We start from the raw sequence: 72,089 nt of genomic DNA, 5'->3' as shown, positions 1-72,089 counted from the left end.
GTAAGGGAGGGAGATCATAAATAAGGATAGGCAAATAAATTCACGTAGAATGGGAAGGGGTGTGCAAGTATTAACAAATAATAAAGACATGCTTAAAGACTAATTCACAGATAAGTTCGTTATGGTAAGAGCCTAAAGATTTTTCCAGCAGAGTCGTCATGCTATCACGCCCCCTTTTTCTCGCGAAATCGGGTTTCGACATTTCTGGAACAACTCCTTTCCGTGAGGGCAGGGAATTGGATTTGAAAGAGTCGCCAACTAACGGATTAAGATGTGTTAGGGCACCTAGAGCAATTAACTCATATAACCAGTTTGCATCACCAGAGATCGGGTAAGGACTCAAAATTACCTTATGGGGAAGGTGTTAGGCACCCTTAGAGGTCCACAACGGTAGATCCCGGTCGAACTTAAATTAAGCGAATTAGTCTTTAAAAGGGAAGAAAATAATTTGGACAAATATAATATTCAATTTATTTTAACAGGAGTATAGGGGGCGGTCCTAAGTTTTTTAGCCTACAGAATCACTCCATGCAATGCTTTGCAACTCCCTCAAGTTGGGGTTTTACTCATAGAATGCATGGGCTATCATTTCCTTTACCACCCAATTACAATCTTTAAGTTATTACTTAAGCGCACTCATTGATTCTAAATTGTACCTATGCGTGCACTACCTGTCCCTTACCTATGGTCTTGGAGGTATTAGGACCTCTATTTGGGATGGTTCTAAACCAACCTATTTTGCTTTAAAATGTGAAAATCTAGGCGATGCACAAAAAGCGAATAGGAATTTCAGATAAAGAGCAAGTATAGGCTCATATTAACCTCCACACATAAGCAACAAAGCACGCAATTGAACCAGCAAACTTATTAATTTGGAAATCCTATATGCGGGATATCTATGTGAGAAAATAGGGTTCAGAGACAGCTTGTTAAGGCGAGCATTAAGACCTATTTGTTTGCCTACTGCTTTTATTCAGCATGAATCTGGGCACCTCAGGCAGAAATATGTCACAGTTTTAAACCCAAAATTATTAACAAGTTCTACGGATGTATTGCCTAAGTGATTTACAAAAGCGCTTGAATTTATAATAGACTAAAAGAATCCTATAGGCGTGATTTCTAAGTGTAGCATTGATTTTAACTTATAAAGACAATTTAGTTCCCTTTAGATCCTATAGGCATGATTTCTAATTGCCGAATTGATTTAAACCTCTATAGGCATGATTTCTAATTGCGAGGCTGATTTAAACTATTACAGGTAGGATTTCTAAGTGTCAAAACTGATTTCACCCTATAGGCATGATATCTATTAGTTTCAAATCCTATAAGCATGATTTCTAGGTTTGAAACTGATTTCTATTCCTATAGGCATGATAATTATTAATCATATTTGGATAGAAATTAATAGGTTGTTATGAAAGATAATCAACAAAAGCCCTATAGACATAGTTTCTAATGCACATAGGGTTGAAAATATGTGTAGATCCTATGAACAGGATTTCTAATGTGCAGAATTAAACGTAAAGTTCTATAAGTAGGGTTTCTAGCATGCATATGTGCAACCCAAAATCAAAATGATCATGAAAAATCCTATAGGCAGGATCTCAAAACACAGTATAGTATCTACATAATTCAATCAGCATAATTAAACCTATAGGCGGGATCTCTACCCAATTTCAGCAAGGTACAAGAACCCCCCCCCCCCAGCTTTTACTAATAAATCCCAAATCTGTTATTACAGAAATTATTACAGCCCAGAATGAATGAATTACATAATAACGATTACACTATAGGAAGCCTTCATAGGCCCAATCTAAACCTAGGAACCAGGCTTTCAAGCACAACAGCTCTGAAGCATAGCAGTGATCCATTCACAACACATTAAACCAGGCTTCTAGTGTGTCAAAGTTCTCAAAGAGCCTCAGGTACCTAGGAAAATGCTCACACTAGAACCACACATTAAGCACAGAGTTCATAAAAGATTGGAAAAACCAGCCCCAATGTGTCAGAGTTCAAAGGAGTCTCAAGGACCCTAGGCAGTGCTCACACTGAGGGTGGTGAGAACCTAAATGACTAAGAGTAGGAGCTCGAAAACCAGTGCATAAAGGGTAAGGGGCAAGTTTTGAAATATCTCAATTTTCAGAAGAGAAAGTTCAGAATATAGAGTTGCAGGCAGAACTGCTCCAAGAAACAAACAAGGTTCAGGTTCAGCATACAGTTCAAACATGGTGAAGTCTGATTAAGCTAAATGCTTATGCTAGCATTTGAAACAGTCATGGCTTAGTCACAGAAGCAATTAGGTAGAAAATATTTGAATTGAATAGACAGGATAGATGAGTTAAGCACACACATACTTGATTATATGCTTATAGTGTCTTACAAAGTTCAGAACAGGTATAAAACTGACAAACATATCGAACTTTAACCAACTTATGAGAGGATTCCTGTTATTCTAAATACCTTAATAATAAGTTAACAATATTATCAAATTACTATATAAAGGACAGAATCATGCTAGGAATTGAACCAGGCTAGTCACACAAAGCATAGAGAAGGAAATTGCAAAGGTTAGGGCATACCAGTTATGAAGAAAGAAAGTAAATGTGCAATAGTAATTAAATTCCAGAGTAATTTGGCCTTGACTTTCAGTCGGCCAAACAATAGCCACTTAGTGTAGAAATCAGAACAGGAGCAAGAGAGAGAACTTAAATTTTAGTAGTGAGATTAGAAGAGTTTGATACTTGTCCTAAAGGGGAAAGGGGAAAGGGTTTAAATAATGTAGGAATTAAACACATAAAGATGAAAAAACAAATTTGTCAAACACTAGAAAGTTAAGTGTTTAAATTAGTAAAATTGAACCCTAAACTTTAGGTAAAGATACACAAAATCAGTATGGAAAAGGTAAAGAATCACATAAGGCATATAACGAAAAGGAATACCATATTTGGTTCAAGTAAAAAGGATCTGAAACCCTAATTTAGGTAAATCCCAAAATCAGCAGAGAATAATGGCAAAGAATCATGTACTAGCACAAAAATAAATGTAGACAGGGATTATTCCAAAGAAGAGTAGGATTGAACCAGATTTGGTTCAAGCAAAAGGGTTTGAAACCCTCAATTTAGGTAACCCATAAAATCGGCAGAAATAAAGCAAATAACCACATATTTGCATAAAATGAACATAGATGGGATATTATTCAAAAGGAAACACAAAATCGAACCAGAAAAGATCTGAAATCCTAATTTAGGGCAAAATATGGTAAAAATAAATGAAACACGTTAGATTAAACAGAAATAAGGAAAATATTAGTCGAATACAATAAAGGAAAGAGTATCAATAAGAGATCAGAAAAGAACAAGGAAAGATCTCAAACTCTAATTGAGACTGATGCTTTGAATCGGACTAGGGATGCAAGAATCATTCAATAAAACATGAATATGGACAGAAGATCGTCCATATCTTCACAGAATCAGGGTGAATCTACCCGTTATTGAGGTAGTTCTTGCCAAAAATAGGGCAAGAATCTAAGTAATACCACAGACGAGTGTATAATGATAAAGTAAAACAATAGGTAAGTAAATCATGGATTGATTCCATGTTTTAGCCAGAATAGGAGAGATTTGAGGGTGACAGCACTAGGGTTTGACAGAGATAGAGAGGGCGTTGAGAGAGATTAAGGACGTCGGGTTTTGAGGGAATGGGGTAGGGTTTCTTATTAGGTTAATTAAAAGGGGTAGAAATAATATGGGTTGTTGATCTCAAAGGTCAACGGCCATGATTGGTCGGAGTTCTGGGTTGAGTTAGTTAAGTGGGTAAGGGACTGGGCTAATGGGTTTGGGCCAAGGGTAATTGGACTAGGTAAATTGGGGTTGGTCTAGGTCCGAATTTTAATTTGGAAAGGGACTATGTTTTATATACCCATTTAAATTACTAAAAAAATTTATAAAAAAAAATAATAAATGATAAAAATATCATTTATGCATGAAAATAATTTAAAATAATTACTTAATATTGTAAAAATATAGAAAGTCATTTTCTGTATAGATAATATAGCTATACATATATATGGGCTATTATTGCAAAATATGTAATTCCAGCCCTAAAAAATACAAATGTAATTATAAAAAATGCAATTAAAATATTTAAGCATTATATGGGCACAAATGATGAGTTTAGATGATTAAATCATCGTAAAAATAATATGAGAGATAATTGTTGGATATTTGTATAATAAAATGCAGAAATGAATTGATTTAAAGCCCTTTAAAATTATAGAAAAATTGTATAAATACTTGTGTGACGACCCGTCCAGTCGTCTCATGAGTTACCGCTCTGTTTTCCTCATTTATGCTTCTTATTGTTTTGTATATAGGTTCTATGAGTGATCGGGTTGGTTGGCTTGGGTTTTGGAAAGGTTTTGAGAGGGTTTGAGACACTTAGTCTCTTTTGAGGAAGTTTAAGTTGAAAAGTTAACCGGATGTTGACTTATGTGTTAGAGGGCTCGGATATGAGTTTTGATGGTTCAGATAGCTTCGGGAGGTGATTTGGGACTTAGGAGTACAATCGGAATGAGTTTTGGAGGTTCGGAGTAGATTTAGGCTTGGATTGGCGAAGCTGATATTTTGGCGATTTACGGTTGGTAGGAGAGAGTTTGATATAGGGGTCGGAATAGAATTCAGAAAGTTGCAGTAGTTTCATTGTGTCCTTTGGGATATGTGTGCAAAATTTCAGGTCATTCGGACGTGGTTTGGTTGGGGTTTTGATCACAAGCGAAATTCGGAAGTTTTTGGAAACTTAGGCTTGAATCTGATGTGTTTTGGTTGATTTGATATTGTTGGAAGTGTTTTAAAGATTGGTACAAGTTTGAATAAGGTTTTAGGATTTGTTGGTGCCTTTGGTTGAGGTCCCGAGGTCCTCGGGGTGATTTCGGATGGTTGACGGGGAGTTTGAAACTTTGCTGCAACTGTTAAATTTGCTGCTTCTGGTATTTTTGCACCTGCGGATTGGGGACCGCAGGTGCGATAATGGAAGACGCAGAAGCGGAAATACCTGGAAAGGCATGGACCGCAGATTTGGTTGATGGACCGCACCTGCGAAGGCGCAAGTGCGGAAGTTGATCGCAGGAGCGGTTTTGGCCGTTAAGTGAGGAACTGCAGAAGCGGTTAGTTGGCCGCATATGCGGTACCGTAGAAGCGGTAATTGGGCCGCAGATGCGAAAATGTCTGGGTAGAAAGTATAAATTGTGGCCTGCGCGATTTTGAGCTATTTTTCACCATTTCTATCTCGGGTTGGGAGCTTTTTGGACGATTTAAAAGATGGATTTCAAGAGAACTTCATTGAGCTAAGGAATTTCGACCTAAGACTCGTTCCTATGCTATTATTTCACGGATTTGAGCTATGATTAATGGAATTTAAGGGCTAAAATTGGGAAACTAGGGCTTGGAAACTTAGACCTTTGCTTGAGGATTTGAAGGACCATTTGAGGTCAGATTTCAGAACTTTTGATATGTATGAACTTGTGGGGAGATGAGGAATCTATTGATGAAAATTTATCGAATTCTGAGATGTGGGCCCGGGGGCCGGGTTTTGGTAATTTCGGAATTTTTGGTATTATTTGATTGTTTTCGCTTGGGCTTCATTCCCTTAGCATAATTTGATGCCGTGATTCTGATTTTGGATATATTCGACACGAGTAGAGGCTGATTCGAGGGGCAAAGGCATTATAGAGTAGTATTTTCACCAGTTTAAGGTAAGTAACCATTATAAATCTGGAACTGAGGGTACAAACCCCGGTATTTGACTTGTTTTGATAAATGCGGTGACGCACATGCTAGGTGATGAGTGTGTGGGTGTGCACCGATAGGGATTGTGATTTGGTCCATTCCGTAGCGACTATTGAGCCGCGTATTTGATTTGAAACCTTATGATATTTCGTACTTTAGTCATTTATAATGTATTATGGGCCATATGCCATGATTGGGGCCTTGTGCCGACCTGTTAATACCCTTAGGGGCATTTTTACTATTTTTCCTGAGTTTATTTGTTGAAAACATATCCTCAGTCATGTTTTACCTGTTTAAATATTTAAAACTGGTTTTATCACTCCACTTCTAATTGTGAGGACTGTTTGGGCTGAGTTCCCTAATTTCTATTGTTGTGCCAAGAGGCTGCGAGGCTAATGTCTGAGAAGGTTGAGAACCTAATAGTGAGGATATTACATGTATATATTATGGATCGGGTTGCACGCCACAGCGATATATATACTGGATCGGGTTGCACGCTGCAGCGATATATATATTGGATTGGGATGCGCGCCGCAGCGATATGATGCTTGGGCTGTAGGAGCCCCTCCGAAGTTTGTACACCCCCAATGAGCGTAATCGATTATAAATTATGGATCGGGCTGCACACCACAGCGGTTACTATGATTTTATTACTATGAGATAATAATGAGCCTGAGTGCTGAGAGTGAGTATTGAGTGACGAGAGTTGAGTCATAAGTGACTGAGAGGCTGCCCGATGGGCCATATTCTAAGTGATACCTCGTCCGAGGGCCCCAGTTATGTTATTTTCACTAATTTCACTCTTCTTTTGAAATAAGCCTCTGTTGTAAGAAATTGCTAAGTATATAATTTCAAGAATTTAAACTGGAATTGATGATTTTTCAACGAAAATTGGTTTTGAAAATGTGAAGTTGACTTGTTATCCTGTTGTTTATTCAGTTATATGATTTTTTAGCTGCTCTTCACTGCTTTCAGACCTTATTTACTTTAGTTACTTACTGAGTTGGCGTACTCATGTTACTCCTTGCACCTTGTGTGCAGATCCAGGTGCCCGAGTGGCAAAGTGAGGGTCCTTAGCTGATTCAGAGGTTGCCGGAGATTTCAAGGTAGCATGGTGTCCGCAGCCCTATTTTCTCCTTCTTATCTTGTTCTTTTCCGCATTTTCTAGACTTATGCTGTATCATATAGTCAGTTACGTAGTAGAGGCTCTAGACGTGTGACACCAGATATTTGGGGTTGTGTAGTTCATGTTTATTTGACTTCCGCTTATATTTTGTTGTTTTAAACACTTATTATGAAAATTTGGTATCTAAACCTGTGTTAGAAAATGTTTTATAAAAGAAACTTATTGTGGTTAATGGTTTGGGCTGGCTTGCCTAGTAAGGTGATAGGCGCCATCACGATCGGGTATTTGGGGTCGTGACAACTTGTGCATATTTATAAATGCATGTGCACTATTTGAAACTATATGTGCATATTTTAAAAATATATAAGGAAACAATTGGGTATCAACACTGAAGCTACCAGAAACTGAAAAAAGGTTCGGTAAGAACATGTACGGTACATGGGACCAGTAGGAAGGGATTCACGTTCAAAACAGGAGAACCTAAGGTATGATTCCAGATCTAGGGACAGAGATTCAGGTTCATCATCCAAGTTTGGGAAGGAGCGAGACACATAAGATGAGATGACTCTCCCTGGCCAATCCTCAGTCGTTTGTCCTTGCTTAGAACCACTATCTCTTGATTGATCTATTTTTTTCTACCTTTACAGCTCGCTATGTAAGTTCACTAGAAATACACCAATACAACACTAACTATAGCAGTAACTAGTACAATGAGTCAGGGTAGGGTGAAATCAATAATAGATGCCTATTGGCATTCCAGCCTTCCTTCTCCTTTTAGGGAGAGCTAATGCATGTATTTTGGTTTGTAGGTAATAAAACCTACTATTCTGCTATGAGGGAAAGGAGTGAAAATGCGCAGGATAACGATAGAAGTTCAAAAGCAAAGATTGGTGGTTACAGTTTCAATGTTAGCACATCTGAGTTGGTAGCTATTTTATAAAGCATGGGAAATAAGGTGCGGTGGCCGAAAGAAATGAGATCGAACCCCAACAGAAGAAACCCAAATTTCTGGTGTGAGTTTCATAATAATCACGGTCATAAAATAACAGATTGTAGATTGCTACAAGGTGAAGTAGAGCACTTATTAATACAAGGCTACTTAACTGAATTGTTTGGTGAGAAGGGTAAGCAAGCGTATATGAATAATAGACAGGAGCCCCCAAAACCTCTGTCACCAAAGAGAACAGTTAATGGCATAAGCGGAGGAGAGAAGGTCAACAGTGTGACATATACGGCTGCAAAAAAAAGGTATCAAAAATCACAGTCACCCATGGGAAGCGAGGTCTCCAAGTTTTGGAAGAAGACAATATAATATTTGATGATGCAGATGGCGTGTTAATACCACATAATGATGCACTGATAATATCTTTACTTGTACATGATACTAATGTAAAACAAGTTTTGATTGATCCAGGCAGCTCTATAAATATCATTCTTTTAAGAGTGGTAAACGAAATTCAAGCTGATGACAAATTAGTACCCAAAGCACGTACCTTATCTGGATTTGACAATTCAAGCGTTGTTACAAAAGGGGAGATAATACTCACCACATTCGCAAAAGGAGTGATAAAAGATACGAAATTTCAAGTAATAGATATGGACATGGCATATAATATGATACTCGGCAGACCTTGGATTCACGATATGGATGATGTTCTATATACTTTACAGCGGGTTATTAAGTTCCCTTCTCAATGGGGAATTAGGCAAATCCGGGGTGATCAATAAGCCTCTAGGAGTATCAATTCAGTGGCGTATTCAAGCATACAAAATGACGTTGCAGAAGAAAAATAACAACTACAGAATTCGGTTGAGGGCTTAACAACTCAAACCTCAACCTAAGACGGACAGACGGATGTAGACTTAATGCCAGATACTATTTAAGAGCCAGAGGAAAATGAAAACATCAAAACAACAATCGAGGAACTCGAAGTTGTGGTGCTATTTATACATTGGAGGGACATAAAAGTTTACATCGGAACCAATCTGAGCCCAGAGTTAAAACCTAAGTTAATTGAATTTTTAAAAGCTAACGCAGATTGCTTTACTTGGTCGCATTCAGAGATGACAAGTATACCCCCGGAGGTGATGACCCATAAGCTAAATGAAGATCCAACGCACCCACCTATCAAACAAAAGAAAATGAAGCAAGGATCCTCCAAAAACCAGGTGATTCAAAATGAGGTACAAAAGCTTTGAAAAATTGGGTCTATCCGAGAGGTAAAATATCCTAATTGGCTAGCTAATACTGTAGTGGTGCCTAAAAAGAATGGTAAGTGGCGAGTTTGTGTAGACTATACTGATTTGAATAAAGCTTGCCCTAAAGATTCTTTTCCTTTGCCGCACATAGATCAACTAATCGATGCTACTGCAGGACATGAATTGTTAAGTTTTTTTAGATGCTTATTCTGGATATAATCAGATAAAAATAGATCCTGTAGACGAGAAAAAAACTTCTTTTATTACGGAAAGGGGGACTTACTGCTATAAAGTCATTCTTTTCAGTCTAAAGAATGCTAGAGCCACATACCAGAAGTTAGTAACGAAAATGTTCCAGGAGTACCTGGGAAAAACCATGGAAGTCTACATTGAAGACATGTTAGTCAAGTCAACACAGGCGGGGGATCACATCCAACATTTGTCAGATACATTTCAGATTCTCCGTAAGTTCAATATGAAGCTAAATCCCGAAAAGTGTGCATTTGGCATGTCATCAGGTAAGTTCTTAGGTTTCCTTGTTTCTAACCGAGGAATTGAAGTAAATCTAGCGAAGATTAAAGCTATTGAAGAAATACCGGATATACTCACGAGCAAAAAAAAAAGTGGAGAGATTGACAGGTAGGATAGCAGCATTGGGAAGATTTATTTCTAATTCTTCGGATAAAAGTTTTAAGTTCTTTTTAGTATTAAAAAAGCAAAGCCAATTCGAGTAGACTGAAGAATGCCAACAAGCGCTCAAAAATTTAAAGGCATACTTGTCAAACCCACCATTGCTGGCCAAATCAAAAGACGATGAAAAGCTACTTATATATCTTGTTGTGTCAGAAGTGGCGGTAAGTGCAGTATTAGCTCGAGAAGATAAAGGTAAACAATCTCCAATTTATTATGTTAGCAAATCCTTATTAGATGCTGAAAATCGGTATCCTCATTTAGAAAAACTTGCTTTAGCACTAATAATGGCTTCTAGAAAATTAAGGCCTCATTTTCAATGTCACCCTATCTCTGTAGTGACTGCTTACCCTTTACGAAATATATTGTATAAGCAAGAGTTATCAACTAGATTAGCCAAGTGGGTCATAGAATTAAGTGAATATGACATCACATATCAACCTAGATTGCGATAAAATCACAAGTTTTAGCAAATTTCGTGGCATACTGTAGCCCAGGTATGGTAATAGAAGCTAAAAAAGAACTGCAGATATTTAACAGGTCCAATCCAGGTACTTGGACCCTATTTAATGATGGCTCCTCGAATGTTAAAGGATCGGGTTTAGGCATTGTTCTAATCCCACCTTTGGGAGAAACTATAAGGCAAGCCATAAAGTGTCATCCTATTACTAATAATGAAGCGGAATATGAATCTATGTAGGTTTAGAATTGGTACGAGAGCTCGGAATAGAGCAGGTTATAATCAAAAGCGACTCGCAGCTCATAGTTAATCAAATATAGGGGACTTATATAGCTATAGAGGCGAGGATGCAACAATATTTGGAAAAGGCACGAAATTTGGTCAGACAATTCCGATCTTGGAAAATCGTACAGATACCCAGGGAAGAAAATATCGAAGCAGACCATTGGCTAATCCTGCATCCGCTGCAGAAGTAACAAATGAAGAAAATGCTTCCATAATACATTTGTTTCATTAAGAACTCCATTAAGATAAAAATGAGGTAAATTATAATAATCTAACCTGGGATTGGAGAAACGAGATCATTAACTTTTTGCAGTAGGAATCCTACCTGAGGATAAGAAAAAAGCTCAGGTACTTTAACAAAAAGTTGCCCATTATTGTTTGGATTGAGGCAATTTATATCAAAAAATGTTCGGTAGTCCTTTAGCAAGGTATCTCGGACCTTCTCAAATAGATTATGTGATGAGAGAAGTACATGAAGGACATTGTATAAATCATGCAAGAGGAAGATCCTTGGTAACAACTCTAATTAGAGCAGGGTATTACTGGCCAAAAATGGAAGAGGAGGCAGAAAGCTTTGTGGCCAAATGTGATAAATGTCAAAGGTACAGTAACAACATGCATCGTCTAGCAGAGTTATTACACCCGGTTATTGCACCATGGCCGTTTATGAAATGGGGGATGGATATCGTGGGTCCACTACCATAAGCCAAAGAAAATGTACGATTTTTATTAGTGCTCACTGATTATTTCACTAAGTGGGTAGAAGCAGGTGCCTTCAAAAAGGTATGGGAAAAAGAAGTCAGGGACTTCATTTGGCGAAACATCATATGTCAGTTCAGGGTTCCAAAAGAAATCGTGTATGATAACGGCCCGTAGTTCATAGGTGCAAATATCACAAAATTCTTTCAAAATTAGCAAATTAAAAGGATTACTTCAACACCTTATCATCTCGTGGCCAACAGACAAGCTGAATAAAAACAAAGTTATTATTAATATCTTGAAGAAAAGGCCAGAGGAGTCAAAAAGGTAAGTAGCCAGAAGTGTTACCTGGAGTCTTACGGGTTTATCGAACAATAGCAAAAACGAGAATGGGGGAGACAACATTTTCACTTGTGTATGGTGCTGAAGCCTTAATTCCAGTTGAAATAGGTGAACTAAGTACAAGATACAACCAAGCAACCAAAGAGTCAAATGAGGAGGAGATACAAATAAATATTGATTTGCTTGAAGAAAGGAAAGAAACAGCCTTGATAAGGATGGTTGCGCAGAAGCAAATTATTAAGCGATATTACAATCGGAAAGCTCATCTTAGGTACTTCAAGATTGGGGACTACGTACTCAAGAAAGATTTTCAATCAACAAAAGCAACCAATATAGGAAAATTGAATCCAAATTGGAAAGGACTTTACAAGGTTTGAGGTATTGCTGGAAAAGGTGCATACGAGTTGGAAACCATGGATGGGAAGGTTCTACCCTCGAGTTGGAATACTATTCATCTGAAAAAGTATTATTTCTAAGTAAAGAAATGTGTATCCCTCAATTACAATTTTTTTTATATAGTTAAAATTATACTAACAATTTTAGATGATAGGCAAAAAGCTAGCCCGCACCAAATGATGATATTAGACCTGAAAGACACGTAGAAGTAACATAATTCCGGTCTAGGGTTACAACTTTTCTTATGGAAATATAAAGGGTTAAGCAGTCATCATCTAAATTATATATGCTTCCGAGTCTCATACATTTTTTCTTTTTCAGGAAAAGGACCACATGGAAGGAATAGTCAAGTGCTTGAGATTCCATACTTCAAAATTCAAACACTTGGGGGACTATATATATAATGAAGGCAAAGAAGACTAGAAAAATCAGAATTCAAGTCAAGCTTAAAGTTTACCCAACAAATCGAAAGTTTAGAGCAAAGTCACGAGTAGCCAAAAACACAAGCCTGATTCAAAAACCTATGAAGAATACACTCGTGGATGTAAAATTCAAAATCTTACGAATGTTTAGGTTAAAGTCAATATTTAATCACGGGTTGCAAGATATACCCTTGAATTTCTTTATACAAATCTGTTGTAAATAAAGCAGTTACGAAAGAGTTATAGATGGTACTTAAATACATGTAAAGTGTTCTATAATTTGAAAGTTCGAGTGATACAAAACTTTCCTCAAAGTTATACAAAGAAGCATGTGTGTTCCTATTTCTTATTTTGTATGTTTACACCATTATGAAGTTGAGGCGTCTTCTTCATTAAGTGTCGTATATAAAAGGGCCCTCTTTTTATAATTTGTGCTTGTTCAAAAGAGTCACGAAGCAATGACGCATTTTTAAATACAAAAGTAAAGATAACAAAGGATAAAACAAAAATCCAAATAAGTGAAAAATAAAGCCCAAACTTATAAGGATAAAGCAAGGGTAAACCACTTAGAGAGTAGAACAGAAACTCTAAATAAGGGTATTATAGAAGTGAGACAGAAACTTTATAGTATTATAATAACTTAGTTAAAACTAAGTATGAACTTAGTTCCAACCTGATTATCTTATACAAAAACCCTAAAATGGACTAGGGGTATGATTTTCCAAAACATTACCCCCAAATGGGACCAGGGGTAAGCCTCCAAATGTTCCACCAATAAAAAAATAAAAATAAAACAACACTTCAAAATTTCTTAAACTTTCACTGAGGCACAGAATCTGAACCGGTAGGATGAAGAACAACATCATCAGAAGTAAGAAGAGTAACTTGAGTGGAAGGAGATTGAATAGCAGCGTCACCAGGAGTAACTTCATCACCCTCAAGAGTATCAGTCACTGGTGAAGAAAAGCTCTGAATTTGTTGGGTTTTCTCAATAGTTTCTTTGATCTTTGCAATCTCAGAAGCTAAGTCAAAGCCATCCCGGCTTGTTTCCATCAAAGTGTCATGGCGTGTGTTCAAGAAAGCCCAACTAACTTCAACGGCAACCTTATCTTCAAGAGCTTCGTAATCTCTTTCCCAATGCTTAATATCACTTTTAATTTCTTCATTTTCAGTCAAGTCTGCATCATAAGAAGCTTGCAAGGGGGCAAGTGAACTGTCCACAAATTGAACTCTATTAGAAGACACTCGGAGATCTTCTTGAGCTTGAGTGAGCGTTTGAACAAGCTCACCAGTGTAAACTTCTTTCTGGGTCAATAGGTATTTTAGACCTCTGATCTCTTCAGTGGCTTTAGAAAGTTGTTCAGCAAATGAAGACTCAAGAAGGTTCTTATCTTTACTCGCCTGATTAGAACAGGCTTTTTCAACCGCTAGTTCCGCTGTCATAACCTTTACTTGCTGCTCCAAGTACACTTATCTTCCTCTAAAACTTCCATTTCAAGTTGAAGACCTTTGTACTGCTCTTTCCAATTGTCTGCCTCAGTATGATAGTCATTCATCAGTTGCTCCGTATGGACAATCCTTTTCATCATCTCTGTACTGATGAGATTGATCTACATAATAAAAAACGAAATATGATACTAGTAAAAGAAAAATCACATAAAATAAAAATATAAGGTTTATACCTTCAAGGATGAATGCACAATATCATTCATCCATGTTAGAGAGCTGTGACTTTCCAGTTTAGACTTCCCAACTAGGCCTAACAGTGGTATCAACCAAACGTCAGTTTGGCATGATTTCTTCAAAAGGTTACCATCTGCAGGAATCTTGATGTTAACTTGTTTCATTGCCCTACTACCATTAGAGGAACCAATTTCAGCATGGGAAGTTGTGGCAGTAGGAACATGTAAAGCCCCAGAAAATTTTGTTTAGTAATTTAAGATTTCGTGGAGCCAAGGTAGGCTAAATATTTTATCTTGCGTACAAATGAGGATTAAGGATATTATGATATCAATTGGATATATTAATAAGTGTATAAGTCATATTAGAAGTGAATTGGTGTCTAAGGAGAGTCCTAAGTCTAAGCCAAGTTATAAAACTTCATAATAGACGAAAGTTGCAAATGAGTGCGCACAAGACCTCACTTTGGACAACTATATCTCCTGTTATATAAGGATTTGTGTTATTAACATCCTATAAAATAAAAGGTCTTTGAGTCTAGTTTCCAACGCATCAAACCGTTCGTCATTCGGACATTCCTACACAAAGTTATGACCAAATTACCAAAGCAGCGCAGAAATTTGAACTACCGCGGCGCCCCATGCGGCGCCCGCCGCGCCGTGCCAGTAGTAATTCCAGTATGGTCTGAAATTTTATTTCCAGACACATTTTGCACAGACGCCCCGTGCCCCGCGGTGCCCCACACGAAAACGGCAGTACAAAAAATGGGTTTTTAAGACCCGAACCCCATTTCATTTAACTCGATTGAGGTTTATTTTTGGGGAAATTTCTGGTATTCTAGAGTGAAGGGAGAGCAATTCTAGAGAGAGTAAAGGGGAAAACTAAAGATTTCACTACTCTTCCTTGAATCGCAGCTTGAAATCGCATCAAAGGGTTGCTAAGGCTTCAAAGAGGTAAGAATTTCTTTTCCCCAATTCTTCAACTTTGAAATCTAACTAAAAATGGGTAATTAGTAAGATGATTCTTGGATGTGAGAGTATTCATTATTCATGCATGTACAATTTAGGTTTGTGGGAATATTGTTGAATATAAACAAGTAAAGATTGGGTTGCGAAATGAAGGGAATCTTGTAAAAGAGATTTGAAATCAAGATGCACAACTAGTAATTGATAAAATTCTCAAATGAGCTAGAATTATGAATATGTTCCTAATTTGTGTTTAAATTTTGTTATGACACGAAATAGATTGAAGTTTCTAGAATTTCCGGAATATCGTAGTAATTAAAGGAAAGATCAAGAAAGGTATGTATGGCTAACTTTGACCTTTGTAAAGTCACTTTGTTTGATGTACGAATATTTGGTATGTGATATCTACGTGGATTATTTGTGGAATTCTTGTGATTGGTATGATTTGATTGTTCGTAGTTAAGTGTCCCGATATAATGGTGTACGTAATTGGCAATAACCAAATGTGTGATTGTGAATGTGTTATGTGGTAAGAGTTGAGAAACAAATGATGGAAGGAAATCGTAAATGATGCAGTTGGAACAACTGTGGTAATAACATATATGGCTTGTATTGGCAATTATCGCGGTGACATAAAATGCATATGAGTTGTTGAATATGATGGAAATAGTATTGATGGCTATAGAAATTCTTTGAGAATTGTTGTTGTTGTTCTTTGTGAATTGTTATTGTTGTTGCTGTTGTGTTGTTTGTGAATTGTGATTGTTCGGTGGGATCGGGTTGCGCGCCGCAACACGAAGTAATAAGGTGTGGGTTGTGGTGATAAGGGTGGCCGAGGTAATAAGGGTGGAAAAGTGATTGAAATTACCATTGAAATGAAAATATGAGAAAGTTGTGAAATAATTGATGTGAAAATGTTGAAGGGGAAATGGAGAGATTGTAACTTGTTTGGCTTGATGGTTTTCTTTCATGTGTATTTGATTGTTGTTTCCATGACTACTTGTTACTTGTGTATGGTTTAAGTTTACTTAGGGCAAGTTTGTTCATATATACCAGTACAATTCAAATGTGCTGACGTCCCTTTTGTCGGGGGCGCTACATTCGTATTATGATTGTAGGTGGATCCATAGCAGGTACTCCAGTCCACCGACCGTAGCTCCCCTTCACTTTCCGCCAGAAGCATTAGTGAGCCATTTTCCTCTCGGGGCCTTGCGTGGCTCATGCCGCTTTTTATTTCGGAGTCTTGTTTTGGTTTTTGGTGTAAGGTATAGCCGGAACCTTGTTACCGGCAAGTATTGTATCACTCTTTTGTATCCCGAGAGGCTCCATAGACAGGAAATGCGGGTTATGTACTTATGTATTTTGGGCAGTATAACTTGTAAACCACGCTAAGTAACTATGTATGCTATGTAAATCTCGTAAGAATGTGTTTAAATTTATAAATGGCTATTTCACTTGGTTAATGGGAAATGGAAACGCGGGGTAACACGTGGAATAGGAAAGGCACCCAGGTCCGCTTGGCTGGGGCTGCCCGGTCGAGCGCCGGTCGCGCCCCTCGGTTTTGGGGCGTGACAAACTTAGTATCAGAGCCTAAGGTTTTAAAGTGTCCTATGATGTCTCGGAGCCGTGTCTAGTAGAGTCCTTCTTATCGATGTGTTGTCGACCACATCTATAATTAGGATGCTACTTGGGAATATAGGAATAATACCCTTCTTCTACACTCCAGATCGTGCGATAAAGCTTTACTATAAGATTGTCTTATAACTCGTGCGTTGAGATTCAAGGTAAGTTTAGACGCTCTTTCACCTATTTCAAGTAATGTTGTCATACGGAATGACCAGTGGGCAAAGGCCTGGATATTAAGGAGATGACATATGTGTTATATTGAACGAATGGTACAAATATATGAGGTACGTACATAGTACCAGAAGCATACTTTATTCGAGAAAGTGTTAAAAATAATTGTAACCTCCAAAGAAACATTGAATTGATAAGTGCTATATAAGCTTGAATAGCACATATGGGTAGTGTAAGAAGTATGTAAATGATCCTAAGGTGTGAAAGAAAACTAGTTATATAAGCACGTGATATATGGGAGACATGACCAGGAGATTGATGATGAGAGTGCAAGTCTCCCCTAGGAGACAAGAAGTTATGAAATGAAAGTCAATTGAACCCATAATGAGAAGACCCTTATGCTACGAATGTTATAAGAACCCCATAAGTGTATGAAGTTTTGTTACACTCCTAAAGGACATTGGTATGAGGAATTGGAATCCCAAGCCCGTGTGGCTGAATAAGAGCAAAGGACTTATGAGGTTAATACCATTGTGACTTCAATCTCCCTAATACACGAGCATATATGTGAGGGATAGAGAAATGAAACATATGTCCATGAAGTTGCTAAATTCAAAACTTGTGTCAAAATCCGGGACATTCCCCCTAAGTGGGGGAGGAAGGGCCATAGCAAGGCCACTTAAATACAATGAAACAAGAGTAAGACCATGTAGCTTTGATGTTTGAATATTTTTGTTGAAGATAGGCGTAGTCTAGAAAAGTAATAATGGATAATGTGATTATCTGAAAGGATATGCTAATGATAGACCACTAGTACTTCCAAAAGGTGGAAGGTTAAGGAAGGTAAATTCTTCATACATTGCATTGTGAATGATAGGGTCAACGATCCTAGAAACTAAGAGTAGGTTTGTAAAAGGGTTCTATACTTGTTAGAGGGTTTGGGACAATGCATCCCAAGGAAGTACTATAGATCAAAGGTGAATGTTTTGCGAGTTTTTAGAATGGGATAATTATGGAATTGCGATTCAACTAAAGTTCCAAGACGTTAAGAAAGGTGGAATGAGTGGGAGGAATAAATGTGATGCTATAATAACCCAAGAGCGTATTTGGGCTTGATGGAAACCTTACAAGCAAATAAGTGTTAAGTGATATGTTGATGAACACACTTTTCTACGGATATCCTCACAAGAGTTAAGAGGTGAGCATGATGAAATAACTAAGGGAAAAGACCACGTAGCACATTGAGGAGTGTGTGGCTATTCATTAGATAGGGTGAATGAGGTGATAAGAAATGGGGAGAAAATCTATAAATTGATATGTCCATGGTTATCGCAAAACAGTTCATATCAGAATGGTGGACTCGCCTGCAACACAAGTGTTAATAGAAGGTATAAAGGACTAACCGTTATGCTATCGACTTGGGTGACACTGAATGGTAACTAAAGGAGCTAAGAGATAGTTCATGTCTACATATAATGGAAAGTAAGACTACTGGTGGTAAAGTTGCGATATGATAAACTCATTAAACCATGCACAATGATATTACAAGTTCACAGGAGGTAGACAAGTGTGTGGGAAATTAAGTCTATCAATTATGCACTATGAGCAAAATAGAATGGGAATGAATATTCCATTTAGAAAGAAAAGATGGTACCAATATATTGTTCGGGCCAGTGGCACTTTCTGAATTGAATATGTACGAAGGGTGTTGATATGCGTTTTGGGTGGTATTGAACAGTAAAGAGAGATCACAAGAATGTTTACAAGGGAAAGTGGAGTGGTTTCTTAAATCCTATAAGGCACACAAAGAGGAAAGAGGTTGACCAGGAAAGGTCTGAGCACAATGTTACATTACACTTGATGCAATGTCGTGCATGTTAATGATATTAAGGTGTGTGCGCGGGCTAGAAGATGTTATTTCTTTGAAATAGAAGGTTCAATAAGAAAACTCATCCAGTAATGTCTTTTGTTGAGAATTTGGAAGAGCAAGTTGCAAGAGAAATGTGATATAGATGGTTCACTATTGATGGAGCATGGATAGGTGATCACTTATACCTCTAGGCAATCCAAGAATCATGGAAAGAACTATCCGGCATATGGTTTAGAACTTGTGGCGGTAGTTTTTGTATAAAGATTTGGCGACATTATGTGTATGGGGTCCACGTTGATGTATTTATGAACCACAAAAGCCTTCAATATATTTTTAAACAAAAGGAGTTAAATCTGAGACATAGAGGATGGCTCGGGCTACTCAAGGACTATGATATTAAGATTCTCTATCACCCGGGAAAGGCCAATGTTGTGGTGGATTCTCTTAGACGGAAATCTATGGGTAGTTATCTCACTTGGAGATATATCAAAGGCTGTTGGCCAGGGAAGTTCACCAGTTAGCTAGTCTAGGAGTTCATCTTGCGGACTTAGTGAAAGGAGAGTAATTGTGTAGAATAAGGCTGAATCGTCGCTTGTAGCGGAGGTCAAAGAAAAGCAATACAATGATCCATTGTTGGTATAGCTGAAGGAGGGAATTCATAAACACAATATCACATCTTTTCTTTTGGCATTGATGATGGTACCCTACGGTGCCAAGAGCGCCTATGTGTTCTAGATATTGATTGTCTTAGGGAAAGGATTTTGACAAAAACTCACACTTCTAGGTATTCCGTACACCTAGGTTCTACTAAAATGTATCATGATCTCAAAGAAGTTTATTGGTGGAATAACATGAAAAGAGATGTGGCGGACTTTGTGGCAAAATGTCTGAACTGTCAGCAAGTGAAGGCTGAACATCAAGGGCCTAGAGGATTGTTACAAAACATAGAAATTCTAATGCGGAAATGGGAAAGGATCGATATGGATTTTGTGGTAGGATTACCTCACACTATGCACAAGTTTGACTCAATTTGGGTGATTGTGGATAGACTCACGAAATCAGCGCACTTCTTACCAGTCAAGTCCATCGATACTGCAGAACAGTATGCTCAGTTGTACATCAAAAAAATAGTCAGGTTGCATGACACTCCAGTCTCAATCATTTCATATCGTGGGGCTCAGTTTATAGCCCACTTTTGGAAGAAGTTTCAGCAAGGTTTGGGTACGCAGGTAAACCTTAGCACAACTTTTCATCCACAAACCGATGGGCAAGCAAAGCGGACTATTCATACGCTTGAAGACATGTTACGTGCTTGTACTATTGATTTCAAGGGTAGTTGGGATGACCATTTGCCTCTCATAGAATTTGCTTACAACAACAGCTTCCATGCTAGTATCCAAATGGAAACGTTCGAAGCATTGTATTGTAGGAGATGTAGGTCTCCCATCAGATGGTTCGAGGTTGGAGAAGCGGAATTGATAGGGCCGGACCTTGTGTATCAGGCCATGGAGAAAGTCAAGCTTATTAAATAAAGGTTGAAAACTGCTCAAAGTCGCCAAAAATCCTATTTGGATGTGCGTCGCAGAGATTTGGAGTTCAAAGAAGATGATTGGGTATTCTTGAAAGTTTCCCCAATAAAGGGTATCATGCTATTTGGAAGGAAGGGAAAATTAAGTCTTAGGTATGTTGGACCATACAAAATCATTCAGAGAATTGGTCAGGTGGCATACAAACTCGAGCTGCCACCCGAGATGTCATTGGTACACCCGGTCTTTCATGTGTGTATGTTAATGAAGGTAGTAGGGGATCCGTCCACCATCGTGCCAGTCGAGACTATTGAGGTGAATAAAGATCTATCATATGAAGAAGTCCCAGTTGCCATTCTTGATAGGCAAGTTCGAAAACTGAGAAATAAGGAAATTGCATCCGTGAAAGTACTATGAAGGAACCAGCAAGTTGAGGAAGCCACTTAGGAAGCCGAGGAAGAAATGAGAAAGAAGTACCCACATTTGTTTGAATAGTTATATAATAGCTTTCATGCATTTGGTTCCTATAAACTCTTATCTTTTGATTTGATCTATATTAAACTATTCCATTTTGATTATGTATGTTGCATATGCGGCCATGGTTGGTGTTTAACAAGTTATGTTATGTCTATGGAGCATGTATATGCTATTAGGATATGTATCTAGGGACCTCTAACAGGTGGATATTCCTAGTTACAAAGGAAACTCTAGCGAAATTTTCGGAAATTTAAGGAGTTAGCCAAATTTGGGGCTGATGATATATTTCATAATGTGAAAAGCAGAAGTTACATAAGGATGACTAATGAATGAAACTTTATCCTCATTCGAGGATGAATGATCTTAAGCGGGGGAGAATGTAAAGCCCCAGAAAATTTTGTTTAGTAATTTAAGACTTCGTGGTGCCAAGGTAGGCTAAATATTTTATCTTGCATACAAATGAGGATTAAGGATATTATGGATATTAATTGGATATATTAATAAGTGTATAAGTCATATTAGAAGTGAATTGGGGTCTAAGGAGAGGCCTAAGTCTAAGCCAAGTTATAAAACTTCATAATAGACGAAAGTTACAAATGAGTGCACACAAGACCTCACTCTGGACAATTATATCTCCAGTTATATAAGGATTTGTGTGATTCACAGCCTATAAAATAAAAGGTCTTTGAGTCTAGTTTCCAACGCTTCAAACCGTTCGTCATTCGGACATTCCTACACAAAGTTATGACCAAATTACCAAAGCAGCGTAGAAATTTGAACTACCGCGCCGCCCCATGCGGCGCCTGCCGCGCCGCGCCAGTAGTAATTCCAGTATGGTCCAAAATTTCATTTCCAGACACATTTTTCACAGACGCTCCATGCCCCGTGGCTCCTCACGCGGTGCGGCAGTACAAAAAAACAGGTTTTTAAGACCCGAACCCCATTTCATTTAACTCGATTGAGGTTTATTTTTGGGGAAATTTTCGGTATTCTAGAGTGAAGGGAGAGCGATTCTAGAGAGAGGAAAGGGGAAAACTAAAGATTTCACTACTCTTCCTTGAATCACACCTTGAAATCGCATCAAAGGGTTGCTAAGGCTTCAACGAGGTAAGAATTTCTTTTCCCCAATTCTTCAACTTTGAAATCTAACTAAAAATGGGTAATTAGTAAGATGATTCTTGGATGTGAGAGTATTCATTATTCATGCATGTACAATTTAGGTTTGTGGGAAGATTGTTGAATATAAACAAGTAAAGATTGGGTTGGGAAATGAAGGAAATCTTGTAAAAGAGATTTGAAATCAAGATGCACAACTAGTAATTGATAAAGTTCTCAAATGAGCTAGAATTATGAATATCTTCCTAATTTGTGTTTAAATTTTGTTATGTCTCAAAATAGATTGAAGTTGCTAGAATTTCCGGAATATCATAGTATTTAAAGGAAAGATCAAGAAAGGTATGTATGGCTAACTTTGACCTTTGTAAAGTCACTTTGTTTGGTGTACGAATATTTGGTATGTGATATCTACGTGGATTATTTGTGGTTTCTTGTGATTGGTATGATTTGATTGTTCGTGGTTAAGTCTCCCGATATAATGGTGTACGTAATTGGCAATAAACCAAATATGTGATTGTGAATGTGTTATGTGGTAAGAGTTGAGAAACAAATGATGGAAGGAAATCGTAAACGATGCAGTTGGAACAACTGTGGTAATAACATATATGGCTTGTATTGGCAATTATCGCGGTGACATAATGCATATGAGTTGTTGAATATGATGGAAATAGTATTGATGGCTATAGAAATTCTTTGAGAATTGTTGTTGTTGTTCTTTGTGAATTGTTGTTGTTGTTGTTGTGTTATTTGTGAATTGTGATTGTTCGGTGGGATCGGGTTGTGCGCCGCAACACGAAGTAATAAGGTGTGGGTTGTGGTGATAAGGGTGGCCGAGGTAATAAGGGTGGCCGAGGTAATAAGGGTGGAAAAGTGATCGAAATCACTATTGAAATGAAAATATGAGAAAGTTGTGAAGTCATTGATGTGAAAATGTTGAAGGGAAAATGGAGAGATTGTAACTTGTTTGATTTGATGGTTTTCTTTCATGTGTATTTGATTGTTGGTTCCATGACTACTTGTTACTTGTGTATGGTTTGAGTTTACTTAGGGTAAGTTTGTTCATACATACCAGTACAATTCAAATGTGTTGACGTCCCTTTTGTCCGGGGCGCTACATTCGTGTTATGATTGTAGGTGGATCCATAGCAGGTACTCCAGTCCACCGACCGTAGCTCCCCTTCACTTTCCGCCAGAAGCATTGGTGAGCCCTTTTCCTCCCGGGGCCTTGCGTGGCTCATGCCGCTTTTTATTTCAGAGTCTTGTTTTGGTTTTTGGTGTAAGGTATAGCCGGAGCCTTGTTACCGGCAAGTATTGTATCATTCTTTTGTATCCCTAGAGGCTCCGTAGACAGGAAATATGGGTTATGTACTTATGTATTTTGGCAGTATAACTTGTAAACCACGCTAAGTAACTATGTATGCTATGTAAATCTCGTAAGAATGTGTTTAAATTTATAAATGGTTATTTCACTTGATTAATGGGAAATGGAAAAGTGGGTAACACGTGGAATAGGAAAGGTGCCCAGGTCCGCTTGGCTGGGGCTGCCCGGTCGAGCGCCGGTCGCGCCCCTCGGTTTTGGGGCGTGACAGAACAATCAAAGAAGTAAAAATAGCCACAGGCGGAGCAGTAGCAACAACAGTAGGTACAGGCAACTGAGATTCAATTGGAGTCGACACTGGAAAAGAGGCAAGAGGCATTTCCTCATAAATAAAGGTAAGGCTTCCTTCATCAAATCCACGAGAAAAGAGTTGTTCAGTAGAGTCACAGGGTGTTGCATGCATCTCTTCATTAGAACTCACTAAAGTAGCAATTTCAAGCTCGAACATAGAAACAGGATGAGGAGGAGTGGCTTCGTCATCTGAAATGACCCACCTTCTAGCTCATGGCTTGCGAACGAATAAGCCTTCATCCCTCTCCTTTTCATCTTTAGAGTTTTGTGGCCTATCAACTTTTCTTTTTGATGAAGAACTCAAGGTTATTTCCTGAGCTTTTGACAGAGAAAGCCTCGAAGCAGTCATTGAAGCAGCACACCTCGAATGGGAAACCCTAGTAAAGAAAGGGGTTAATAAGTCTCAGGGTGAACATGAAAATAAAGAAGAAAGTGAAAAACAAAGTTACCATGAGTCTTAACTTTTCATCCAAATCTGTTTGAAAGGTATTTCCAGGACCTTTCCTCCATTGGAGCAACTGCTAACAATTTTTCTACCCAACCACGGAAATTAGAAATTTCCTCAACAAATTCCATGGTTGCTGAGAAAGAAAAATAAAACAGTTATAAGAATACAAGTTCTTTTTTTAAAAAAAAAAGAGAAATAAAAGGTTGAAAGAGAAACTCACGTGCAAAGTTCCACTTCTCAGGGAAGGGCATGTTTTCTTCGCCTACTAACCCACTTACAGGAGCGGCAACAAATCGGGCATACCAGCCAAGCTCTTTGTCGTCTTCGGGGCTAACCAAAACTCTCTTACTTCTCGCCACAAGAGTAAAAATCCCATGACGAAATAATTTTGGAGAATAGAGATGAATCAGATGGTAAAAAGTAAAGGGCAATTGAACCAGATTTGACAAATATCTAAGGCATGCCATTGCCCTCCATACAATAGGGCCAATTTGTCCTAAACATACATCAAAGAAACGGCAAAATTCAGTGATCATTGGGTCAATAGGTGGCCTAAAACCTAATGTGAAGGGATATGTATACAAAGGAAAAACCAGATTTAAAGGAAGTGATCATTTAATTCTCATTAGGGACTAGAATTGGGAAGTCAAATTTCCAATGGCAATCTTTACGCACAACAGAAACTAAACCCTCAGTGATCTGGGAAGGGTAAACATCAACGCAATCGTGAGAAGTTATGGAAGTAACCTGATTTTTAATTGATTCTCTATCTGTGACAAAGGAAAGTTCAGCAGGAGTAATCTCATCGACAGTAGGTTCACAAAGTGGTTTGCTAGAATCTTTATTTTTAGCAAAAGATCTATGTGGAAAAGAAGCCCTAGTTTGAGAAGAAGATGGAGGAGTGGAACTGGGTTGAGAAGAAAAACCACGTACAGAAACTGACCCGAAACTACGCAACCTACCACCTCTCCTACTTATAGTAGGAGCAGAAGAAAGGGGAAGTTCGTCTACAATGAGAACTTTTCGAGGATCGGAATTTGAAGAAGACATAGTTGTATGAAGAAGTAGAACGTATTGAATAACAAGAACAAGATGTGAATAAAGGACACTGAAGAAAAAAAATTCGTGAAAGTAAAGGCAAAGGAGTATTTATATACAGAAGTAACCATCATACAAAAAAGGTAATGATGGAGATGTAATTATGAAAACTGTCACTTCGTGAGTGAAGCAGCCGCAAAAAAGCCCTAAAATCCTCTGCAGAGTTGCAGAGCCGATCGATGACTGCCACGTGTCACATGCATTAAATAGAAGTGACATACGACGCATCAGTTCAGAAGAAGGTATAATGGTACGTGAGAAATGGCGGCAAAAATTCCCGCCATAAATGAGATCCACTTCCCAAATATTCAATTGTTGAATAATTGGTAAGTGGGGGGACTATCTATATTGGGAAAAATAAATATTACACGTGGAATTAATTATGTGGTTGACATGGCAAGACATGTGGATCACTAGAAAAGCGACAGCTGGAGAAGAGTATTAAAAAAGACATGAGTCTTAATAGGTACGAGCAAGACGTTTAAGAGACGAGAAGAAACGGTTGCACGAGTCTCTTTAGCGATTTGAAGAGGCGCCGGTGGAATGAACCAAAACAATAAAAAGGGCAGATTCATTGATCTTCAATTAATGGGCATGAATGATAACAAACGTTACAGAATCTTCACGAAACAGTTACGATTACCAATTATAACATTTTATTAACGTCATTAATGCTCATAATGACTCGATCATATAAAGAAAAAGACGTTGAACTTAGAAATGACTATATAAGGAGAAGGAATGTCATTTGTATGGACGCGTTTTGATTATTATTGGAATATAATTATTTACTTTTGCTTTCTACTGATTACGTTGCTATTCTAATTTTCTTTCTTACTACAAGAATATTGATTCCTTGATTATCAGAAGCCCGAGTACTTCTAAAAATAGGTTTTGACCGAAATTCCTATTTTTTGGTTAAACATAACCCACATGCAATTTATATATTTGTGTCTCTATGTAAAATATCCATACTCAGCGACAGTGGTGGAGTCACATTGAACCAATTTGCCGGAAAAGTATACTATTTTGCTAGATATTTTTTTTTATGTATATTTACTATATGTTGATTCCTCTTGACTTTTCGATTTACCTAATTATTTATATTTTGATACCCCTAAACGCAAATTTTGGCTCCGCCACTGCTCAACGACACTGATGTTTTGAAACTAAAGGAGTAATTTTTGGCAGTAGTTTCACAACATGACCACAAACCTCTCAAAAAAAGAAGTAAAATATCGTAATTAAACATGAGCTTAACTTCCGTGACTGACGCTTGTTTTATACTGTTGTAACTATCGTATATCTAGAAACCTAATTTTAACTTGGTAATCAAAATATATAGTATATAGTTAACATACTATGATCGATTAAAATACATTAATAGAATAAAAAATATTATATATTATCAGTTTATATAAGTAAGATCCTTAAACATACAGGAGACAAACTGCAACTACGAACTTACACGGATCTAAAAAGGGAAAAAGGAAGAACACTATTGTCACGGATCCAAGCAGGCCCCTGTATGCACCTTATATCATGTGGTATCATGGGACACCGCTTGGTTGATAATTTTTACTAGATATTTATAAGAAAGATAAAAATATTAAGGATACGTATAGAAAATGATATTACTTATTATCATAGTGATTTATTCATTTGTCTATTTTTTCAAATTATGATCACCACTTATATAAAATTTTGTATTGCCACTGGATCTAAGACTTGTCCAGACGAAAATAATATCAAGAAATGTGGTAGGTTAGAATTTGTAAAATTTGGCGTTTGCTTTTGGACTCACCTCTCTTCTCTGGTGGATACCATAAGTGGTTGCAATAAGAAGGACTTTATAGTGATTTTTCAGCCTCAACATTATGTCTGTCGTAGTCTGATCTAGATGTTTTGTAGAACCAATTACAAACTTTATTGAAATAAGTGGGACTTTCACTCTCTTTTACAACCGTGTATATAAGACTGTCGTGGAGATATTTGTATCTTTGACGCCTTTTCCACGGATTAAATGCATTCATTCTACAGTTAAGACAAAATTACGTGACAAAATTAGACTTTACCAGTATGTATTGACTAGTACATTGACAAATAGTTCACACGGATGATACTTTTTCTTCTGTTTCCCCACTGTGGTACACGAGATATATTGAGCAAGTAGTGTCGATTTATTATCACAATTCAACTTTTACGTTAGTTCTTGGATCTAGAAGTGTTACGATTTTAATGCTTTGCTTCTTGTAAAACTAATATTTACTTTGAATTATTCTCAAGCGACACAGAGCTATATCTACGTATTATCTTTTAATATTACTTATGTTGGAATCGAAAATAACAAGGCATCGTGCGGAAACTAATAAAGCAAATTTTGGTGACGAAGAAAGAAAATATACTAAAGAAGTATATTATATTATTATGGTTTGGTAAGTGACCTACTATGATTTACTAATTTAAAAGAGAGAGAAAACTTTTGCGAGAATAAATTCTCTCCCTAAATTAAACTCTTGTAAGTAGGGGTGTCAAAGGTTCAGTTCGACCAGTTATTTTATAAAATTTGTACTATACCAGTTTTTCAGTTATTCTATTATGTTTAACCAAAATTAGACTTTTCGAAACCATCCCAATCATGTCTGTTTCTCTTCGGTATCGGTACGGTTCGGTTAATTTTCGGTAATTTTTTCAATATCATGTAAAATTCACCAGTAGAAGTAGAATGCAATACATGTGTTTTTTATAAGATGTACAAAAACTCTCTAGATATTTTTACTGTGTAAAGGATGATGAATTAAAAAAAATGAAAGATGATTAGAGTATAGATCCATCAACTATTCTACAATAGCGTAAAGAAACCAAGCAAAGGCAAAAAAAATATAAATCACACGAATGGAAAGATATTAACCAAACTAAAACTCAAGAATAAAGTCTATAGAAGATTAAATATTCAAAAAGATAAATCTAAATTATATGAAAGGAAACATATTCAATACATTGTAGTTTGTTACTCATAATCGCTAGAATACTTTGTGTCTTGCTAAGATACTTAAAATAACTTAGTTTAAGTAGAAGTAGCATAATATGTTTTAGGAATTAGTATTTTGAATTTAATTACTTGTTGGCTTGTAACAATTTTCATAATTCTAAGGCCCAAAGAAAAATTTAATGCGTTATTATTTTTAAACTTACTATATAAATATATTTTTCACATGTAAATTTATTCGGTACGGTTCGGAATTTTTCCGGTTTATTTTTATAAAATATAATACTTATCCTAATTATCGGTGCAGTTATAGATTTATATAAAACTCTACGGTTTCTTTAAAAGAAACCTAAAAATTGGTTCGATACAGTTTAGTCGGTTTTTGAACATCCATTGACATCCCTACTCGTAAGGACTAAATTGTGGATGTTATTTTTTGCGTTTTTTTATGAAGTAGAGATACTCACTTTATAGTGGTCACAATATTTTTGTCAAATATGAAGGAGATTTATATTTTTCTTTAAAGAAAAGTAAAATAATTTATTTTGGTTAATATTCTACTCTTCCTTTAAGCAAAAAAAAATAATCTAAATAAGGTAAAAAATTCCTAACAATTTACACATAAAAATATTGAGGAGCAACATATTAGATGACATCCGTTGCTAAAAGGTGTATATATCATCGTCCCCACTTCTTTCATTTTCTTTAGAACATTATTGTGGTTGACTACACGTCTTTGAATTACTTTAAACTTTACATGTATCATTAGTGGAAGTTACAAAAATTGATTGATTGATTAGAATTTATAGTATTATCAGTAAGCCCAAAAGATTCACCCTTGTGTCTGGAATTACTATAAAAAAGAAAGAGGATTCCAGTATGAGAAAGTATCTTTAGAGCTAGATCTGGGAAAGTAACAGAAACATAGTAGAGTTGTGGTTGGTTAAAAAGAACCCCTTTTTTTTGTTTATTTATCTGCAATTGCTACTTTATGCTCCATTTCAGCTTCCCAAGGAGTATATAAAATAGCAAGAAAGAGAGCGGTAAGTGAAAATGAATAACAATATAGAAGCCATGGAAAATAATGAGAAAAGAGCAAGTAGTATTAGAGATGCTGATAGTGAAAAAGAACCTCAGATTAACTACAGAGGAGTGAAAGCTATGCCATTTATCATAGGTAAGAAATGTGCTTTTTTCTATCTTTTTTTATCAGTTAACTGTAGACCATTTTAAAGAATCGATAATGAATTGCTTCATATGTTATCAGGAAATGAAACTTTTGAGAAACTTGGAGCTATTGGCACACTTTCCAACCTGTTGGTTTATCTCACTACAGTTTTCAACCTGAAGCATATCACAGCCACCACTCTGATTAATGTCTTCAATGGAACCACCAACTTTGCCACTTTGCTTGGTGCTTTCTTATCTGATACTTACTTTGGTCGTTACAAAACACTCGGCTTTGCATCCATTATGTCTTTTCTGGTACTAATTAATACCACTTCTTCTTAAGTCTAAACATAAAGTTAAGAGAAATCTTGAAATGCTGATTTAGTAGTTTAATTTGGGTATGTTTTTCTTGTTTGAAGGGGTTGTTTGTGATAGCATTAACAGCAGTATTCAAGAATCTGCACCCTCCTCACTGTGAATCCAAAGATATCAGCAACTGCATAGGACCGACAGGGTGGCAAATGGCATTTTTGTTAAGTGGATTTGGGCTACTAATCATAGGGGCAGCTGGGATTAGGCCATGTAACTTAGCTTTTGGAGCAGACCAATTCAATCCTAATACAGAATCTGGTAAAAGGGGTATCAATAGTTTCTTTAACTGGTACTTTTTCACCTTAACTTTTGCACAAATGGTGTCTGTGACACTAGTGGTTTATGTGCAATCGGACGTTAGCTGGTCCATAGGATTAGCTATTCCTGCAATATTCATGTTGATTTCATGTTTCCTCTTCTTTGGGGGAACTAAAATTTATGTGAAAGTGAAACCAGAGGGCAGCCCTTTGACAAGTGTAGTTCAGGTTTTGGTGGTTTCTATCAAGAAAAGAAGGCTAAAATTGCCAGAGCAACCGTTGAAATCTCTTTTCAGTTACACTCCTCCCAAGTCCATCAATTCCAAGCTTTCTTACACTCATCAATTCAGGTAACAACGGAACAAATCTATGATAAATTAAGAATGATTTTTATTATTAGCTCCCTTGGTAAAATTGCTCCTATGTTACCAAGAGGTCACAGGTTCGAGTCGTGATACCAGTTTCTAGGTACGACTGCGGGCAATAGACCCTTGTGGTCTAACCCTTCCTCAAACCCCGCGCATAGCAAAAGTTTAGTGCAGCTTTTTTTTTTTAAATAGTTCATCAAGTTAATTAATTTGATTGAACCTCTTGCTTGCTGATTGGAATTGATAATTATGCAGTGTCATTCGTCATGAAACATGTCTTGAATATTCGACAGGTCGCTTGTTAGTACTTTGTATAGTTGCATGTTCATTAGGTATTAATTAGGCATAACTACTCTTGATAGTGACTGCTGTATGTCTCCATTAGTTTTATTAGTAGTACTAAACTTTATGTATTTGATTCCCAACCTGCCAAACTAGCTAAACCACACCGACATTGTATTATTTACATAAGTGCAGTTAAGATTATCCTAGGACCTAGATATTCCAGTCCTCTTTAAAACTGTGATATTGGCCTGAAAAAAGAAACATAACGACTATACTTAACGATTAGGCATTTTCAGGAGAAAAAAAAACTTTAGGTTCTCAACTTACCATTGAATTCATAGCTCGTCTTAATTACTGGGTTCGTAATTAAATATTTATGCATATCGAATGAATTTTTTAATAAAAACACAGGATATAAATAAAAGTTATTGGGTTCGCCCGAACCCGTAGCTAATAATCTAGCTCCGCCTGTGGTGAGGATGGAATGCAACAACGCATGAACTTTCAGCATTTAACTAAACCTGCTTTTTTAAGGTAGTTTTGTGTTACGTTTTACATGACTTACTAAAACCAATTGTAACTTAAACCACAACTTTCTAATTTACAGAATTAATTAATCTATTCTCTTTTTACCAATATACGTATCACATGGTAGGGCCCTGTGCTCACGGGTATCAGATCAGAAGAGAAATAGACCCTTAGCCTAAAAGAAATTTCATGATATTGGGTACAAGCACTTGGATATGAATCATTTAGGAAATTGATCTGTCAATGCACTCAAACCACCATGTCAAAATATTCTGAAAAGTCTTATTAACTGACCTAACATAATTTTTAATGATAGATTATGTCATTTTTTCCCTATGTTGCACGGACTCTTCAAATTGGTGTTGTACCCGTGTCCGAGATCCGATGCGCATATGGCGATATTTTCAGAGAGTCCGAGCAACATAGTTTTTTCCTGTTTATTACAATCTTTAACTGATTAAATGTCCTTTGCTATAAGGTTTCTTGACAAGGCTGCAATTGTAACACCAGAAGACCAAATCAAATCAGATGGATCAGCAGCCAACCAATGGAACTTGTGCAGTCTGCAGCAAGTGGAAGAAGCTAAATGTGTTGTGAGAGTAATTCCCATTTGGGCTGCAGCAATTGTGTACCATGTTGGAATAATTCAGCAGCAACAATTTGTTGTCTTTCAAGCACTACAATCAAACAGACATCTTGGCAATAGCAACTTCCAAATTCCAGCAGCAACTTACACTATATTCTCCATGTTAAGCCTTACTCTCTGGCTACCCATATATGACCGTATCATCGTCCCATTACTCCGAAGACTCACTGGTAAAGAAGGTGGCATAACAATCCTTCAAAGAATGGGAATTGGCATATTCCTAATTGTTTTATCATCCCTAGTATCTGCCTTTATCGAGGAACGAAGAAGAAAACTAGTTTTCACAAATCCAGCAGTAGGGGTTCATTCAGAAAGAGGTTTAGTTTCTTCTATGTCAGCTCTATGGTTAGTTCCTCAGTTATGCTTAGCAGGACTTGCAGAGGCATTTTGTGCCATTGGACAGGTGGAATTCTATTACAAGCAGTTCCCAGAAAATATGAGAAGCATAGCAGGATCTTTCTTCTTCTTGGGAATGGCTGCTTCTAGTTACTTGAATAGTTTCTTGATCTCTATAGTACACCATACAACAGAAAAGGCTAAAACTGGTAACTGGTTACCTGAAGACCTTAACAAGGGGAAATTGGATTACTTCTATTTCTTGATTACAGCACTGGGAATCCTTAATGTTGTCTATTTCATAATATGTGCTAGGTGGTACAAGTACAAGGGAAATGATGAAACTAGCAGCGTTGGACTGGAAATGGAAAGGCAAAATGTTGAGAAACACTTTGTCTGATACTAATTTAAGGATCAAACAAAATGGATAAGTCTCTTATACAATTCGTTAGCATCCATTTGCTTTGAAAGAAGTTTAGGAAAACTACAAGTCGAGAACAAAATAGCAATAAAGTCACGCCTCCATTAATCTCTCTTCTATTGTTGAAATTTAAATGGGAAAAAGTGTAGGGATGAGTTTATTATCATAGTAGTAGCTTTTAGCCACAGCTAGGTTTTGAGTGGTACTATGCCTCTTAATTAGGGGATTAACCAATTGATACATTATTTATAAAAGAATTTGTCAATTAACTCACATCCAGCACCAGCAGAGGGGTGGATGGATTTATTTACTTCCCGCTTGACAATCACCAACGCTTTCACTCGGGGAACAAAAGAATATACACACACACACGCACCAATCATGAAAGTACGTGTGACATCAAATATTAACTAGAAAGAAAATAAGTAAAACTAACATGCTTTCTGTATGAATGTCAAAGAAAAGAATAGATGGAAATTGTAGTGTAGGCTAGAGTAACGAGGAAAGTGCGACAACTACTGGAACTGGAAAGGCTATTTCTTCATATTGATAATTATGAGCCATCAATGGTTATGCTACATGTTTACGTGACTGAATATCAAACTAAAGGAAAAATAGTAAAGAGCCTAGTGTTGAGCTGAAGAATGAAGCCAACAATAGCAGTAGACACAATACTCTAGTGTATATGAAGCCAAGAAATGAAGGCAACCAAGTACAACATATAGTGGACGCCAAATACGATATATAATGAGAGAAAAGCTTTCACGAATATAGACATCGAATGCAGGCATAACGTGATGTTCACACTCTGGACTGGGTTACTACTGCTACATTTACAGGAGCTAGGACACGAAGGCAAGAAAGGGCAAAATAAGAACTTCAAAAGTAAAAGTAACCTATAAGGCACTGGTAAGTGCTGAAGATGTCGCTAATATGAACATGCTATTTCAACTGTAACTAACTATGACATTGATATTTTAGCTGCCATCACACCTAACTACACCTCCCAAACAGACTTTCCACTTAAACAGTGTACGACTGCTGAATCGTCTCAATGTCAAGACCCTTCAACTTCACCACTGATTCGACATGACCTTTCAGTGTGTGCAACTCACGTAGCCTGCAATTGAAAAAGGCAGTTAAGATTTTAGAAAACCCCCAATTTGTTCAGTATAGCTTAAAAATGAATTGAGAAAAACTGCATATGTATGCAATTAACGACGATGGCCATATGCATAAAAGGGAATAGAGTGCAAAGCCAGCCAACAAATGCAAGTCCCCGACAAAAATTCAGCTAATGATAACTAAACTCATGGACTATGCTCCTGATGCCAAAAAAGAGCCCCTATTTCAAATGACGCTTACCTAGCAATTTCAGCTCTCCTCTTCGCTTCCTCAGCCAACTGGTTAAGCTCATTGAAATTGGTAGTTTCACTAAATATTTTGGGGTCTGGAACTTGGAGGCCATGCAGGGTTCTCTGTGCATGTGCCCATTGAAGCTCACGCTGTTCTTTCCCGAAATCCTTCTTTCTGGTGAAAGCAATCTGAAGAGAAATAAAAATAACGGAGACATCAAATACCTTGATATAATAAATAGAGAATAGGAGCAGGAGTGACTCATAAGTATCTTTTTATTTTTCCCAATTCATACCCTTTGCTCAATAACAAGATCCCAGGCCTTCCCACTGAGAGCATAACGGATGAAGAACTTGATCAAATCTAGCGGGATATAGAACACAATATTGTAGAGCCAGATCACTCCAGCCCAACCCCAGCCAATTCCTTCAATTGCAGCAAAACTCCAATTTGCATAAACAGCAATCAAGGTGGCAACCTGTGCATATTTAGTTCCCAAATGTTAGATGATCCATGAAGTTAAGGAAAATTTGCTAGAATAAAAAAGCAGCAGATGGCTCACCAGTTGAGCAATCAGAAAAGCAACCACTAGCAACAACCCAGGACGCTCCATAAACGACCAACTTCGAGATCTTGTGACAAATATCAGGGCCTGACTGATAGTGCTTACTTGAAGGTAAATTGCAGAAGCGAGCTTCCTAAAATCATCAGTTGCTGTTTTCTCAAGTGTTGATACCCCAAATACTCGCTGGAAATTCACCAAATTAAGTTAGATATAAAATAAAGAGTGGCCCAACATTAACACCCTACTTCAACATCTAAATATTCCGAACAGCAAATACAAGAGATTGTTTAGCATAAGGAAAATGTATGCAGCATGGGTGAGATCAAAAATTTATATTATTGTTCATAAGATAAAAATGGCCACTAAATGTGTGTTTGTACGTATGTGGATTGCTTATAATATCTCCTTCATACACTTGGTTAAATTAGATAGAAGAAATAATATCTATTTGCATGTACTAGAAAGGTCATCTGCATCTCTTATATGTCCATTCTAAAACAATTAAAAGGGCAACTAAATGTGGAGCACTCAACAATTGGGAAGGCCTGCATCACACCATCGCTCATAACTTTTTAATGTATTGGATATAGGTACGCTCACCGGGAAGAAATTTGTTTTGTATGCTGCCCAAAAGAAAATGACTGTCATCATTGCCAAGTAGCCACCAAGAACAACTCCAGTAGTAAAAATCTCAGCCAGTTTCCAGCTATCAGGCAGCGGAGATGGTTTGACCCTATCCTTCGATATCGTCATAATGGTACCTGATATTGTTAATGTTTGGTAGTTAGATAACACACTGAGTAAAGACTTGAGCAGAAACTAATACTCGGATGAGATACTAAACCAGAGAGGTGCTGCACACATTGGAAGAAACAACTACAGCAAAATTAGGCTAATAACATTTCAGTTCTAAACTTACCCCATACGTTTAATATCGTCCTATATTAGAGGTAGAGATAAAAGATTAAAGGCTTAAGTATCAGATATATTTCTGTCGGTGAAAAGACTAACCATCATTAAGAATTGCAATGATAAGCACCATGAAAGGCGGAAAATCAAACTGCCATATCAGAGCCAGAAGCATAAAACCAAGCTGTGACATTGAATTAAAGAAAAGGGTGAAAAGAGTACAAGATGCATTTGACCCTGAAACATAAGATAGACAGGATAAAAGAATGAAGCAGTTGCAAATAACTTACCACAATACGGATTGTGATAGAAACGGCATATATCTGTCAATGCATAACATACATAATCAGATGAGTTATTCATATCATAGCTCAGAGACAGAATAAGAGCATTAAGCTCATTTAAGAATCCAAGTCATTGTCTGTAAAATAACAATTTTATATTACACTTCTGAACCAACCCCAAAAAGGAAAAAGAATACCGTGTAGTTTTTCATCCTTTGAAAGATTGCTCGACTGGTCAAAACAGCACTAATGATGACACTAAGACCAGGTTCAGTAAGGACAATATCAGAAGCACTACGAGCCGCATCAGTGGCATCATCAACAGCAATCCCAATATCAGCTTTCTTTAGAGCAGGAGCATCATTGACTCCATCACCGGTCATACCACAGATATGCTTCCTAGCTTGCAAGCGCTTTACAATCTCATATTTGTGCTCTATAGTAATGACCAAGACAAGGGTATCAGCAAAGACCAATCGTCCTTTATAACCAAAGTTCTATGCTGAAGAGCATAACTACATATGCAAAAGAGTTAATCAAAAAACAATGTACCAGGGAAAACACCAGCAAAACCATCAGCCTTCTCTATAAGTTCATCAACTGGCAAAGCAGAGATAGATTCATCCTTAGTCTGTCCCAACAGAGCAGATGAAGGATACATATTTGTACCCATACCCAGACGGCGCCCAGTTTCTTTTCCAATTGCCAGTTGATCCCCTGGAAAAGTACAAACACTAAGCAATATAGAAAAATACAGGTTGATGATCAAAATTATTAGTGTTCAAAGTTCAACAATGAGAGGTTAAAGAGTTCTTATTAACATATTAAAATGAAACGGCAAGATACATGCAATTACAGCATCAAGCAGCTACATGACAAAATAATGCCTCAGATGGAAATTACTCCATCAATCCAACTTTTACTCATTGTCCTCACTCCTCAGCCAAAACAAAATATAGTAAAAAAGAAAAGAAAAAGGACAGCAAATTCAGCATTTACCTTTCCCAGGGCAGAATCAAGAGTAGTATCTATAGATCCAACTCTGTCAATCATGCTGTCCAACCAAGGGTTCAGAGCAGAGTTCATTACCATTTTAATTTAGTGACAATTAGGAAATCTCATCTCATCTCATCCAATACACCATTTCCTCTAACTCTCTCTCTCTCTCGCCCCAGGGAGCGGCAGTAAGAATCCATAGCAGTCAATACCAGTTATCAACACAGTATGCATTCAATTTGCACAAAACATCTCAACACATTGAATGGGATAGTCCAAACTGAGAAACCATATAATACCTGTGATCATTTTGACATTCACTCCAAGGTTTAAAGCCCTCCTTATAGTCTCAGCACTGTCGTGCCTAGGTGGATCAAACAAAGGTAGGAGAGCAATGAACTGCCATGGTCCCCCAGCGCTCTCCTTTCTTCCCTCTGGAACTTCCTGCACAGATCTCGGAAGATAATCAAACAGATAAAACTTTTTGTTTGCAACAAGAATAGGACTTGGGCATAAAGAGAATTGATCGCTACTCTCCTTTGCTGGAGCTAATAGGTTATAAACCAAAGCTGTGGATTTGGTCTATTCGACTTATATATAACATGATAAGTTCTGGATAGAAGAAAATGAAAAAACCTGATATGCCACAGCAAGCGAGCGCAAACCCCGCTCAGCAAACTTATCAATCACTGCATGAACTCTACGTTCTATATCTGACTTGTTGTGTGCAAGATGTAGAATCTGAATACATATTGCAGCTGTGGATTAGAAAATGCAAACAAAGGTAAAAACTTGCAAAGGAGGACTGCAAAGTGTGATAACCAAAGTACCTGTTCCGGTGCACCTTTGCTGACCCTATGCATTTTTCCTTCACCATCAAGATAAGTAAGTGCTGTTCGTTTATCAGTTGGATTGAAAGGAAGGAAGTGTATTTCACGAATGCCAGCACGTGCCTATATTTATGGCAACTCTTAGAGCAATCTCCCGGCTAGGTACACATTAATCATAAGGTCACACAGCGCTAAAAATTACCTCCTTTGGATCAGCCAGCATCCCAACAATAGCAGCATCAATGGCATCCTGGTTCTCTGTTCGAGAGGCTCGAGCTGCCATTAGAACTACAGTGTCTGCATCAACACCTCTGGCAAATACCTGAAAAATTAACAAGAACAAACAAAAGAAAATCACTCTGCTATTGGAACAAGTATACGAGCAATCACGCATTGGACTGAACTCTAACATTCTCACCTCGATAAGGTATTTATCAACAGTCAGCTTGTTCAGTGTTAGGGTTCCCGTCTTGTCACTGCACAAAACATCCATGCCAGCCATTTCCTCTATAGCCGTCATCCTTTTCGTAATTGCGCCCTGTATAGACAAATTGATCAAACTAGCATTCACATAGCAGAAAGGCCAAACTACCATAGCTCAAAACTTCAAGAGCCGCTGAATATTAACAAACCTGTTGAGCAAGACGATGAGAACCGATTGCCATCGTGACTGAGAGAACAGTTGGCATGGCAATTGGAATCCCACCAATCAGAAGAACAAGAAGATTGTCTATCCCGGGACGATATTTGCGGTGTTGGATAGGGTACATCACAATAATCTCAATTATCATCCCCACAGCAATTGAACAGATGCAGAAGTTTCCTATAGCAGTCAAAACCTGATGAACACCATAAATATCGTTTTGCAATGTAAGATTTCATTAAAATCAGATAATCAAGATCGTTTGCATCGAATATCAGAGTAAAGACTCTACTTGCCTTCTGAAAGTGTCCCACTTGGTTTGTACTATCGACGAGGTGAGCTGCCTTCCCAAAAAAGGTATGAACCCCTGTAGCAATGACTACAGCTTCTATCTCTCCTTGCTTACACGTGGAACCAGAGTAGACACCATCTCCAGGACCTTTTGTTACAGGAAGAGATTCACCAGTCAAAGCAGACTGCAAGTTGAGAGACAAGTACAGTGAAACTGCCAGGAAAACAGTAGAATGAATGCAGATACTCTATGAAATCATCAAATTTAATCACCTGATCAATTTTGAGCGGATCACCCTCAAGAAGGCGAGCATCAGCTGGAATGATATCTCCCAGTTTAATACTGATTATGTCCCCAGGCACGAGAACAGCAGCATCTTCCTCCATCCATTTTCCATCTCGAAGTACCTCCACAAAGACAAGTGCAGTCATTCAGACAATTGAGGACAAAACTGTAACTAGACATATTCATCTATTTATGTTTGAAAGACAACAAGGTTCATTTGCAGTCAAATGGTGACAGGAGATAGAAATCATGTCAAGTACCTTGGCTTTCGGAGCAAGTCGAGCCATTAGGGCAGCTGCTGCATTGCCAGCATTGTTCTCCTCAATAAAACTAATTGTGGAGTTGATTATAAGCAATGTAATGATACCCACAAAATCCTGCCAGTCTGGAGGCTTTCCCTAGAAGAAGAGTCCACATATCTTGCACTGAGTCCACTAGAACCAACAAAAAAAGAACAGAATGGTAGTAATTCAGAAAGCTGAGTTCTTACTCCTCCATTAGCAAGAGCAATAGCCATGATAGCAGCAGCTTCCATAACCCATGAGAGAGGGTTCCACATAAACCCCAAAAATTTCAAGAATTTGCTCTCCTGTAATAGTACACCAAATAAACAATTACTCTCTACCTTTTACCCAGCACTAGGTAGGAGCACTTCATAAATCATGAACAGGTTAAGCCTTTATTACAGTCCAGCTATGATAGGTAACAAAAACCGTAAATTAAAACCCTTCTTCTACTTAAGGAACTAAAGCTATAAATGAGCAAATTGACAGTTGGAGAAATAATTAAAGAAAAAAGGAAAGGCTGGAGCAGAATTGCAGTTGAAAATAGCCCAGAAGAAGAAGAATGATGAAAAGTTAGCAAAGATAACATTAAGACACCTTCTTCTCCTCGAGCTTGTTGTACCCAAAAATGGACAACCTCTCTTGTGCAGCAGCAGCAGTAAGTCCCTCCTTAGTACATCTCAAATTCTCAAAAACTTCCTCAACAGGTATGTTTTCCTGCAAACATAACATCCCAAACAAAACATTAAAAAACTGTCAAGAAGGAAAAAAATATAAAGATCCCACTACAAAAAATTCATTCAAACATCCATTACCAAATCAACAGTCTCTTTCAAGACAGCATCCAACACTTCAGGCTTCTCTCCCATCTTTCTTTAAACTTGTTCTTTCGCCTTTGTCTGTCTCAGATCAAAAGCACCATCAACAGAATTCTCTAAAGCAACACAATTTTGGTGAAGTAGGGAAAGAAAAGAGTGGAGTTTATTGAGCAAGGAAGTAGAATTTTGTAAGCAGACAGAGGGTCACACACACCCCACACTAACACCAAGTGTATAAGGGATCATTTGGTAGGGTCAGTACGAGAATAAATAAGGTGAATTAGCAATGCAGGCTTACTAATACAAACATTAGTTATACAGAGATTATATTTTTATGCATTATTTAGTATGGTGTATTAAAATTAAAATGCATTGCATAATTTTTAAGAAATTTAATTGTTTACAAAAATGCCCTCCATATTTTTTAACTCAATGAATTTTAAGGATAATTTTGTCTTTAATCATGATAATTCATGCATTAATAGCCTTTGTATAGCTAATGATATGATTTTCTATGCATTAGCTATACATAAGATAATACCAATAGAGTATATAACTAATGCTTGTATTAGTTATATTTAGAATGAAAAAGTATACCAAACAAAGCATTACTAATACATAAAGTTAATGCATACATTATTTTATCTAACACACTCTGCCAAACGACCTCTAAGGGAAATGGAAGAGCAGTGAACTGTTAGCCTTTTGGATCGTCTGTTCTCGCTTAAATTAATGAAAGCCACCTCCACTAATACGTATATTGCCAAACAACTTCTGTTTTTTTTTTCTTTTTTTTGTTTCTTAAATCTATGGGGCTACACTTCAACACTACTTTTATTACCAAACTTTATGATCTTCCCATATCTCGTTTTATGTTACATAATCTTGACTTGGTCAAGGTTCTGCATATTCATTTTAACTGTAATATATGAATTATTATAAGTAAAGATACTGAATTAATGATTAGAATTTCATTTGACCAAAAAATATCCGATCAAAGTTTAGCTAATGAAAAACTTCATTATACTAGATTTAACGTACGTGCTCTGCGCGTGTACACTATATAAAAATATGAACATTTTAAAAAATAACATAAATAATACTCAGATGTATCTCTGTTGTGAAACAAAGATTAACAAAAGATTTACGAGTTCTAAAATTAATAAATGTTAATCAAATGTTTAGGGGTTTGTATCCGGTGTACCAGTTCTTTCTTCCAGTTTATTTTAATTAATAGCTTCATTGTGCAAAAATGTTACGGAGTAATGTTTGATTAAAAGATAAAGAGCTTGTTCGATTTAACATATAAGACCTCGCTGGGTATACGTGCGTTTATGTCATATTAATTTTTAGAAAATTTGAGTCTCAAAGATTATTAGCAATTGAAAATTTTTAATTCATATTTTACTTAATTTATGAGAGCATTAACTTGTTTCCTTATTTTAATTATGCCTTAGTAATCGTATTAGGCGTCGCAACCCACTAATCGCTTTTATAAATGATATCTCGATCGTATCTTACTCTACATATGATGCTTTTCTAAAGTACTTTATATTGCGCATGATAGATTACATAATATAATCAATTTTGTTCCTATTAAGTGAGACAAATATATACAACTCTTATTAAAAATAATCTTATTTTAAATGTGTAATGCGGGTACTAAGATTGTACTTATTATATTGACTAATTACATGAATATTGAGACTGACAAGTTTATCTTGCTTATAAGATTAGTCAAAAATATTCTTATTCATTACTGTTGAAAATGTCAAAAGTCTCACATCGGTGGGCGACATATTTGGTTGGGATTTTTTCCCTATAAAAGGAGATCTAATGTTTAGAATTTAAACACACCTCTCGTTTGCCTTCTTATCTTCTTAAGGCATTTGTATCTTCTCTCATTAGTATTATTTCACTTGTATTTTTGGAGTGGAATAAAATATTGGTTGTGTCCGAGGAAGTAGGCAAAATTGGCCGAACCTCGTAAATTCTGGTGTTCCTTTTATTATTGTTTTATTGTCTTATTTATTATTTGGTGGCTGTCATAATTTTTGGTATAGTAGTTGTGACTCATTCACACTATATACATTTGGCTTCCGCAACAATTGGTATTAGAGCTAAGGTACTGTCTATGCTTTGTGGTTGCAGCATAGTTTGATCTTCCACATCAGAAAAGATTTATCTTGGTAACTGAGTCAAGGTTCTGTCTGAGTATGCTCTGTGGTTGCAGCTTAGTCTGATCTTCCACACCAGAAAGGAAATAATCTTGATTTGTGTCGTCAGCTATTAAATAATATTTGTGTCAAAGGTGGAAGACAATAAACAATAAGAATCTACATCAAGTGTCAACAATACGTCATCATTGGCATCTTCGCTTATCACAAGAATTGTGTCAAATGCGAAATTTGCGGTAGAAATTTTTGACGGGTCAGGATATTTTAGGATGTGGCAAGGCGAGGTTCTAGATGTCCTTTTTCAACAAGGGATGGATCTTGCCATTGAAGAAAAGAAACCAGATGTTATTGGAGAAAAAGATTGAAAATTTATCAACTGTGTTGCTTGCGGTACCATTCAATCCTACCTTGCTAGAGAGCAGAAATATTCATACATAAAGGAAACGTCTGCAAGTAAATTATGGAAAGCACTGGAGGATAAATTTTTGAAAAAAAAAACAGTCAAAATAAATTGTACATGAAGAAGAGACTGTTTCGCTTCACCTATGTTCCTGGTACCACGATGAATGAACATATCACCAGTTTCAATAAGTTGATCACAGATTTGCAAAATATGGATGCAACTTTTGATGATGGTGACTGAGCTTTGATGTTGTTGGGATCACTTCCTGATGAGTACGAGCACCTTGAAACTACTCCACTCCATGGAAATGACAAAATTTCTCTCAGAGAAGTTTGTTCGGCTTTGTATAGCTATGAACAAAGAAAGGGAGAAAAAACAGAAGGGCGGAGAAGGAGAAGCACTGGTTATGATGGGTCGTCCTCAAAATCAAACGAGGACAAGGAAGGGAAGATCCAATTCAAGATCCAGACCCAGCAAAGATGAATGTGCCTTTTGTCGAGAAAAGGTGAACTGGAAGAAAGACTGTCCGAAGTTGAAGAATAAGGCCAAACATAACAATGGAAAGACCCTTATGGATTCAAATGTAGCTGATTGTGATGATTCAGACTTCTCATTAGTTACAACAAAGTCATCAACATCATCAGACATATGGTTGATGGACTCGGCTTGTAGCTAACATATGTGTCCCAACAGGAATTGGTTCGTGGATTTTCAAGAAGGAGAATATGGAGTCATCCACACAGCGGATAACAACCCTCTTACCTCATATGGCATTGGTTCAATACGATTAAGGAACCATGATGGAATGATCAGAACATTAACAAATGTTCGATATGTACCGGATTTGAAGAAGAATTTCATCTCTGTGAGAGCCCTAGAATCAAAAGGGTTCAAAATCATTGCAGAAAATGGAGTGATGAGAGTATGCTCTGGTGCACTAGTGGTAATGAAGGCCAATCGGAAAAATAATAACATGTACTGTTATCGCGGTAGTACAGTTATTGGGACAGTGACAGTAACATCCAGTGACGAAAAAAAGGCAGAAGCAACTAGGCTATGACACTTGCGCTTGGGACATGCTGGAGGAAAATCCTTGAAACCTCTATCAGATTAAGGATTGTTAAAAGGAGTAAAGGCTTGCAACTTGGAGTTTTGCGAGCATTGTGTCAAAGGGAAACAGACAAGGGTTAAATTTGGTACATCGATCCATAATACTAAAGGCATTTTGGATTATGTACACTTTAGTGTTTGGGGTCCTTCCAAAACACCTTCATTGGGTGGGAAGCACTATTTTGTAACATTTATTGATGGTTTTTTCCGAAGAGTGTGGGCGTATACAATGAAGAGCAAAGATGAAGTATTGGAAATTTTTCTCAAGTGGAAGACGATGGTGGAGAATCAAACAGGCAGGAGGATTAAATGTATTCGCACGGACAATGGAGGTGAATACAAAAATGATCATTTCAATAAGGTCTGTGAAAATGATGGCATCGTCTGATACTTCACTGTCAGACATACACCACAACAGAATGGAGTGGCAGAACGTATGAACCGGACCTTGTTGGAGAAGGTACGGTGTATGTTGTCCAATGCTGGCTTGGGCAAAGAATTTTGGGCTGAGGCAGTTACATATGCATGCCACCTCATTAATCGCTTACCATCTGCTGCTATTGATGGCAAGACACCATTTGAAAAATGGTATGGAAAGCATGCTGTAGATTATGACTCTTTGCACGTGTTTGGCTCAACTGCATATTATCATGTGACAGTGACAAAATTGGATCCAAGGGCAAAAAAGGCTATTTTTATGGGGATTAGTTCTGGAGTCAAAGGATATCTCTTATGGTGTCCTATGAAAAAGAAAGTAATATTCAGCAGAGATGTTACCTTTGATGAATCTGCTATGGTAAATAAGGTAACAGAAGATACCAAACAAAATGAGGGTGTTTCTAAGCAGGTGGAGTTTGAGGAAAAATTTATTTTCCTACACAAGAGGCAGAGGAGGAAACAAATGAAGATTATCCTCTGGAAGAAGAGCCAGTAGAGAGGGAGATTCCAACTCAGGAACCTCAACAACAACTTGAATCAATTGCAACTAGTAGGCCAAAAAGGACAATAACAAAACTTGTTCGTCTTATAGAGACTGTTGCTTGTGCCGCCTCAATTGTAGCTGATGATGTTCCTACAACTTATAAAGACGCAGTCCAAAGTTTAGAAGAAGATAAGTGGAGGATTGCCATGAATGATGAAATACAGTCCCTTCATCAGAATCATATATGGAGATTGGCCAATCTCCCGAAGGGAAAGAAAGCAATTGGGTGCAAATTGGTATTTGCAAAGAAAGAAGGATTTCCTAACCAAGAAGATGTTCGCTACAAAGCAAGATTGGTGGCCAAAGGATATGCTCAAAAAGAGGGAATTGATCACAATGAAGTATTTTCTCCAGTTGTAAAATATTCCTCCATTAGATTTATGTTGGCTTTGGTAGCACAGTTGGATTTGGAACTAGTTCAGATGGATGTAAAAACTGCATTTTTACATGGAAACTTGGAGGAGGAAATTTACATGACTCAGCCAGAAGGATTCAAAGTTGCTGGAAAGGAAAATATGGTGTGCAAACTTAAAAAATTGTTATACGGACTGAAACAATCTTCTAGATAATGGTACAAATGATTTGATAAGTTATGTTGCGGCTAGGATACAAGAGAAGCAAATACGATCATTGTGTGTATTTGCGCAAGGTTAAAGATGGATCCTTTATATATCTTCTCCTATATGTTGATGATATGTTGATAGCTTCCAAGAATTCGGAAGAAATTGATAAGTTGAAGATTCAACTGAAGAAGGAGTTCGAGATGAAGGATCTGGGTAAGGCAAAGAAAATTCTTGGCATGGAGATAATAAGAGATAGACATTCAAAGAAACTCTGTTTATCTCAAAAGGAATATTTGGAATGGGTACTACAATGTTTTGGCATAGATGAAAAGACTAAGCCAGTTAGTACTCCACTTACTCCCCATTTTAAGCTAAGTACTACTATGTCGCCAAAAGATGAAGCTGAACAGGAGTATATATCAAAGGTACCTACGCAAATGATGTTGGTATCTTGATGTATGCAATGGTGTGTACGAGACCTGACATTTCACAAGTTGTTGGAGTTATTAACAGATATATGCATAATCCAGGAAATGAGCATTGGGAAGCTATGAAGTGGATTCTACGATATATTCATAATACTATAGATGTTGGGTTAGTTTTTGAGCAGGAAGGCAATCAATCTGTAGTTGGATATTGTGACTCAGATTTTGTGGGTGATCTGGGCAAATGAAGATCAACTACTGGCTATGTGTTTACTTTTGCAAAGGCACCAATTAGTTGGAAGTCTACTTTGTAGTCAACAGTTGCTTTATCTACAACAAAGGCAGAGTACATGGCTATTACAGAGGCTGTGAAGGAGGCAATTTGGCTTCAGGGATTGCTAAAGGAGCTTGGTATTGGACAAAAAAGTATCACAATTTTTTGTGATAGTCAAAGTGTTATTCAATTAGCGAAGAACCAAGTTTATCATGCCAGGACAACGCACATTGATGTTCGGTATCATTTCGTACGAGAAATCATAGAAGAAGGTGGAGTCACGGTGAAGAAAATTCATACAACGGAGAATCCTGCTGATATGCTGGCAAAGGTGGTGACTGCGGTCAAGTTTCAACATTGTTTGGATTTGATCAACATTGTTGAACACTGAAGATTGAAGATGAAGACACAACCAAAATTTGTTATTGAGAGAAAATTGAAGATGTGGAATTTTGCCAAGGTGGAGATTTGTTGAAAATGTCAAAAGTCCCACATCGGTGGGTGACATATTTGGTTGGGATTTTTTCCCTATAAAATGAGGCCTAATGTTTAGGATTTAAACACACCTCTCATTTGCCTTCTTATCTTCTTAAGGCATTTGTATCTTCTCTCTTTAGTATTATTTCACTTGTATTTTTGGAGTGGAATAAAATATTGGTTGTGTCCGAGGAAGTAGTCAAAATTGGCCGAACCTCGTAAATTTTGGTGTTCCTTTTATTGTTGCTTTATTGTTTTATTTATTATTTGGTGGCTGTCATAATTTTTGGTATAGTAGTTGTTTATCATTCACACTATATATATTTGGCTTCCGCAACAATTGCTTGGTATGTATTATAAGTGATTGGATTAAAATTAATGGCATATAAGACTAAATTTAAAATATAAAAATTAATAATAAACAACTAAAATAAGAAAAAAAAATTCGGATACATAATTAAGATAAGAATAGATACGCCATAAAAAATAGAGTAATGCATTAATGAGTCACAACAAAATAATATTCTTGGAACCAAAAAAAATGTAAGAAACAACTTACAAAAAAAATTTAAAAAGAAAGTCACATACATACACAAAAGTGAACAGCAATTAAAAGAGAAGTCAAATAATATTTGGTTCAGTATCCATCCAATTAGGTTGTCGATTTTTGGTAAAATTTTATTTGATTTTGAAATTCTAAATTTTAGACTTTTTTACATAGTTTTAATAAGGAAGCACTTAATAATAAAAATCTATATATATATATATATAAAGTTGGGACTTGACAAGGTGATGTGGCATGCTTCTTTGACTTGGAATCTTATTTATCTTTTTTCTCTATTTTTTTATTTCCTTCTATTGTTAAAAGACTTTATCTATGAAACCAACTGTTTAATTTAAAATTTATGGAACCCAAACGTTTTCTAACGTATAGACACATCAGATATTTATGTTTGGACTTATTATTAATTATTAAGTGTTAATATATAGGAGTAGTCAGTTTTCTTCCATCAAGCGTCGTTAGATGGACATTGTAGCGTGTTAAAGCTTCAACAAGCGAGATTTTTTGACTGACCACAATATCAGTAGGAACAATATTTGGCTCTTTGTTTCCTTTTCCTGGGAATGTAATCTTCGTTCCCTTTTCCAACCAGGTTTAATGTCTCTAATTGGAGAGCATTTGAAACTATGTGGTTTCTTATCAATCATGAACACAAGGTCACTAGGAACAATAGTTGGCTCTTCGTTAGTAAAACTTCTCATTCTTTATAGCACGGATGGTACTATAAAGACTTATTCATTCATTGAAATTTATCACATGCATGGTATTGATTCTTTCTTATATAATATAGGAATTTAGTCGGTTTGAGTTTATTTCATATTATTTGTTTATTCACATCTTTAGAGATATTGATCCACCGGAAAGCAGCATCAGATTTGAAAAAAAGCTTATGCAGATGGTAGAGAAATAAGGGAACAAAGATATTGATGATTCAAATGAATTAACTTTTAACAAGAGTTCCTCATAGCTTTGGAATATGGAACGCCTCCAACTTCGGAATGGTATGTGGTCGATTTACGTTGTAAGGTTTTGGCATTTGAGTTAAAATGCTGATAACGTTTTTGTTTGAATCTATTTAAGTTTTTGGTTTCGTTTTCTTCAATTCTGCAGTGGGAATTTTATATGAAAATTTAAACAGATTGTGTTTTGTAAGGATAAATTTATGCGATAATGCACAAATTTTAAGATATTTAGCGTAATTTTTTGGACGAAAAGGGATTCTGCGGATTTACTAGGTGATTTTGGATTGATTTGGAATCTTATTTATCTTTTTTCTCCATTTTTTGGATTTCCTTCTATTGTTAAAAGACTTTATCTATGAAACCAACTATTTAATTTAAAATTTATGGAACCCAAACGTTTTCTAACGTATAGAGACACATCAGATATACATGTTTGGACTTATTATTAATTATTAAGTGTTAATATATAGGAGTAGTCAGTTTTCTTCCATCAAGCGTCGTTAGATGGACATTGTAGCGTGTTAAAGCTTCAACAAGCGAGATTTTCTGACTGACCACAATATCCGTCGGAACAACATTTGGCTCTTTATTTCCTTTTCCTGGGAATATAATCTCTGTTCCCTTTTCCAGCCAGGTTTAATGTCTCTAATTGGAGAGCATTTGAAACTATGTGGTTTCTCATCAATCATGAACACAAGGTCACTAGGAACAATAGTTGGCTCTTCGTTAGTAAAACTTCTCATTCTTTATAGCATGGATGCTACAACAAAAACTTATTCACTTTGAAATTTATCACATGCAGGGGATTGATTCTTTCTTATATAATACAGGAATTTAGCCAGTTTGAGTTTATTTCATATTATTTATTTGTTTGCAATTCATATTATTTGTTTATTCACATCTTTAGAGATACTGATCCATCGGAAAGCAGCATCAGATTTGAAAAAAGCTTATGCAAATGGCAGAGAAATAAGGGAACAAAGATATTGATGATTCAAATGAATTAACTTTTAACAAGAGTTCCTCCTAGCTTTGGAATATGGAACGCCTCCAACTTCGGAATGGTATGTGGTCAATTACGTTGTAAGGTTTTGGTATTTGAGTTAAAATGCTGATAATGTTTTTGTTTGAATCTATTTAAGTTTGTGGTTTCATTTTCTTCAATTTTGCAGCGGGAATTTTATATGAAAATTTAAACAGATTGTGTTTTGTAAGGATAAATTTCTGCTATAATGCACAAATTTTAAGATGTTTAGCGTGATTTTTGGACGAAAAGGGATTCTGCAGATTTACGAGGTGATTTTGGATTGACTTGGAATCTTATTCATCTTTTTTCTCCATTTTTTGGATTTCCTTCTATTGTTAAAAAACTTTTTCTATGAAACCAACTGTTTAATTTAAAATTTATGGAACCCAAACGTTTTCTAACGTATAGAGACACATCAGATATACATGTTTGGACCTATTATTAAGTATTGAGTGTTAATATATAGGAGTAGTCAGTTTTCTTCCATCAAGCGTCGTTAGATGGACATTGTAGCCTGTTAAAGCTTCAACAAGCGAGATTTTCTGACTGACCACAATATCTGTAGGAACAACATTTGGCTCTTTATTTCCTTTTCCTGGGAATGTAATCTACGTTCCCTTTTCCAGCCAGGTTTAATGTCTCTAATTGGAGAGCATTTGAAACTATGTGGTTTCTCATCAATCATGAACACAAGGTCACTAGGAACAATAGTTGGCTCTTCATTAGTAAAACTTCTCATTCTTTATAGCATAGATGGTACTACAATGACTTATTCACTCATTGAAATTTATCACATGCAGGGTATTGATTCTTTCTTATATAATGCAGGAATTTAGTCGATTTGAGTTTATTTCATATTATTTGTTTATTTGCAATTCATATTATTTGTTTATTCACATCTTTAGAGATACTAATCTATCGGAAAGCAGTATCAGATTTGAAAAAAGCTTATGTAGATTGCAGAGAAACAAGGGAACAAAGATATTGATGATTCAAATGAATTAACTTTTAACAAGAGTTCCTCATAGCTTTGGAATATGGAACGCCTCCAACTTCGGAATGGTATGTGGTCGATTTACGTTGTAGGGTTTTGGCATTTGAGTTAAAATGCTGATAATGTTTTTGTTTGAATCTGTTTTAAGTTTTTGGTTTCATTTTCTTCAATTCTGTAGTGGGAATTTTATATGAAAATTTAAACAGATTGTGTTTTGTAAGGATAAATTTCTGCTCTAATGCACAAATTTTAAGATGTTTAGCGTGATTTTTGGATGAAAAGGGATTCTGCAGATTTACTAGGTGATTTTGGATTTTATTAGAAAATTGACACTTAAGAATGGAAAATAAAAAACAAAGAATAAAGTAAAAAGGGACGGAAGAAGAAGAAAGAAGTGGAAAGAAAATAAGCAAAAGAAAAAAGAAAAAAAAAAGAAAGAAAGAAAGATAAAGAACGAAAGATAGTGGGAGGGCCTCCCTTATGTTGTTCTATTATCGTCTTGAGAGTTTGGATGGTTAAGGTGTCTCGCTAGAGAGTTGATTAAGTATAGGATTGAATTTGACTATATTTCACATAATGCCGAATAACATTTCAACCTTTGCGTGTGTGAGAATTGTAATATGGTGTGCCTGTAGTGGGAAAGAATCATTGATATAAATCAAATGTTAATGTGACATACGGAATAAAATTAATAATTTTGTGAATTGTTATTTCTGTCATTTATGAGAAACTAAGCAGGCATATAACTTGGCAAAACCAAAGATTGTTGTTAACATATCTGTATAACTTATTAAATAATTTGTTTTGAGTGGACAAGAAACGTAACAAAAATTTACTCAGAAGTTATTTTTGCGAACAAATCCTTGATTGCTATTAATTGATTTACTAATTACTAATAAGCCATTAATCTAATCCCAAAAGCTAAGACCTTAAAATTAAGAGATGTAATTGTGATCAAGACTTGCTTTAAATTAACTTTTTGTCAATATCATATAGATAAATGAATTGAGACCCCCTCTTTTAGGGAAAAAGGAAGAATGAAACCGGCGAAAAAGGGTCCTTTTCCTTTGGGAAGCTAGACATGAGAGAAACAAAAGAGAAAACTCGATATATTGACTTTAATTTTTTAAATTACTTCCAAATTAGACAAAGACGAGAAAATATGTATTTTTTATTGCCTTTGCATTGTACTAAACATCTAATAAAGTAATTTGCGCGTACTTCATGCAAAAGAAATAAAGAAAAGAATTTCTCCTTCCTTTTGTGAAACCAGACAAGATATAAAAAGTTGAACGTTAAAAATTAAATCTTCACAACTTATTTTATGAATTATTACAACTATTAACTAAAAAAAATCAATATAACGATGTTTTTTATAATCGCGCGAAGCGCGATAAGTTCACTAGTTTTAGTATACTTTAAAGTCCTAAAAATTAGAAAAAATAATTAAATGACAATTTTATCCAATATAATATTTGATTTTAGAGGATAAAAAAGGCGAATGACATTTCGCTAAGGGGTTTCGTGCTTTTAATATAGTATAGATTAGGAAGTATAGTTAATGGAATGATATCTGAAATTTTGTAGTGTTTGGAAATAATTTTTTTATTTTGAAAAGTACCAAAATATTAAATTAGTGAGTAAAAATCAATTTTGGCTAACAAAATGATATTTCCATGTTTAAATAAATGAATATTATTGTTAAGATTTTCTTAAAGTTGTTCAAATAATACTATTATTAGTAAAATATTTAAAAAAAATTAAAAGTAAAAACTCTAAAATGTTGTTATCACAAAATTTTATGACCATGTTAGCATCGGTGATCGATTTGCGAAGTATGAGCAATAATGAATACATTTATATTTACATTTAATGCTTAATTATTACTACTTTATATCTTATAATACGGAAAAGGTCTAAAAATATTACCTAAACTATGGTATATAACTCATTTTTGTCCTCCGTTAATAAATTGGGCCAAAAATATCCTCCCCGTTAGCACAATGGGCCACTAATGTCCTTCAAAATAACAACCCTCCACACAAGACATTTTAATCCTGCGTGGCATCCACGTAGCTATGACATGGCAGCCACATAAGCGGGCAGCCTTCTAAACCCGCCCCGAAACCCATTTCCAAAGATGACCTGAAACTCAACCATTTTTCAGCCATGAAAATGCAACTTTGAAGCACCATTTTCCTCACTTCAGCGCCTCCATTTTCACCACCAAAGCAGCCATCTTCTGTGTCCAAAATCTCCCCAAAATAGCCGTAGAAATAGCCGTGTTGCTGCTGAAAAAACCAACCATGAAAGCCACCATTTTCTCCTCCAAAAAGCTACTCACCTCCAGCCCGTTTCAGCCATGAATTTGTGCATTTTCAGCTCTAAAAACTCGGGTGAAAACGCAGCAAAATTCAGTTACAAAACATCACCAAATTCAGCAGCGAAATAGGCACGAAACACCCCCAAAAAGCAGCAAAACAAGCTGCGGAATCAACACCATTAAAGCACCAAAAAAATCACAAAATGACCCAAAATGGCAGATAAGAAACGCTGCTCAACCCCATTCCAAAACTACCAGAAACCAATCGTAAAACCTCACTTAAAAGTTAAAACCACCCAAAAATGCGAAGAAAATAACATCCCTTTCTCGCGAAAAAACACCAGCTCCAAAGGTTGAATTTCGGGCCATCGTTGGAAATGAGTTTCGAAGCGGGTTTAGAAGGCTGCCCGCTTATGTGGCTGCCATGTCATAGCTACGTGGATGCCACGTAGGATTAAAATGGCTTGTGTGGAGGATTGTTAGGTTGAAGGACATTAGTGGCCCATTGTGCTAACAAGAGGATATTTTTGGCCCAATTTGCTAACGGAGGACAAAAGTGAGCTATATACCATAATTTAGGGATATTTTTGGATCTTTTTCGCTTATAATTTTAATATATAACCTACTTAGATTTTGACTATATATTTCTTTCTTTTTGGTACTCATCCTGAAGGAATTCACAATTCTCTCTTTCTCTGCCGCTTTCTTGTGCAGTCAAAAGTTTATGTACTCGACAATAATATTTCCAGTGCACGAAATTTCGACAAGGTCACATGGCATTTCCTAATATCTTTTCTTTAGCCTAGTACGTAGTTATTACTAGTAAACCAAATTATATAAGCTTCCTAATATTTTGGAAATAACAAAAAGCAACTCTATCCTTATTGGCAATCACAGAGTAACTCAACGTTCTTTATGATATAAATATTTTTTTATTTATATTTTGATGGTACCATGATTTTGTAGTGCCCTGCTTATTGGCGAATGGGAAAATAGGCCAAATAGAGATTGAATGTTGTCACATTCAAAATTAAAAGACAATTTATTCTCGGCTGGGGTAGAGCAAATGAGTACAGTTTGACATCTTCTAGTTTCCTGAATAATCCCGACCAAACAACCAACAAAATCAACTAGCATGTCATTTTCCTAAGTTTGTGTCACCACCGGAGTATATGCCAGAAGCCCAGAACATAAATGTTGTAAAAGAATAGCGTTATTTGTTTTCTCCTTAGGGATATTTCGGATTTCCTCGAGGCTGGCAAACTGAATTGTCCAATCTAAATTTTATACAACAACAACAAAACAAAAAATAGTATAATCCACGTGTGGAGTTTGAAGAAAGTAGTGTGTACAATAGAACAGTAACAATCACATACGTCAGGAAGATAGTGCCAGCAACCTGGGCGTCACACTGATAAATTATATCATTTATAAAATAAATACTAATGTTTTTTTAATAAACATTGTAATTGATACACACAATAACTAATCAGAAATCTACATTACTAATTGTATACGGTCAAAATCATATGTCTCCGACTTATAGGCTCGAAGGTCTGTCCTAAGCTTGAGCCCGGGCGAGGTCGAGGTTGAGCCCGGTGGACCAGACTCGAGCTCGAAGACAGAATGTAATGCCCGGAGATAGGGGTACGAGGAATACCGGGGTCAAGTATGCTCGACCCCGAAATAGTACCGTTATGGATTTGTAACAGAATAAGCTAGATTTCTGACACTTCCCCAAGATCATGGCGCAAATCCCGGAATAGGATTGTACGATTCTGTACTAGGCGGTTAGACAACTGTACCAAGAATATTCCTTATTGTAAATGGAAATATACCTTATTTAGGGTTCCCCTATTATATAAAGGGAACCCCTATCATTTGTAACATTATCTAATCATTGAGCAAAGAATATGTTCTATACTTTTTCACCTACTTTTCATCAGAATTGTCCTTAGCTTTGCTGCTCTTACTTTACCTTCCTTGCCTAATTGTTCTTATTATTCTCGACCCACCTCGAGGCCACTAAGCTCGAGGTCACTACTGCTGAGTAACATTGGTTTGATTCACTTGTCTCTTTCATTTCTACTTTATATTTCTTGATTATTAATTGGTATTGAACTAAATCACATATCTTTAAAACCACAAATCAAGTTTAATTGTTACTCGTATTTTCGAGGTAAATAGTTTGGCACCTACCGTGGGGCTAAATAGTGATTATTTCTTTACTAATTCTCATTACACACGTTGTTTTTATACTTTTTCTTGTCAAGTTTTTTTGATTCTCAGGTTGAAACATGTCTAGCACACAAAACGCACATGTTCATGACAATGAAGGTCTTGGAGAAAACAGCAATGCAGGGGTCGGTGTACCACCGATAAACCCAGGGAAAGTTTCAAATGTGGAACCAGTTGATGTTAGTTCACATATTGCTCTAAACACGGATTTAGGCACAGACCCCGAAGAGAATGTACACAGGGAAGCCTGGTTTGGTGGCCAAAGAACGCAAGGGACGGGAGATGGAGGAATCAGCCTCCAAGTGATATTTGAGATGCTGCAAGCTCAGCAAGTCGCAATCGCTCAACTTCAGAGTCAGAATAAGACTCTGAATACAGCCGAACCAGTAAACTCTCGACGTACTAAACCGACATTAGAAAGGTTAGGTGAAAGCGGCTCGGGGACTGACCCCACAATTATGAGAATGCTCTAAGAGCTCACTAAAAGGATCGAGTCCGGAGAAAAGAAAATTGAAGATAATGACAAAAAGGTGAAAACTTATAACTCCCGTATTGACCAAATACAGGGGGCACCTCTAGTTTTGAAAGGTTTAGACGCCAAAAAGTTCATACAAAAACCATTCCCTCAGAGCGCGGCTCTGATGCCGATTCCTAAAAAGTTTTGCATGCCCGATATACCCATAATAACATAACAACCGACCCTAACGAGCATATTACTTCGTACACTTGCGGGATCAAAGGAAATGATTTAAATGACGATGAGATCGAATCAGTCTTGTTGAAAAAATTTGGAGAAACATTGTCGAAACGAGCTATAATTTGGTATCACAACTTAGCTCCCAACTCTATTGACTCGTTTGCTATGTTAGTAGATGCCTTCGTGAAAGCATACGTCGGAGCCATAAAGGTGGCCACGAGAAAATCGGACGTCTTCAAAGAAAACAAAAAAACAATGAGATGCTAAGGGAGTTCGTGTCCAGGTTTCAGATGGAAAGAATGGTATTACCGTCGGTCTCCGATGATTGGGCAATACATACCTTTATGTAGGGTTTGAATGAAAGGAGCTCGATTGCGTCTCGACAATTAAATCAGAACTTGATCGAGTATCCAGCTGTGATATGGTCAGATATGCACAACCGTTACCAATCAAAAATTAGGGTCTAGGATGACCAGTTGGGAGCCCCCTCGGGTTCAGTCCATCCTAACAGGTTCGCAGCCAAGCCCCCCAGGGATGCAGACATGGAATTGAGATTCAACAAAGAATGGTACCAGCCATACGTTGACCAGAGAAATAACGGCTCGAGTTGAAATGCCCCTCAAAATGATATAAGAAATGATCGAGTCCAAAATTCTCGAGGACTCATGAGTAAGAGCGGGTTCGATAAGCATACCGACCCCGCAGAGGCACCTCGATTATCAGAGTACAACATCAGCATAGATGCGTCGAGGACTGTCTCAGCTATTGGGAGAATCAAAGAAACCCGAACTTGATGTGTAAGTATCATGGCACACATGGTAATAGAACAGAAGATTGCAGACAACTAAGGGAAGAAGTGGCTCATTTCTTTAACGAGGGACACCTTCAAGAATTCCTAAGCGATCAGGGAGAGAGATGCAAGGAAAAATGAGCAAGAAGAACCACACCATGTAATCCACATGATCATTCACGGAGTCGATGTCCCTCAATGACCTGTATTCAAGTGCACCAAAGTATCAATCACCAGAGAAAAACGGACTCAGAGCTATGTGCCCCAGGACGTCTTATCATTCTATGACGAGGAAGCAGAAGGCATATCTCAGCCTCATAAAGACGCCCTAGTAATCTCTACCCTTTTAAATAACATTCAAGTTAAACGTGTTTTAGTGGATCCAGGTAGCTCAGCAAATATAATCAAATCAAGGGTCATGGAATAACTCGGCCTACAAGATCAGATTGTACCTGCATCCCGGGTGCTGAATGGCTTAAACATGGAAAGCAAAATAACAAAGAGAGATTATCTTGCTAGTAAACGTAGCCGGGACCATACAAGACACTAGATTCCATGTCATCGAAGGTGACATGAGGTGTAACACACTCTTCGGGAGACCATGGATACACAACATGAGGGTAGTGCCTTCAACTCTTCACTAGATATTTGCAATCGAGGAGAGCAACATGCTGCAAAAGAGATGTTTGCAATCGAGGAAGTGGTGCCGATACCAGATCCTTTGACTTTAGAGAAATCGAGCACCAAAGGTAAGCAGGCGGCCAAATAGCAATTAGGGGTGTGCATTCGATTTATCGATTCGATTTTGACCCTTATCGATAATTACTTATCGATTATTGATTTGTACATATGCTTATCATTATTGTTTCAACAAGGTTTCGATTTTGTTTATTTCGATTTATCGATTTTTGGGGCTTATCGATTCGGTTATCGATTACCAATAAGAAAATTTGCGGGATTCCACGAAACGCATATCGCTATAAATACGCCTAACTAATATGGACAAAAAGAAGCTAAAATACAACGAACACCGTTTATAACATAAAAACTGTGTCAACAAGAACATGCAACGAAACTAAAGTAAGGGATCAAATGTATGCCACCAATACTCCAATGGTATAAAATCATTCCCCCTTATTGGAATAAAAATTATCTTTTTAGTATATCTTATCGGTTTATCGATAAATTGATAACTGAAGAGGACAAAATCGAAATCGAAATCGATAACTCGATAAGGAATATTTTGAAATCGATAACAAATAATCAATTCAATTTATCAATAAACCGATTCGAATGCATACCCCTAATAGCAATCACCGCCTCCATCCTCGATGGAGTTGGAGCAATAGGTAATCAAAGATGAAGATGAGAATTTCCTTACTCCTCGAACCTTCGTCGTTCCCGAAGAATTTGATGTAACCAAATCAACTATTGAGGAGCTGAAGCAGGTCATTTTGATCAAGTACTTGCCCGAGAGAAAGGTATACTTGGGAACGGCATTGACCCCCGAACTCAGGAAAAAAACTCATTCAATTTCATATTGATAATATGGATTGATTTGCTTGGTCCCATTTAGATATGACAGGGATTCCGCCAGAAATCACCACGCATCGACGAAGCACCGATCCCAGGTTCAAACCGGTAAAGCAAAAAGGGAGGCCTCAGTCCGAGGTAAAGCATGCTTTCATAAAAGACGAGGTAACCAAACTTTTTAAATAGGATCTATTCGGGAGGTAAAGTACCCTGAGTGGTTAGCCAACGTAGTTGTAGTTCCTAAAAAAGAAAACAAACTTAGAATGTCCGTAGATTATAAGGACTTGAACAAAGCATGTCCAAAAGTTCCTTTCCCCTTGCCAAACATCGATCGTATGATCGATGCCACAGCTGGCCACGAGACCCTAACTTTTCTCGATGCCTACTTTGGGTACAATCAGATTCAAATGAACTCGGAGGACCAGGAAAAGACTTCGTTTATTACTAAATTTGGAACTTATTGTTAAAACGTAATGCCCTTCGGGATGAAAATGCAGGAGCTACATACCAACGCCTAGTTAACAAAATGTTCGAAGAACAAATAAGTAAAATAATGAAAGTCTATATTGATGATATGTTGGTTAAGTCCCTGCGCGCAGAGGACCATTTAGTTCATTGGCAGGAAACAATTGCAATTTTGAGGAAATACAACATGAAGCTTAACCCAGAGAAATGTGCCATTTGAGTTGGCTCGGTTAAGTTGCTTGGCTTCAGTTTGTGAAATCGGGGTATCGAAATCAATCCCGATAAGATCAAGTCTATCAAGGATATCACAATCGTGGATAGTGTGAAGGCCGTGAAAAGGCTACCAGGCGAATAACTGCCTTGGGTCGATTCATTTTGAGGTCGTCAGATCGGAGTCACCGGTTCTTTTCCTTGCTCAAAAAGAAAAAAGGATTTCGCTTGGACCCCGAAATGTCATCAAGCCTTAGAAGAATTAAAGTGATATCTGTCGAGCCTGCCTTTGCTTCACACCACGAAGGTAGATGAAAAACATTACCTATACTTGGCAGTGTCCGAGATAGCGGTAAGTAGGGTACTAGTTCGAGAAGACCAAGGTACGCAATTCCCTGTTTATTATGTAAGCTGAACTCTAGGAGATGCTAAAACTAGATACCCTCACTTAGAAAAATTAGCACTTGCATTAATAAGCACATCTAGAAAGTTAAATCCATATTTCCAATGTCATTCCATATATGTATTGACCACTTACCCCCTTTAAAATGTTTTGCATAAGCCAAAGCTATCGGACCGATTGGCCAAATGGGCTGTCGAACTTAGCGGGTACCATATCGAATATCAACCCCAAACGACCATCAAGTCTCAAATCCTAGCTGACTTCGTGACCGATTTTACACTGACCCTCGTACCCAAAGTGAAGAAAGAACTCCAACTAAGTTCGGGTACATCATCGGGGGTATGGATCCTTTTTACGGACGGTGCCTCGAATGTAAAAGGTTCGGGCTTGGATTTGTCTTGAAGCCACCCATGGGTGATACCATTAGGCAATTTATCAAAACTTCTAGATTGACTAACAATGAGGCCGAGTATGAGGCCATGATTGCAGGTCTCGAGCTAGCTAAGAGTTTGAGAACGGAGGTCATTGAGGCCAAATGCGACTCCCTATTGGTGGTGAACCAGGTAAACAGGAGTTTCGAGGTTCGAGAAGGTAGAATGTAAAGATACTTAGATAAACTACAGGTAACATTGCACTGCTTCAAGGAATGAACCGTCGATCATGTGCCTCGAGAGCAAAATAGTGAAGCCGAGATTATATATGACAATGGAAAATAATTCATCGGCAGCAAGGTGACAGAGTTCCTCGAGGCACATAAAATAAAGAGGATTTTATCGACACCGTACTACCCAATTGGAAATGGGCAGACCGAGTCAACAAATAAAACTATCATTCAAAACCTGAAGAAAAGGTTAGACGAGGCAAAGGGGAAATGGAGGGAAGTTCTACCCGAGTTCCTTTGGGAATATCGGACAACATCGAAGTCTAGCACAGGGGCCACTCCGTTTTCTCTAGTATATGGCTTCGAGGCCCTCATCCCCGTCGAGGTCGGAGAACCCGACGCCAGGTTTCGACATGCATCAGAGGAGACAAATCACGAGGCCATGAATGCTAGCCTCGAATTATAAGATGAAAAGCAAGAAGCATCGCTTGTTCGGATGGCCGCGCAGAAGCAAAAGATCGAAATATACTATAATAGAAGGACCAACCTTCGACACTTTGGAATCGGGGACTTAGTCCCACGGAAAGTCACCCTCAATACTTGAGACCCGAATGAAGGAAAACTAGGCCCGAATTGGTAAGGACCGTACTGAGTCCTCAGAGTTGTCAGTAAAGGATCTTACAAACTTAGAATAATGGAAGGTGAATAACTACCAAACAATTGGAACATATCATTACTCAAACGATATTATTGCTAAGGTATGACTTTATCTTTTTGTCCATTTGAGTTTAAAACTAACTTATTACAGATTTTTGATCGAAGCTTTCAAAGGCACGCGATCTCGAAGACACCCTTTTTACACAAAGGCCTTAGGTTTTAAAGCATGCGTTGCACTCATATTCCCTTAGATCAGATTTTGTCCCAAATGGGTTTTACCGACAAGGTTTTTAACGAGGCAACAACTATGTGCTACCTAAGGAAAACTCAATAGTATCTAAGGCATCTTTTCAATCAACCTCAAATACTGGGGGGAATCACCCTCGGAGGTTATATTTTTGAGGAAAATACTTCATGCCTAAGAGGGTCTCGATAGGAGAACTTTGTAATGGGCCAAACGGTCAAATGAACAATGTCCATATAGAATAGTCGAGCCCTGACGGCAAAACATGTACGCATGTATCAATTATTTCAAGAAGCATTCTGGCTATATCAAAAATGCTTTTTGTCTCAACAAAGTTTACTATCGTACGAGCTCTACAATTGTAATCTTACGGGAAACGACTCAAGATCCAAAATGCAAAAGCACCCCCTAATACTCAGGGACTATCATCGACAGTCAACACATCTGAGTCATCGAAAACTTGGACTCGAAAGACCTTAAAGAGGCATCCCCTCAAAACAAAGGCCAAGGCTAATATGCTCGGGGACTAACTTTACGGACAAGTTCGAAAGGTTATCGGAAACAAGTCCAAGTGACATACCCAAAGGCTACAGCCATATTAAAGACTATGTTCATATAAAAAGGCTACGGCCAAAATGATGTGGCTCAGACACGTCTGACTTCCGCCATAAATTAAAGGCCTTCAAACACTTTGAAAAAATCGGTTATATTAGGATACCCTCAGCAAAAGCAAAATATAAAGGGCTTCGATAAATTCAGCCATCGAATAATTTAAAGGCTTCAATAAACATCAGCCTTCGAAAAAACCTCAAGAGGTATTCGATTATGTTTACACAAACTAATTACTAATAAGGTTCTGATACGTCGAACCTTCGAAAAACCCAAACAGGTACAAAAAACACATGCTAAGGCATACAAAAAATTTCACTAAGTCTTTTAGCCAAAAAAGGGAAAAATTATTGCCACTTTAGAGGCCGAAACAGCCCTACTTAAAGCTAAGGGCCGATGTATAAGAGCCTAAGTTCCAACATAAAGAGCCTAAGGGCCGATATATAAAGCCTAAGGGCCAACTTAAAAAGGATTAAGGGCCAAAACATATAGAGGTCGAGACCTCGTTCTCACTTAACTCGGACCCAAGAGTTCCATTGTTACGAGCTCACATCTAGTTGATTTAAGCTCTAGAATTACCTAAGATATTAAGAGGTATTATGTTGATCAGTGAAAAACCTAAGGGTCCATTATGTTCTGAGTTCAAACCAATACTCGGACTGATTATTTGGGTTGTACAATTGAATTTTCCATAAATAAAGACAAAATGGAATTCATCACAAGCCAAGGTTGAAACAAAAAGTTCCTTTGTATTTCCAAAAGATATTTATAAATACCCGTGAGGGGTCCTTACACAAAAAACACTAAAACAAAAAGAAACCTAGAGTTACTCCGGAGCCGTATTTGGCAGCTGCATCTTTAGGAGTAGCACCTTCGGGAGCCTCCTCCCTAGGGACGTCATCTTCTTCTCCCCCGCTCTCAAAACCACTGGCTAAGTCATCCTCATCAGAAAGCAAAATGACAGCCTCTTCTTCCAAAGTCTTCGCCCTTTTCAATATCAGTTGAGAGATCAAAGCCACGATCTTGCACCTCCTTGAGGGTTTCCCTCCGGGACTGTCGCCTGGTGTGGTCAAGTGCACATGATAACTTAACTTCGGATGCATCAGGGATCTCTATTGCCCGGGCATTAGCTACTTTGGCGTCGGCTTGGTATGAAGATATAATTGCCTCAGCATCATATTTGGCCTTGGCCAACTCAGCAGCGGACTTAGATTTAAGCTCCTCGATTTTGCGGCCTCGATCTAGGCTCTCCTCCTTCACACTTTAAAACTGGCGTTCGAGTGAAGCCAGTTGTTCCCGGAGAGTTTCTTTCTCAGAAGCGAGACTGTCCATGCCTTGCCTCCACCCCAGGGTCTCGGCCTCCTTCATCTTGAGCTCCTTTCGGAGCTGCTCAACCAATTTTCCTTTGTGTTGAAACTGCAAAGTAAAATTGTTAGAAGATCGATCGGGCAGAACGTTCAAGTAAAAGTCATGGAATCGTTGGTCGAAAATCTCCATATTCAAGAAGAGATTTTCTCTGTCTCTGATAACAGAGGGTCAGTTACTCACATTCTGAACAGTCTGACAATTGAAATAGTGACAAAAAGGGAACAACAATGACAAGTCATAGAGAAGGGCTCTTGACATTGCACAATTTGATGATCCAAGATAGGAACCAATTTGTTCCAGAACTTATAAGAGATGTTCCCAGTGGGAATCATGCAACTCCATGACTTCACTTTTATCAATCTAATAAGTTTCATCCACCAGGCATCAGTTAATGCCCGTTCCGCACCCAAAATAGCCGATACAACAAGAAAAACCACTTCCAGCAGAATAGTAAGAACTGAAAACAGAAAAACAAACCATAACAAAACTCTCCTTTTGAAAATAGAATCCTCTTTTTGGTGCAGTAATTCACAGAAGAAGAGAAGATACCAAATTGACAAGAGAAATCAAACTCCAATTGAGTAAACCAGCTTTTGTATAAATGAACTAGGGTGAAATTACAAAGAGGGCAAGCAAACTCGAGAAATCATGACAAAGCCTTCATCGGCGACCGTAGACGGAATCGGCAGCCATAAACCTCAACGACGAGTTCGACTCTATTTCTCTTACTGTTCGTGTGTGAGTGTTTTTCGGTAGGTTGGGTCGTCTGGTTCGCCGCTTGAGAGAGAAGGCTGAATCGTTGCCTCTCTTTAATCTTTGTGCGTTTTATTGTTAAGGAAGATAATGAAGAAGCAGAATGGAGGGGAGGGTCCCTTTTGTTGGTGCGGCTGATCCCCTCTATTGTGTTAGAAAATCTAATTAAGGTATGCGTGTTTTTGTTCAACAAGAAAAAAAGCTGATGGGGTGTGTCGGGGGAGATGAAATCTAGGGGGGTCGTTTATGTTCAGCGGTGCTCTTAAGGTTTAGGGGTCTAGGTATTTTAGGCTAATTTTTTGGTTATATATAAAGGGTTTTTAGGTTAAGGGGGCATGAGTTTGGTATTATTGGGCCTTAAAATCGGGCCAAAGACTAAAAAAAATGGACTACAAGATTAAAATGGGATAAACCAACCCAAAACTAACTCTTCCTTCTAAATGTACAATTTATAATATAAAAATATAAAACTAATCTTAATTAATTGAACTAAACTATATTAAAACATGAAACTATTTTTGTGTTTTCAAGATTATATAAAAATAAAAATAAGGTATTATTTTTGTATATTTTTTATTTAAATTTATGAAAGATACATAAACTAAAATATTTTTGTAATTTTCATTTTTGTGACGGAATAAAGTAAAAGAATCAAAATTAGTTGAAATAGCGATATTAGGCCTAAACTAAATATTTACATGCTAAAATAAAATAAAATTGGGAGGGTCAAAAATCACATGTCTACAAGGATTTTAAGAATGTCCTTCTCTTCCGAGATATTCTTAAGCTCGGCCTCATATCGAGCAAGCTCAGTTCGAGACTTGGAGAATGCTTTCTTATGGAGAACGACGACTTTCACAAAAAGGGATAGGTTAGACTCGGAACAACAAAAATAAAGTACAAACGTGATTTCAAAAAACAAAAACTTACTTGTTTGAAGAGCCGTCTGGCCTCGTCAAAAATAAAAGAAGCATCTGAGCCGGGGCCATCATCGATTCCAGCAAGGCATTCTCGAAAGATATCATGCCCTTTGTGTCTTGTCCCCACATCGAGAGTTCTCATGTTTCGAGAATCTCGGAATTGCCCCTCGAAGAACTCAGGGCCAAGTGGCGAATCATCCATATTTATTACCCTAAGTGATCTACTTGGGGCGTTCTCTTCTATTTGAAGAGGCTCGGGACTGGGCCCCTCGGTCTCACCCTCCAATTGACCTCCAAAACGAGGTGCTATTTTGCTGCCCGATGGCTCGGGGACTTTGCTTGAACTCCCCTCGGAAATCTCTTCGATTCTAAAATGAACTGCATCTGCCACCACCGGTTCAGTAAGCTTTGAAGCACCAGTGCTTCCTCTTTTATGAGCTACCAATAGGCAATCATCTTATTCTTCTTCTTCCTGATCCCGAAGGCGTTGGGCTGTTTTCGAGGATGAGGCCACCGTGTCGGCCTTAGGCTTTCGAGCCACACTTTTCCTATGCTTCGGGGGATTTGCAGGCGACCCCCTCTTTCTTTTCTTATCTTTGGAAAGCTTTGGGATCTCTTCTTCACCAGGCGGGGGCGGCCACATAGCAATGACGTCTCCAAAGCCTGCATAAAGACAAAAGTAAGTATTTCACTAAGAAACACAAGTAAACAAACAAGAAAGCTCACCGTGATTTTTTGCCTCCCATCAGCCCTTGGCTAAATCACGTCAGCAGCGCTCCGCATATAAAGAAGTAGAAGCTAGTTTGCGGACCCAACCTTCGAGGTCTTGAACCGCTCCAGGAAACCAAACAACAGCTGCACCATCGGAAAAGGGGTTAGATCGAGCAAAAGATAAAATCATAAAAGAAAAGGGGAAGCAAGATATAAAGTTACTATGTATTTACGTTTCATGTTCCATTCCTCGGGGAATGGCATCCTCTTAGCAGGAATCAGGTTAGAGGTCCTAACTCAGACAAACCGAATCATCCAACCTAAGTCTTTGTCCTCATCGATGCTGGAGAAGAGAGATTTCGAGGATCGGTGTTGCAGTTTTATCAAGCCACCTCGGTAAAGTCAAAGGCTATATAGCCTGATCAAATGGTCGAGGGTAAAAGGCATCCCCTCGACTTGGCTCGAGAAGTATCTAATCAAATTGAAAATTCGCCAGAATAAAGGGTAGACCTGGACGAACGTCACTTGGTATCATTGGCAAAATCAAGGATAACTGGGTCTATGGGACCCAAGGCTGGAACTACGGAACCCGACGTGAATGGGTAGGTGTACACGCTTAAGTACCCCGTTTTATGGGTAGTAATGTCCTCTTCTAGGGAAGCTCATCCTTGGTTATCAAACAGATGTATCGAGACATGGGTTCACATCGGCCTGGTCTCGATAAAGGTTTTTCAATTTTGAAATCGGATGTTATTTCACACAGTAGGGGAATCCACTCCTCTATGTGAGGTGGCACCACCGGTTTACTTCTGGATGGCCGTGATGACGAAGAGGCTTTTTCTTGTTGGGGAACGGTGGATGTTTTAGCCATTGTGGTTCAAGTGAAGAAGAAAAGGATGATGGTGGAGAAAAGAACAAATTGAGAGAAGTGTGATCTCTGGGAAGTTGAAGGAGCTAACAAGATTTTGGGAATGAATTGAGAAGTAAAGTTTGCAAAATTGTGAAGTTGGCTTATTTATAGAAGTCATTTAAGCGTATTGGGGAAGCCAAAAGGCCGACCGTCAGCCGCCTCTAATTAATGACCTTGGAAACTGTGCAGATGCGACCTTTCAATCACTTTAGATGCTGATATCACGAAATTGACATCATGACTGAGATATTGAGGAGATCGAGATTCAAGTCGTTTCTTATCATCTTATTCTAAGAAATGCGGGGACTATCTCTATACGATCAAAATCATATGTCTCCGACTTATAGGCTCGAGGGTCCGTCCTAAGCTTGAGCCCGGGTGAGTTCGAGTTCGAGCCCGATGAACCAGACTCGAGCTCGAAGACAGAATGCAATGCCCGGAGATAGGGGTACGAGGAATACCGGGGCCAAGTATGCTCGACCCCGAAATAGTACATGTTGATACTCAACTTTTCCCTATATATTTTTCAATACGCAAAATACTTTCCAAATAACATATGTATGCATATATAAGTGTGTCTACATTTTTTTATTATTTTTTCTTAATTTTTAAAGTTTTTTAACCAATTTATTCCCTTATTTTATTTATAAAAAACCCAGTAATAATTACCAAAATTATTATTTTTGGTGATTCATTTATTGGATTCTCATATTTATACTAAAATATAGCTAATATAAGTTTTGCATATTTTTGCAAATTCATTTAGTATTTTTAAAGCTAAATTGCATATAATTGCAATATTAGCCCCTTTTAAGATTTAATTGCGTTTATATTTATAAAAATTAAGTCCAATATTTTTAAATTGATAATTATATGCCATAAATAAGTTTAGCACTTTTAATTTATTTCCAAAATTTAATTTATTATTTTTTATAAAATAAAGGGGAAAATGGCTATTTAAAATCTAGCCAAATTTCATTTCAATTGTAGCCCAAATTCTACCCCAATTCAAACCCAATTACCCCGGCCCAATTCCTACTCATACACGACCCCGAGCCAATTAAAGCTGACCTATACCCGGATCCCCACCTAACCCCTTAAATCTCAGCCTTTGATCAGTTAGATCAACGACCATCGGCTGCCCTTTCCTAATTAAACCCAAAAGACCCCCTTAACCCATTTCATTTGTTACCATATGCCGCCTCTAAAATCCCTCCTCTTCCAAATCCTCTCTACAACACCCTCAAACCCTAGCCGCCGCCACCCTAATCCATGGCCTTCCGAGGTCATCGGAGACCTGACCAGCCTTCCATGGCTTCTACGTGTTTGTTCTTATGGTTTCAAGGCTAGACTATGAAGACCTCTGGTCTAGTCTTCATTCGATTTTATGTTCATGGCCATTCTCCGGTAATCTTTGACCATTTCTCTTGCCAGCCATGGTCGTTCGAGTCAGACCTTTGACTCTCCAGGTTAGATCGGTAACTTTCAAGGTCTTTCTCGTTGCTTTTGGGTTATTTTGAAATCCTAATTTCTAAGACCTTTCGATTTCTTTCAGATCTACTTTAGATCTATGCTTGCTTTGAACTTTTAAGCATCTTCTCGAAGTTTCTTCAATTTTGCTTTCAAAAATGACTCTTTGTCTTTTTCGATTAGGGTTTTTCCTGTTAAATTATTTCAAAATCTCTTCTCTAACTTTTAATATATTTAAGATGTGTTCTTGTTTGTTTAAATTCTTGCTTGCCTCGTCTGTTTACCATCTTTCGAACTCGTTGTTGTTGAAAACCCTAATTTCTTTTGGTTCTCAGTCGAGTTCTAAAAGCTGTTTGTCAGATGAGAGTTTGTTTAGTTAAGTTTTGTTTGATTTATTTGTTTATCATCTTTTAAGCTCTACTATTGTTGAAAAACCCTATGTCTTTGGGTCTGAAACTGTTCATTTAAATACTTGATTCGATTTGAAGTTCCTTGTTTCAGATTCTCTTTTCCTTCATGTGATTCCTCTGACTCTGGGTTTCTACTATCTTTAAAACCCGACTATGCTTGAAACCCTAACTTTTCAAAAGGTTTCTCATCTGTTACTGTGATATATTTGCATGCTTCTGATACTCTATTTTTTCTTCACTATTGATTCAACTTGACTTGACCTATTTGACTATCATGCTTCGAATGTTTGCTATCTACAGAACTTTGTGCTACTATTGCATGCTCTTTCTTTTGCCAATAGGTTTGGCCTCGCATGTCTAGTGTTTTGCGTACTCTATTTATATGTTGAGGTTCCTTGTTTGATTGATCTTCAATCTTGTGACTGATTTCAAAACCTTTCTTTTATGAATTCTAATTTCACTCACCTGTCAAGGTTAATTGATTCCTTTCCTTATTTTGCTTTGCTGAACCCTTTCCCAAAATAAGTATATTTATGTACTTAGACTGGATTACTTACTCGATGGTTTTACTACTCCTTTTATGGCACAATCATTCTACTTATAAACTGTTTTTCTTTCCTTATTTTGAGCATGTCACTGCCCGTTAAACAAGTGATCTCTTAATTAAAGGGGATCCACTTGGTTAATTGATTCCGATTGTGATTATTTCCATATTTGTATTGAAACTTTACTTATTACCTTACTTCTCACATGTTTTCAAAAGCTATAAGTACCCTGCACCTTCTCTTCTTTCAAACACACGAACACAAGAGGAACATTTTAGTTCTGAACTCACACTTACACTAAAAATACTCTCTCTTGCTTTACTACTTGTATTGTGGCCTGTTTAGCTGGCTGAAAGCCAAAGCTATAATTCGAAGTCCTGCTACCTTTCTTTACTGCATTTTTTATTTCTTTGAATGGTATGTTCTAGTTAAGTTTTCAGCATTAACAACAACATGGTTACTTAATATTCTTGCCTTCTTGTTTACCTATTGCTTGTATCTAATTCAGTACCTTATTTAACATGTTGTAATTTCTTCTCTCCTATTCTGAATCAATGTATTATTTATCCTAAATCCCTACCCCAATGTGTTTAATACTTATGGTTTTTTTGGGGCATGACAACATTGAATATTGCTGAACATGACTCAAACTTGGTCCTCCTAGGATCATAACCTCCATGTTTCCCTTATATGTTGTGTGTTCTGGTTGATTTTACAAGCATGATAGCACTCCCTATTAGTGTGCATGCCCAGAATTAACTTATGCCTAAGTATATAGACTCCTTGCAATGGATTCCCAAACCCCTGCCCCCTTTGATGTAAAATTATCAACTTGTTTGAAGTGTTGATGGCTGTTTCCCAGCACCTCTTTCCCTCTTCTTTACTTCCTTAGTTCTTAAAGCTCTGTTTCTGCACTTGCACTCTCCTATTAGAATTAAGTTTTGCCCCCTCATATGAGCTTTGCCTTGGGACCCATGAGCTCCCCTGAACTTGGACACATGAGGGCCGACGTTTCTATACTGCACTTGTCCCTATTCTGGTTATGAAACTTGGGTGCGAGCACTGCCCGGGGTCCTATTGAGGCCCTTAAAGAACTCTGACACACTCAAGTCCGAGAAAGGCTTTGGATCAGGGTCTTTGAGTTAGTTTATCTCATAACTTAGATAGGAAGTCAAGAATTAGGCTTCCTCTGGTTGCAATTCTTTTCTTTGTATTTTTCTGATGTATTTAGTATTTAGCATTCTTGATTTGTAATAAGTTGTAATAAACATTTGGGGCTGGCTAGTGAAAAGGGTTGGGTATTTTATGCATGTCAAGGGTAGAAACCATGCCTATAAGGACTATTTTAAATTTCTGCATATTCAAACTGCATTTAGAAACCATGTCTATCGGACTTCTTGTTCAACTTCACATCTAGATAACCTGCCTATAGGGATAATCTAAAATCATGTGCATTTGTCACTGTTTAGATACCATGTTTTAGGGCCCAAGTGGTTATAATCCAGTAACGCATTAAAATCAGTAACATATAGAAATCATGCCTATAAGGGTTCATAAGTAAAATTCTATTCGTTTCTACTCACATGCAATGTTAGGTATCATGTCTATAAGGATCTAAAATCAGTAACACATAGAAATCATGCCTATAGGGATTCTTAAATAATTCTGATTCGCTTCATTCATATTCGATGTTAGATATCTTGTTCATAGGGATTAAAATCCGTAATAGTAGATACTATCACATGCAGAATTTGTAATCAGTCTAATTTACTTTTATACATTCTGCATCTCTTTTAATAATCTAATTCTCTTACTTAACAAGGTTTAGCAAGCATGCCTATAGGATCTCAAACATTTCATTTTCAGTTATTACTATCTTATCACCTTCTGAACTCAGTAGATATCATGTCTATAGGACCTCGTCTAAAAACTTGGGCAAGCCTTGGAGTAATAACTGTAAACTACATCTGCTTTTGCTAATCGCTACAACCAGCAAGCAGGCCTGATTCAGACTTCTTACCTGAGTTATGTAATAAACTAATATGCCTCAATAATTAACTTCCCTCATCTTTATGTGCTTTAATCAGACCCAAAAAGTATGTGCAAGTCATGCTAGTTATGTGCTTTTGTTTGAGGAGGTATACTTGAGCCTTATGTGTTATGTGCTTCCCCTTTAACGTGCAGTCTTCTATATGTTTTGTATGCCACCTTAGATTTTTACCTTTGAAACCTCAAGTCAGCCTAATATCCATCCATTTTAGGATTATTAGTCTTAAGTTCCTCCGGGACTAATAGGAATGGGATGGGTAATAGCATGCAATAAGTAATCGAGACCAATCCGCGCTTTAATACCTTAACGGGGTGGGAATGGTGGATATGGATATGATGACCACGCGATAATGTCACGTATAGCCCCTCATTGAGGAGTGATTACCAGACATTGTGTGGGGTGATCCATATTAAATATAAACCTAGGACCCCTATCTTTTATTTGCAAACTTTTTCTTTTCTTTTTAAAACGCTTCTTTAAAATGTTCTTCCTTTTATGTGTTGAAATTCCCTCTCATTTGAGCCTTATTTGCCTATATGTTAATTACACCCCAAAATCACAATAATTGTCTGGCCGGGAACCACATTAGTGGATCTTGAGAGGTGCCTAACGCTTTTCCCTTAAGATAATTTCAAGCCCTTACCCAATCTCTGGTTATTCAAATGACTTAGAATTGAATTTCTATTGGTGTACTAATGCACCTTAATCATTAGGTGACGACTCTTTAAATGCAAAACCCAGTTCCCAAAAGAAACAAGTTGTCCCTCCAAATGTCATAAACCCAATTTTGCGAGAAAAAGGGGGCGCGACAGCATGACGACTCTGCTGGGGAATCTTAGGCTATTACCACTTCAGATTGTCATGTGAATTTATACTTCTTTATGTGCAATTACTTGTTTAATTCCTTTAAGCATTTAATTCCCTTTTTAACTGCAAAAGCTGACTTGTCTTTTGTTTCCCTTTACTACTTTCCTTTACTACTACTTTAAATTATGAAACTATTGTATTTACTGGTTTCTTAAACGTGCAAATACGTGACGTGTTTTTAATTATTGCATAATCATGTTCAACATCATATTCCACTCGTGCCAAACAAATCCTATAGCAACTCTTATAATGAGTGGTTGCGCTCTTCCTATATTATCACCCCTAACTCCGAAAAAAGCATATTTTCAGAAAAACCAGTTGATCAACGGTGTAGTCAACAGTTCCGTGCCTTTCCTCCTTGAGTTGTCCGCTCAAGGGTACTAGTCTAAAACCCCATAGAAACCTTACTCTGTTAAACTATGCATGCATCATGGTCAAACCTAGATGAGTCAGTTATGTTATCCGCATAATGTCTCTTTAAGATAGCCTTGTCCAAAGTCCACTGGGTTTCCCTAAACCCAGACGGACATTACCATGTTCTGTGCATTTATTTGGAGAACTAAAAGCTTCATGCTAATTGTTGATATTAAATAGTCGAGTCCGGTATAGGTATGGTCTTAACCCTTTTGTCTTGCAGAAATATGAGGCACGAAGTCCCCGGATTCAGCATGGTCACCAACATCCACCCAAAATTGCTAAGCTGGTGGGGGGATCTCCACTCTAGTGATCAAAACTCTTGTCCGAAAATATTTGGGAAACCTACCTTCTCTCCTGGAAATCCAATCCAACAACAAGATCATAGAAGTTGCTACTTTGTTCAGGGATTGTGAGAGGTCCATATTCTGCTTCGGGGGCATTGAAATGACACCCTTACTAGAAGAAATAGGAAGATTGGCCGGTATAGCATGGGAAACTCTAGGTTTGCTAATGCCTGAGAATCGCAAAGGCAGGGGCTTCCTCAAAATGATGGGTTTGAAGAATAATCCAGAACTAACATGTCTAAAAGAATCCTATATCCCCTTTGACTATTTGTATGAGAGGTACGGTCACTACAAATCCTACCATACCTAACCTAACGAATTTGCCATCACATCATTATGGCATATTCATCGAAGGGTCTTTGTATTCTTGTTTTGTTTCCTGGGGTTGATCGTGTTTCCAATGAAGAAAGCAAGAATCCACACTAGACTGGCTATGGTAACTAAGACCTTAATGGAAGGAATTGGTGGGCAACCATTCAGCATTGTGTCTATGATCATTGCAGAAATATACCGAGCCTTAGAGAAGTGTCAACGAGGAGCCAAACACTTCGAAGACTGCAATTTTCTACTTCAGCTCTGGCTCATGGAGCATCTCCATAGGGGTGAGTACCAATAAGAGATCCAGCGAAGGGACTGGGATGATCATATCGCCTTCCATCATCCGAGGCAAATGAATTACATGCCCAATATGTTCGCTCAGCTGGAAGATGCCAAAGGATAGATACATTTATTTGATAATCTAACAGAGGGCCAAGTACAATGGATGTTCGAGTGGATCCCTACCAAGGAATTCATCGCCCGATCCAGGGATGCACCATTTCTGATATTAATCGGTCTGAGAGGAACCTATCCTTATGTCCCTCTCCGAGTTATGAGACAGGCTGGTAGGAAGCAGGTTATACCTAGGGTCGACAAG

General features: G+C 37.4%; 3 protein-coding genes across 3 annotated transcripts; 2 read left to right on the top strand and 1 right to left on the bottom strand.

The window, feature by feature from the left end:
- The first annotated feature begins 11,631 nt into the window (after nucleotides 1-11,631).
- On the top strand, nucleotides 11,632-11,961 carry LOC142182199 (uncharacterized). Its single transcript, XM_075256244.1, has one exon. It carries the CDS (start codon nucleotides 11,632-11,634, stop codon nucleotides 11,959-11,961), a length of 330 nt encoding a protein of 109 aa, XP_075112345.1.
- A 16,862-nt stretch (nucleotides 11,962-28,823) lies between these two features.
- Nucleotides 28,824-32,693, top strand: LOC107775062 (protein NRT1/ PTR FAMILY 2.11). Its single transcript, XM_016594735.2, has 4 exons — nucleotides 28,824-29,214; nucleotides 29,305-29,522; nucleotides 29,627-30,186; nucleotides 31,496-32,693. Exons 1-4 carry the CDS (start codon nucleotides 29,091-29,093, stop codon nucleotides 32,397-32,399), a joined length of 1,806 nt encoding a protein of 601 aa, XP_016450221.1. The 5' UTR covers nucleotides 28,824-29,090; the 3' UTR covers nucleotides 32,400-32,693.
- A 452-nt stretch (nucleotides 32,694-33,145) lies between these two features.
- Nucleotides 33,146-39,950, bottom strand: LOC107775061 (plasma membrane ATPase 3). Its single transcript, XM_016594734.2, has 21 exons — nucleotides 39,680-39,950; nucleotides 39,462-39,581; nucleotides 39,071-39,169; nucleotides 38,841-38,978; nucleotides 38,568-38,702; nucleotides 38,300-38,479; nucleotides 37,993-38,199; nucleotides 37,779-37,898; nucleotides 37,563-37,682; nucleotides 37,361-37,483; nucleotides 37,167-37,271; nucleotides 36,830-36,974; nucleotides 36,087-36,251; nucleotides 35,732-35,970; nucleotides 35,541-35,573; nucleotides 35,353-35,434; nucleotides 34,942-35,102; nucleotides 34,339-34,524; nucleotides 34,072-34,254; nucleotides 33,786-33,964; nucleotides 33,146-33,540 (listed from the first exon to the last, which is right to left on the bottom strand). The coding sequence occupies exons 1-21, from the start codon at nucleotides 39,731-39,733 to the stop codon at nucleotides 33,444-33,446; spliced, it is 2,871 nt and encodes a 956-aa protein (XP_016450220.1). The 5' UTR covers nucleotides 39,734-39,950; the 3' UTR covers nucleotides 33,146-33,443.
- Nucleotides 39,951-72,089: the final 32,139 nt, after the last annotated feature.

This window comes from Nicotiana tabacum, chromosome 6, assembly GCF_000715075.1.
Source record: "Nicotiana tabacum cultivar K326 chromosome 6, ASM71507v2, whole genome shotgun sequence".
Taxonomy (NCBI): domain Eukaryota; kingdom Viridiplantae; phylum Streptophyta; class Magnoliopsida; order Solanales; family Solanaceae; genus Nicotiana; species Nicotiana tabacum.
Note: the sequence above shows the minus strand (reverse complement) of the source record. Positions and strands in the feature narration are given on the sequence as shown.

Bases quoted from the DNA above. Each gene is read 5' to 3' on its own strand.
- LOC142182199 (XM_075256244.1), top strand. From the start codon at position 11,632: ATGGGGGAGACAACATTTTCACTTGTGTATGGTGCTGAAGCCTTAATT.
- LOC107775062 (XM_016594735.2), top strand. From the start codon at position 29,091: ATGAATAACAATATAGAAGCCATGGAAAATAATGAGAAAAGAGCAAGT. The intron at 29,215-29,304 runs GTAAGAAATGTG...ATATGTTATCAG, and splicing joins AGCTATGCCATTTATCATAG to GAAATGAAACTTTTGAGAAA. The intron at 30,187-31,495 runs GTAACAACGGAA...CTTTGCTATAAG, and splicing joins TCTTACACTCATCAATTCAG to GTTTCTTGACAAGGCTGCAA.
- LOC107775061 (XM_016594734.2), bottom strand. From the start codon at position 39,733: ATGGGAGAGAAGCCTGAAGTGTTGGATGCTGTCTTGAAAGAGACTGTT. The intron at 36,252-36,829 runs GTATTATATGGT...GTACTTTTCCAG, and splicing joins GAATGTCAAAATGATCACAG to GGGATCAACTGGCAATTGGA. The intron at 35,971-36,086 runs GTACATTGTTTT...TCATTACTATAG, and splicing joins TTTTGCTGGTGTTTTCCCTG to AGCACAAATATGAGATTGTA.